Source organism: Phragmites australis, chromosome 23, assembly GCF_958298935.1.
Source record: "Phragmites australis chromosome 23, lpPhrAust1.1, whole genome shotgun sequence".
NCBI classification, from domain to species: Eukaryota; Viridiplantae; Streptophyta; class Magnoliopsida; order Poales; family Poaceae; genus Phragmites; species Phragmites australis.
In genome coordinates this window covers 18,921,259-18,982,206 of record NC_084943.1, presented here as the reverse complement: position 1 = coordinate 18,982,206, position 60,948 = coordinate 18,921,259, and the positions used below count along the sequence as shown (strand labels likewise).

The 60,948-nt window shown below is 41.0% G+C and overlaps 1 protein-coding gene, 2 long non-coding RNA genes and 1 pseudogene across 4 annotated transcripts; 2 read left to right on the top strand and 2 right to left on the bottom strand.

Moving 5' to 3' along the window:
* Positions 1 to 6,861: 6,861 nt before the first annotated feature.
* On the bottom strand, positions 6,862 to 7,475 carry LOC133905837 (uncharacterized). Its single transcript, XR_009907706.1, has 3 exons — positions 7,374 to 7,475; positions 7,204 to 7,274; positions 6,862 to 7,113 (listed from the first exon to the last, which is right to left on the bottom strand). It is a non-coding gene; the product is annotated as an uncharacterized LOC133905837 (long non-coding RNA).
* An 8,913-nt stretch (positions 7,476 to 16,388) lies between these two features.
* On the top strand, positions 16,389 to 21,185 carry LOC133906038 (calmodulin-binding protein 60 C-like; annotated as a pseudogene).
* Positions 21,186 to 23,732: 2,547 nt separating this feature from the next.
* On the top strand, positions 23,733 to 25,040 carry LOC133906516 (uncharacterized). Its single transcript, XR_009907790.1, has 3 exons — positions 23,733 to 24,022; positions 24,181 to 24,259; positions 24,335 to 25,040. It is a non-coding gene; the product is annotated as an uncharacterized LOC133906516 (long non-coding RNA).
* Positions 24,972 to 32,032, bottom strand: LOC133906515 (kinesin-like protein KIN-14Q). 2 transcript variants are annotated; one of them, XM_062348441.1, is made up of 19 exons: positions 31,803 to 32,032; positions 30,805 to 30,971; positions 30,565 to 30,708; positions 30,118 to 30,375; positions 29,979 to 30,050; positions 29,821 to 29,886; positions 29,536 to 29,631; positions 28,952 to 29,086; positions 28,784 to 28,865; positions 28,598 to 28,693; positions 28,336 to 28,512; positions 28,143 to 28,249; positions 27,887 to 28,062; positions 27,555 to 27,716; positions 27,214 to 27,467; positions 26,967 to 27,130; positions 26,709 to 26,867; positions 25,602 to 26,017; positions 24,972 to 25,516 (listed from the first exon to the last, which is right to left on the bottom strand). In XM_062348441.1, the coding sequence occupies exons 1-19, from the start codon at positions 31,894 to 31,896 to the stop codon at positions 25,381 to 25,383; spliced, it is 2,961 nt and encodes a 986-aa protein (XP_062204425.1). In that variant the 5' UTR covers positions 31,897 to 32,032; the 3' UTR covers positions 24,972 to 25,380. The 2 variants fall into 2 exon arrangements, with proteins under 2 accessions (XP_062204425.1, XP_062204426.1); XM_062348442.1 differs by having other exon boundaries at positions 25,602 to 26,023; positions 26,967 to 27,121.
* Between the last annotated feature and the right edge of the window lie 28,916 nt (positions 32,033 to 60,948).

Here is a 60,948-nt window from a genome sequence, read left to right as displayed (position 1 = left end):
CGCATTTGGGTGGAAAGTGGAGAGAGTCTTCTCAACTTTCTCCTCTTCTGTGATCTCTTTCCCACAGAGACACATTAGTGTGCAAATGCGGTGCAGCGTGGAGTTGTACTCTCTGTCATGCTTATAGTCACAGAAACGGAGCTGGACCCATTCTTGCTCTGCGAGAGGCTTGATGGTATACTTAAGATGCTCAAAACGCTCCTGCAGTGCGTCCCATAATGCCTTAGCGCTGGTCATTACCATGTACTCATCCTTCAAAGTGGGAGAGAGATGATGGCGGAGAAAATAAAGTGCCTGATCATTCTCATCCTCCGTGGGAACAATTGTACTACTTGTTCCCAGCCAATTGCAGCGCGGAGCCTTTTTGCTCCTAGTACAATCCGAATATCTGATGCCCAAGTGAGATAGTTGCGGCCATCAGCACTCAGCTCAGCGAATTCCTTGTTCGTGATGCCAGCCATCTACATATTTAAATGATGCAAGTATTACTACTAATAAAGTTGCTTCATGTTGCTAAATTGGATTGCTACAATTTTTTCAATATTTTCTATGCTATTATGTGAATATTACTGAATTTAAATGCATAACAGACAATTTAGACAGTAAAATAACATAGAAATAAATACCGCATAATGGCTAAAACATATGTAAAATTCAAATTCTAGAGATACTTTCATGTAGGAAAAGTATTTTCAGGATTCTCCATAAAGTCCGAGGGTTTATACGCAAAATTCCAAAATTTACGTAATTTTTCAGAAACCATAGGGTCTAATATGCAAAGTCAGAGCCTCTGGATAATTTTTAGAATAATCAGGGGCCTAAATGCAAAATCAGGGATTGCGCTCAAATGTTGGAAAATCCAGGGGGTAAGTGCAAGTTTTTTCTTTTTCCCTTTATTTCCCCGGTTTATTTCGTTTGGGCCGGCCCATTAGTGCTGGACCGGCCCGGCCTACTCCGGCCCACCCTTCCTCTCCAAAATCGGGGCGGCTAGGGTTTTCCAAACCCTAGCCACCACTTGGACCCCGACGGCGGCCGTCTCCAGGGCGGCGGGTGGGACCCGGCGGTGTGGCGCGCGGGCCGACGCAGCTGCTGGCCAGTGCTCGGGCCAGCGGCGGGTGGTGCGTGTCGGGCGGTGCTCATGCGGGAGTGGCGGAACCGGTGGCGACGACGTGGTCCGGGCGGCGCTCGTGTGGGGTGGGAGTGGCGGAGCTCGCGGTGGCGGCACAGTCCGGGCCACGCTCGTGCAGGGGCGGGAGCGGTGGAGCTGGCGGCATAGGGCACGGAGCGCGGCAGAGGCAGCCCGGCCGCATGCGGGCGGCGCAGGGCATGGTGTGCGGCGATGGCTCTCACATTGAGCAGCGTGGTGGCCCGGTGGTGTCGCTTCGGATGACGCGGGCGGCGTGGTCGGTCGCACGGCGGGGCGAACAACAACGAGCACCGGCAGGAAAAGCCACCGGCTTCTATGCCGGCGTGCATCCTCCCCTCCCCTTTTTTTTTCTTTCAATTTGTAGCGGTGGCCTTCGAGCCAACGCGTACCATGCTTGGCCGCCGGATTCAGTCGGCGATGTGTTCCATTGTTTTCGATCTGTGCAGAGACGGCGGCAAGGAGGAGGTGGTCGGTGCGACGAGACTGTCGGCTTCATTGTAGGATTAAGGATACCGGCTAGAGGGGGGGGGGGTGAATAGGCGGTTTTAAAAATAAATGCAAAACGATCAAGAAAACTTACGAAATTAAATTTATGATCACTAAAGCAATATAAAAGACATCTAGAGCTATATTAAGGTTTTGCAATCCTAGGGTGACATACAACAATTCAAGGTCTAAGAGGATAAAATGCTTTAAGTAAATTGTATGAAGGGTAAATAGCTCAACAATAAAGTAAATAGCTCAATGGTACACAAAGGAGTTTTTCCCGTGGTCTCGGTGATTTGCCGATCACCCCTAATCCACGTTGAGGTGAGTTCAAGCTACAATCTGCTTCTCTATCAAGTTTGCAATTCTCCAAGAAAAAGATCTCACACCGAGCAACTTGATCTTAAGCCAAAATTGACAAGAACTACTCAAACCTCGATTTCACTAGGGATGCACTTTGCCACTCCGGCAATGTGTGCTCAAACCTCTCACAATCACCACCGCGACTTCTTCACAATCTTCTTGAAAAGCTCGACGATGTTACAATCTCCAAGCAGTCTAGGAGGCGGCAACCTCTAAGAGTAAAAAGCCGATGTCACTTGCTTGAAGAATCACTAGTGCCCAAATGCTCAAACTCTTGAAATTATGCACTAAAAGCTCTCAAACCTCTCAAGGATGTAACACTAAATCAAGAGAGGGAGAGGAGGAAGTCAAGAGCTCCAAGTGTGTGTATTGAATGACTATATTGCAAGAGGGAGCTCACAAGGACCAGCCACCCTCATATATATAGCCTTCACATTAAATTCGACCGTTACAGCCGTTTTGACACACACACAACCTTAGCGGTCAGACCGCAGGCAAACTCCCGGTCAGACCGCCAACTTCCCAACGGTTATATTGACTTCGGACACAGGATGGCGGTCGAACCGCAGACCTTCGCGGTTGGACTGCGGACCACTATGGTCAGATCGCGGACCCAATCGGTCAGACCGTCACAGCCTAAAACCTTCTGCGTCAGGACGGTCAGACCGAGCAACATGACCGGTCAGACCGACAAACAAGAGAGGCTGACAACTCTATACAGCGGTCATACTGGCCAAAGGCATGGTCAGACCGCCATACAGAGATACAGCGGTCTGACTGCCTTCAGGCCGGTCAGACCGCCAAGAACAGAGAACTCAGAAGCAGCAATAACTTGGGGTTCTTTAGAAGCTAAGAAATTCAATCTCTATATGAATGCAAGTTTCAGCAAATGGCACTATAGAGACCTCAAGTAAACATACATCAACCCCTCTTTATAGTACGACATTTATCCTATCAATCCAGTCATTTTCTTCTCTAGACACCTTTGACCCGCAAAAATAAAATGCTCTATAAAAATACCTTTGCCTTGAGCTACCCTTTTTATGCCTTCCACACATGCATTTTCCTAGCTTCGTAACATCTTCATGGCTAACCTTTTCACCACTCAATTAACCAAGTTAGTCCATCAAGATATATTGTCATTAATTACCAAAATATAATTTAGAGGCCTAGATGCTTTCATTCATACCGGCGAGGTGCCATGCACCCCCCTTCCCTTTTATTTGTTTTCTGATCTTTACAAGGGGGGGGGGGGGGGGTTGGCCACCGGTTTGCCGACCGGCGGAGCATGGCGGTGGCTGCAGGCCCCATCATTACGATGCGATAGATCTGTTTTTGCTACTGTTCATTGCTATGGGCTACTGCTCATGCGTATTGTTCATGTGATACGTGCTATACGATTCACAGATCTATTTAGTTGCGAAAATAGTAGCATTGAGAAAATATACCGGACGATCTCGTGCCTTTCAATTCTTGCGAATGATTCATACCGCGTAGGGCATATAGGCTAGGTCAAAGACCTGTCCGCTTGATGTCGATACTGATGCAGTGCAGATCGGTCGTAGGCAGATTCGTTCTGCTAGCTTGATCTCTGGCAGAGCTTCATGCTGATAATGTGTTGAGAAATCACTGCTATCGAGTGTAGTCCAGCGATCTCTCTGGAATAATTGCAAAAGGAGACACAAGCGTAGGGAAAAAACTGTCTATTTTTTATTCATCTGTGTTTACAATTAGGGGTGTTGTCCCGTATATATAGTGCCAAAAACCCCTAAGAGATAGAATTGAATCTTTCAAGAGATCGAGACGGGCCCACATTCGATTGTGAAACTCCAGATTTCCTTAGAGCATCTCCAACCGAGCCCTCTTCTCACCCCCTATCCTATATTTGAGGAAAAAATGATGAAAAACGGTCTCCAACCGACCCCCTTTATTTGAGAAACCCTCAAATCTCATCCCTCACCCCCTACATCTAGGGACTCCTCATCCAACCCCTCATTTGGGAGAGAGGAGAGAGAGAGAGGGAGAGAGGGGAGAGAGAGGAGAGAGAGAGAGGGAGAGAGGGGAGAGAGAGGAGAGAGAGTTACCAAATATTAATAAAATAGAGGTGATTCGAATATAGGGGGTCAAATATGAGGGGTCGGTTGGAACGCGTTGAGAAATAGGGGATGAAATCTGGATGAGGAGTCTCTAAATAAGAGAAATAGGGGGTCAAATATGAGTAGTCGGTTGGAGATGCTCTTACAGCTAACGCCACCACTATAGATCCGCGTGCAGTCGCAATAGCGACTGCATTGCGACTGTAGCGGATCCGCGTCAGGGTAGAAAGGGGGCACCGTTTATGCATGCATATATCACCTGCTCCCTCCGTTCATAAATAAGTTAATATTTTAAAACTTTTTCGTATTAAGTTTACTATTTAAAAATGATATAGATAGATTTGTCTCGAAAAGTAGCTTCATAATAATATATTTTTACTATATTCTATAAACATCTTAAATTAAAAGGTAGTAATCAAATATGTATTTTAAAGATAATGTCTATGTCTAAAATAATATTTATTTATAACCCGAGGGAGTGTATAATCACCTTATATTACCGGTTATTCTCCCAACCTTTCGCACACAAAACACATATGCAAGTTATTAGAGCAACTCTAGCAGACTAATCAAATTTGACTAGTCATATTTTCATTTGGCTATCCACTCCAAAAGATTCTTCATCCATATTTCTGCACATTCTAACAGACTAACCAAATCTCACTCTCCATATCTCATATACTATATTTTATTCATAACGACTGTTTCTTGCAACGATAAACGGCTATTTTGTTCAACGGCTAGTTTTTAGTTGGATGGCGAGTCACATAATGGGGAATTTTCATTTAAAATTTGTAAGAGATTTTTAGTTAGAACCAGTTAAAATGGGTTCTCTGTTATTTAGTGAGTAAATCTTTTGCCACTCCAAGGTACTTGTTTCTTAGTACCTGATGAACAGTACCGAAATTTCTCAAAAATTAAAATAGTGGTCCTTTGTTGCTCCAAAATTTTTAATTTTTACGTGTTTCATAATCCATGTGTCTAATTTTTAAAATTATTTTCAGAAATAATTTTAGAAAGGAACTCAATTTGTCACTATATAATTTTAGAAATTAAGCTTATGGATTATAGAATAGGTAAAAAAAAGGATTTTTAAGCAATAGAAGACAACTATTTTGATTTTTGGGAATTTTCGGTACTGTTCAATAGCGATGGTAAGTAGGGAGGAGACACTATTTTTCCCGAACAAGCGAGACGAGATGTTTGCTGTCTTCTCTCCTCACGTAGGAGGAACAATAGCGATGGTAAGTAGGGAGGAGACACTATTTTTCCCGAACAAGCGAGACGAGATGACCAGTCGGTTGGCAACTCTGCTAACGTAAGGCCCGTTTTCTAGATAGTCAAAGATAGCGATGACGAACGTATAGCGATTCTGATGGAGAAGCTTACTAATTTTGACACCTGCAAGCCTCACTACGCACTCCCCAAGTTGCCAAGCGCGACTTGATGTTGCCACCGTCGAACTTGTCCGGATCCGGATTCACAGTAATTCCTGCACAACCTCTAAATCTTCTGGTGTAAGCAATCTTCCAAATTCTGCAGTCTTACTATTTTCCTTCTAAATCCCTAATTCTTCTCCCCTCAATTTCTCGTGTGAATTTTAGAACTGTTGTCTTACTATTACGAAGTTTAGGTTAGAATTTCAGATCTTGTTTTTCTTAACAATAGATATTTTTCCAGGTCTTGAGTTTGGCAAATGGAGAGATTTATCGAACAGTGACAGTCTAAATCAAAAGCTGCAAGTTCTTCATAGATATCACCTGCAAATGAGGAGGAACACACTCTACCAAAGAAAAAGAATAAGTGGATATATCTAATCTTCCAGCAGATCTGCACAAAGAAAGCCAATTTCCCACTACAAGACCACCAAAGTTCATGTAATTTATCTACATGAGCGTGAACTGACGTTTATAAAACTTGATAACACAGGGTTTAAATCCTGTACCGCCACTGCCCTCCCCAAAAATATTCTGAGTAGGGAACGAGTGCTGGCTCCTGAAGACCAAGACAGCGACGGGCCTCTCATGTACTGAAAATCCGTTTGACAAGAGTTCGGTGCACGTCAGGAGGCTCGTGCACGTGCAAGCACACTTGTGGGACCGCACATGCAAGGTCTGGCCTAGCAATACTTGTGGGACCGCACATGCAAGGTCTGGCCTAGCAATAGTTAGGTAGTGCTCCAATAGGCTGTGGTAGTGAGACACATCAGCGGCACTTTTTCCGGTTGACGATGAAGCCTTTGGCTTTGTGTCCACGGGAGCAGGCCTTTTGGAGCTGAAGCTACGACAGATAAGATACACTTAGTCCGTTCTAAATTAAAAATTTTTGGAGCTGAAGCTACGACAGATAAGGGTATTTAATTTAGATATCTTATTCTTATTTTAAATTAAAAATAAATATTTAAATCATCGTATTTTATCTTATAAATTTCAAATCTAAAGCTTTGCTACATAAAATCTAAGTGTTACATCTCCTCATGGTGGGCTTGCAGACTCGTGCTGCCACCCTTTGCACTCAGATCATGAATGCAACATATGTCGCATTCTTCTACATAGAGTTTTAAGAATTTTTTAAGGTAAAACTCTGCCAAACATACCTTTAAGTTGTCGTGTACGTTTACGGGAGAACTGAGCAGAACTAAGACCGAAAGCCTCTCTCTGTACTCTCCATGCTTTCCCCTTCCCCAAGTTCCTCTGTATCTCGTCTGAAACTGAAGTAGAGAAGGTGTGCAAGTGAATTCAGCAATTATCTAAGCATTTTCTCCAACTCTACCTCAAACATGCTTCATTACCCATTATGTCTTGACAACTTGTGTTCCAAATTTCATTTTATTTCCTAAAAGGTGTGCAAGTGTACCTGATCCTTGCAGCTCTCTGCCTGAGTCCGAGACTCAAATATCAGAACACCAGGTGGAAGTTTGCTTCTAAGTGGTTCATGCGATTCTGTACATTCAGTGAATGACTTCTCTACATCCTTGAGTAACACAATCAAATTGCTGCTTTTGCTTTCTTCTGAAATGACCTGAAAGGCAATGAAAACGGGGAGCCATATTGTTTCAGGTAGCAAGAAAATAAATTGTAGCGACGTTGATCACCTATAAATAGCCATTACCTCAATTAACTGGCCTAAAGCAAGGCTACTAACTTCTTCACTACCAGAAGAGTCTGGCCGAAGTTCACTAGCTGTAGAAGCATCAAACAAAAACCCGTACATAAGACCAGAAGAGCATCGATAATCAACAGGTCACCAAAATACACATTGCTTAAGAAGTTCAGACTGACCACGACAAAAGAAGCCATGATTTTCCTCGCAGAAACCTCCAACATCATTACCATCGGGGACCTGATTGTTAAATCTAACTCCAACTTTAGAGAACATGTTTTTCTCTAAGCTGGGCCCCTATAAATCAACCAAGCAACAATAGTCACATGACCACCACAACTAGAAGATTTATCAATGTCTAAAACATATCAAGTCCACTATGACGTAGATTTAAGTGCATGCAATACCAATGCGGAAAGCGCACACTCACAAAGATATTTAATCAGCAGAAACTCTATTTATGATGAGTTCTCAAATGCTATTGCTCTATTATGTGCTCCTTTCACTGATATTAAAAAAGCTTTAAAAGTGTCCTTATTGCTGGAGCTCAAGAACACAAGGGGCCTTTGGCATTTCCTATCTAGCTGATATAAATTAACCCACTTTAGAACATATGAAACAAAAAAAAATCATATCACAAAATCAAATAATCAACAGAGATCTAAGATGCATCAGTGCTATGTCAAGTGAAACAAGGATGCATAGCTCTCAACAAAAATACCTCGGTGTCAACTTTAACGAACCAGGACCAGTATACTCTACCCTGTCCCCTGCACAAGGAAAAAGATGTAAATTTCAAATAAAGTATGAGTAAAATTTTAATAGAACAGAAATTAAAGAAAGTTGGGGCACGAAAACCTTCTCTGAAAGTGATTTTGTTGGATTTTGCTTTTGATGAATCCTGTTTTGGAAGTGATGTATCAACTATGAGAAGGTATGACAAAAGTTTTGACTGTATATATCAGTAGGGGAACTCATGTAGAACTTACATGACACAGAATAAGAGAATCAACTATGAGAAGTCTTGCATCAAAATGCTTTGCAAGTGCCTTTATCAATGTTTCCTGATAAATTTCGGACCCTAGAAGTATGTTTGTGCAAATAGTTAGACAAGTACAGAAAAGCAAACATCAGATAATTGCCAAGCAGGCATACCAGTTTAACACAACTCCAGGACCTTAGTCAATCACAATAGAATATATAAAACAAACAAATGATGAAATGATGAAATGAATGAGTTATCTTTTCTAATGCAGAATAAATAAGGGGCAACAAGGTCATTTGATCTACTTTCTTAATCCTTGTGTATAAGTCTAAAATGACCTACATTTGCAATCGGAGGGAGTATATTTCTAGGCAAAAGTTTTGGTTCTATGTGTGGAGCTTGGATTTGATTCTCATGGTTTAGCAAAATCTGTGCAACCATTGTTGTAACATATTCAAATATTGACTATTGTGTTCTAGTGGCGGAAGAGTCAGGAATTGCAAGTGTTCCTGAAGACCAAGTTTATATATAGCGAAAGAGAATTATCTAGATCCGATATTGTGGTGTACTATCATGAGTTTCTTATGTTAATGCTAAAAGTATTTATATTACATCTTGTGTAGCGGCGGATCCAAAGGGCTAGGGGCTCTAGTCCCCCTACTGGCTATAGCTTCACTGAAATGAAGGGGTGGAGGAGAGAGGAAGAGGAGGTGGAAAAGAAGAGGGAGATGTGGAGAGGAGAAAGAAAAAGACAGCCTCTTATAATTTAGTTCGAGCTCTGAAAGCCACACCAAAAGAATTATACCTTGTTATCAATTGCTTTAGTGATAATTAAGAACATCTCCAGCAACTCATCTACCTATCCTCTATAGCTAAATATAGGGAATTTAGCTTAAAAACCCTCTTCGTTAGCTCTCCTAGCCTATTCCCTATTTTTTTTAGTATCCACTAAATCAGTCTCCCCATCCCCAAATATAAAGGACCCCTTTCATCCCCTATCTAGCCACACTCTATTGACGTGTGAGCCATGCTTTTACAGGATATCAATAAAATAAATGAGAGAGAGTTATAGGAGGTGAGATTTAGAGGATATACTGGGGAGTAAAGAGATATAGGGAGAAATGTTTTAGAAAAAATCCCTACATGAGATATATGAGGGATGGGTTTAAGGGGAGCTACTGGAGATGTTGTGAGGTTAATTAGTAGTGAGTGCATAACTAATTTAACCACGTAATGAGTGGTGTTTTTCCTAACAACAAAATCTACTCTTGAGTTCAGCCTCTTGCTCTGACGTCGCCAAACTATGTGTGAGTTGTTATCAAACCAAATCCAATTATAAAGGTTAGAGTAAAGTGAACACGTATGAAACCGGAACCACATCTTGGTGTGGTGGTAGAAACATGAGGGTACAACTCCACTCATCAAGGTTCAAATTCTAGTGTTCAAGATTTATGCATACACAAGTATTTTCAATAGTATTATTTGTATGCGCATGATAGAAGCGCACTCATATGTATGTGAGTGTGGTGCGCATATCACAGAATCACTTTATCTATAGAGTTTATCATAGAAAATCAATTTTAATTATAAAATCACCTTTAGATCAGAGAGAACTCTACTAAACAAATCCATACCCTAAAGTGAAGCATCTTATCTATGATAGAGCTAACTAGAAAGCTAATGTAAAACCCATGAGTATTACACATGTGTGGATTACACAGAAGAACACAATTTAATTTGTCGTCACTATTGTCATTGCGCAATTAACCTTGAAATGGAAAGGGTTATGGCATTAATATCCTTATCTTACAAACAAGGACATCTTTGATTAGTGCACTGATCTAAAAAAAAGATTACTCATGCACTTTGCTCAAGTGTAGACTAATCCTACTTGGCGTCAGCTCAAAATCTCCCCACGAAGCTAGAGTGAATCATCCAGGGGGAGTTCAGATTCGAGCACAATGGACACCGGGCCCCACGCAGCAGAGATCTCAACTGCTCGGCGGCTCACCTTCCAGGCAGTTAGCTGATCCCACTGCGCTGAGCTCGCCGACGGCTAACTTGGGGGCGGTTTACAGTTAGTCAAACAATGATTCTTCCGAGAAAATTCCCAATCATTCGTGTTCATTCTATTAGGATCTTTCTTACCATCTTGGAGAGATAAGAAGAGGTACTACTAATTATATATCATGAGGTGCCAATTTTTAGTGCCTCAGATACCGAATTTTGTTTTGGTACCTTTCTACTTATATTTTTTTATCTTCTGAGGACTGAAAAATGAGCTCTTTCGGTAGGTAGGCATGCTGAGTCAAAAAGGGAGCTACCACTGTTTTGCTCCCATCCCCTAAGTTGCAATGCGTCAGATTGCAGAAAAATATGGATAAAAAGTGAAATACAAATTATATCAAACGCATATGGCATAATAGACATAATACATAATTTTAGACATGTAGATGTATATATGGATCTACATGTACATACATAGGTCATAGCGGGAAATTGATGTGAGAGGGAAAAACACTCTTGTTCCTGTCCTCATCATCAGCGTATAGATTGGCTGTAGTAGAATGTGATTTTAACACTATCCTTAGTTTTTTTAAGATAATGGAAAATAGTTTTTGGCCTCTACGCTACGTGACAGTGCACATAGTCTGATTTATTATTACACCATAGCAGCTTAAACCTAAAAAGTTAAAACGGAAATAGTATAAATTAGCAAAAAAATGACATGATACTTGATCATATTGATAATATTTCTAGGTGTATTTATATCAAGGGTAATTTTGACAACGCGTCAAACAGATCTAGCAAACTGGCAATCAAAGAATAGGTGTTGTATGCTTTCATTTTGATGACAAAACAACACTTTATATTTCCATCCCAATTTCGTTTTGCTAGATTACCTTTGATTAGGATGACCCCTCTCCCCAAATACCAAAGGAAGATTTTTTTATCTTCAACATAAGTTTTAATTTCCATAGGAAATTGCTTGGGAAGGATGCATTTTGATGATTAATTATTTGGTGGTACAAGGATCTGACTGTAAATTGTCCATGTACATGTAAATTCCATTTGAAAACATCCCTTTCTTGATATAAGCTAATGTTGACTAATTTTGTCACCAAGTTATGCCAAGATTTTAGTTTGTCACCTATGATCAGTCGACGAAAGGAAATATGGAGCGGGATAGTGCCCATTACTTTCGCCATTGTGGTATGTTTATTTCTCACAATATTGAAAAAAGATAGGTATTGTTCGCTAAGTGGAGTGGTGTCCAACCAAATATCTTCCCAAATCCTTATTTGGGTCTCATCCTGGATTTAAAATGTGCCGCATTTTAGGAAGTCCCATGGCTTTGCTTCCACTTGTGTGAGTGTCTTACTTCCAAGATATTTGTTTTTGAGCAAGTTGTGTCATATCCCATCCTCATCCTACAGCTTAAACAACTATTTGCTAAGTAGTCTTTTATTTTGGAGCACGAGATCAATAATCCCTAGCCCTCCTTTATCTTTGGGTTGACAAACAATGTTTCTTTTTGCAAGCCTATATTTCTTTTTATGGTTGTCATGTTGCCAAAAGAATTTGGATCTTAGATAATCCAACCATTTGAGCACTCCTCGGGGTATTTTGAAGAATGACATCATGAACATCGGTAGGCTGCTGAGGACAGAGTTTATTAATACCAATTTGCCTCCTACTAGCATATAGTTTCCTTTCCAACTGTTCAGTTTCTTCTCAAATCGTTCTTCTGCTTTTTTCCAATCCCTATTACGTAGTTTACGATGATGCATGGGGATTCCAAGGTATAGGAAAGGATAGGAACCAATGGCACACCAAAAAAATTGTGTATCTTGGTCCTCAAATTTCATTGCCTCCCCGTATTATTGGATCTCATTTTTGTGAAAGTTAATTTTAAGGTTAGAGGGTTGTTCAAAGACACATAAAATGAGCTTCATGTTTTTTGCTTGCTCCAAGTTATGTTCCACGAAAATGATGGTATCATCTGCATATTGCAATATTGATAAGCCATCACCTACCAGATGTGGTACAATTCCAAAAATCTGGCCGTCATTTTTAGCTCTAGCTAACAATTTGGCTAACATATCAGCCACAATGTTAAAGAGTATGAGGGATAATGGATTGCTTTGTCACAGTCCTTTGTGTGTTTGAAAGTAGGGACTGACGTCATCATCGACTTTCATTCCTACACTCCCCCTGAGATAAAGGTTTGCACTCAATGACACCATTGGTCCACAAACCCCTTCATCCTTAATGTTTGTTGTAAGAAAGACCACTTTATTTTATTGTATATCTTCTCAAAGTCTATTTTCAGAATCACCCTATTTAGGTTTTTCTTATCCATTTCATGTATGGCCTCATGAAGGATAATAACTCCTTCCATAATATTTTGACTAGGTATGAACCCTATTTGTGTAGGGCGCACCATGCTATCAGCCATCACCCCAATCATGTTTGTGCCAACTTTAGTGAATATCTTAAAGCTAACATTGAGTAGACATATAGGTCGATATTCTTGTATTTTTTTAGGCACCATCTACTTTTGAAAGTAGTGTAATTACCCCCAAATTCAAGCTGAATAAAGGTAAAGGTCCTTGATGAAATTCGTGGAAAAGGGCCATTAGATCTCCCTTGATCACTTCACAAAATACTTGATAAAATTCAGTCGGGAAGCTGCCATGGCTTGGACCTTTATTACGATCCATCTGGAAAATTGCACCTCGAACCTCCTTCTCATTAAAAGGCATGGTTAGAATCTCATTTTCTCTGTCACTCACTGAGGAATATCATCCCGGATCTATTCGATCATTGAGAAATGGTTTTCTTCAGGTGGCCCGAATAACCCTTCGTAATATTTCATTATTTACTTCTTGAGCTTGTTTTCTCCCACTATGGTACTTTCTTCTTGTTCAATCTTATATATTAGTTTTTTCCTATATTTGCCATTAGCCAGTAGTTGGAAATATTTAGTATTATTATCTTCTTCTAGTAAGTCTTTAACCTTGCCCCATTGGTGTCATTTGAGCTTCTCTTCTCTTAATAAGTGTGCTAATCTCTCATTAAGATATTGTTTGAACCCAATTTCATAGGCTGTTAGCACAATATATTATGCTTTCTTGTCTAATTCATCAATTTTTATGTGAGCAACTTCTTCTCTTTCTTGTTCATGCCACTAGTATATTTGACCCAACCCCTTAAATATTGTCTTAGGGCTCTTATCTTATCCTGTCATCGTTGAATGGCATTATTGCCCCACTGTTCTGCTTACCAAATATCGACCATCATGTCATAAAAGCCATCGCGGATAAGCCAACCTAACTCAAATTTGAACAAAGGTTGCTTTCCATAATGTGAAGCTGCTCTGGTGCTGAGTAGGAGGGGAGTATGGTCAGATATGGACCTATCCAAAGCCTCAATTGTGGCTTTTGGATACTTCAATTCCCATCCTGTGCTCATCAAGACTGTTTTCAAATATTGAGGGATCTAGCTCATTTGCTCATGTATATTGATGTCCCAACATTCCAATTTCTCTGAAGTCTAATGCTTCAATCACCGCATTGAACAATCGAGGCCATTGATATTTGAAATTACCATTATTTTTATCCTCAAGTCTTCTCATGATATTGAAGTCGCCCTTATCAATATGGGCTGGGTTCTTTGCTGCAGATGCTTTGACATTTTTATCAAGAAGGCAACTTTATGTTCATCTTGCATTGGTCCATAGACCACATATAGCGCCCATTTGAATCCATCGACTTTGTTTTTTAAAAGGAACTTTGTATAGAGGCCCCATTCAACAATAGATCCAATGTGAAAGATTGTCCTATTCACTCCAAGAATAATACTCCAGATCTCTCATGGGGCAACATAATGTGCCACATGAATTCTAATCCACCACATAGGTGTCTTAGAAGATAATCCGGACATGTGCTTCGATCTATTTTCATGAGAGCTACAAAGTCCAAATGTTGTTCTTTTATTAAATCTAAAATATAATTATATTTAGCCAAGTCGTCAAGACCTCTACTATTAAAAAAATCCTTTTCATTAGAGATTTAATTTGGACGGTGTGCTTGGCTTCTTAGGTGGGCGACCAACCCTACTTTTTTTCTTTGCCCGTGCACCAAAATTTCAATCATGCGGAATCTGATTTTACGCTAAAATAATTTGTAGTTTGGGTTGTCATTGTTCTGTTTAGAGCTCTCCCGTACCAATCTTTGGGTTAACCTTGAAATTTGGCCGTCTCTTATTTTGATAACCAAATTTGGTCATGCCTAGAAGTTTGTCATTGCCTATAATTAATACTCTCCTAAGTCCTAAGCCAAAGTGAGGCCAGGCCAAATCTGAGCAAAATACGAAAATGTTTGCCCCAACTAAGGCTCGGTCACAAAAGAAATACTTTCTATCGAGAAATGGCCTTTGCCCAGCTTTCAGCATCCCCGAAACTTTTGGCTACTTAGAAATACAAATAAATCTTGTTTCTTACGCAAACGGTTACTATTGCTCCTTTGAAATCTAATTCCAGGATTTCTACAGGAACTGTAATGCTTCCTTTGAAATTCCCGCGTTCCATCGCCTAGAGTTTCTTCCATCACAATATGTTTGTTCTCATCGGATCCTAGAGTTTCTTCGAGCACAAAATGTCTACATCACAAAGGACAAAAGTGGCACGCAATTGTATATTTCGTGTCTTATGCACTACTCACACTCCGTGCCCAACCTCAAAGTATCCAAAATATGTATAGGAATTAGCTTTAGGGTCTTAGTAAAAAATTAAAAGGCTATATACTAGAGACAATGACCATATTTTGTTGGTCTCTATGGCTATGCATGAATAACATTGTCTTTAACAATAGAAAATTTGTTTCTCCTTTACATGTTATTTTTGAATGTACATATTAGTTTCATTTGTGGTATGTGTTATATTAGCAGGAGCATCAGGAGCAAGTTACTATGACATGTATGCAATTGGAGCGGACGGTCAGACAGCTTTTTACCTAGTTTGGATGACAGTCTAAACTCCGTATCCAAGCCCAAGCAGAATAGTCTCATTGGAATGGATGCATTTTTATCTTGTTATATTTGCCTTTTGTGTGATTGTATCGTGTTGCTATTTGTGGAATTGTGGCTGCGCATATCTTTGTTATGTAGAGACTGGGATAAATTCTTGTGCAGTTATATCAGTTTAAATGTAACCATGAAAGTTAATAAATCTTTTTAAAAAAAACACTGTGTGCCAAACAAAGTTCAGATACAAAAGTATTGCAGTGTCCTGACGCGGATCGAGCAGAACAAGCGCCCGTTCGTGCGTGGTCGGTAAGAACCTCACTTGTCGATGTCAAAGGCTTGGCAAATCAAGCTTTACGGCACGGGCCCCTAACGTTGTCGAGACTGTAAATAGATGCAATCATCCATTCGTCAAGGTCATGGTCATTGTGGAATTTCCACCACTAGTTGCAAGCAGAAACTTCCCATCTTCCATGCTCCAGATCTGGGAAACGATAAGATATACATCCAATTTCACTTTTAATGTTTAAATTAGACTTAGATTTGCTGAAACTCATGCAAAGAACTGTTTTTTCCCGGATAAGCCAAGTGACCGATGGGATTTAGTGACGAAGTTATCAGAGAACAAAATGCACAATTTGATGGATTAGAGGCAGGGTCTCTGAGGCGAGACTTGTTAATCAAACTTGACGAATAATAGGATAAATGTTTTCTAAAAAAATATCATTACCCCAAAAATCTCTTTCAGAATTGTACTTGAAAGTTGAAACCACATTTGAGTATTTGACAGCTTAACTGAAAAGGACACCATTAGCGCACTGCCACAAAACAAGAACAGGAGAACAGAAGACCAAGCCATTCCATCGACATTTACAAGCCTTTCGATGGACTGCCAATTCAAACACTCCACACTTGCAGCCCTGTGATATATATTGAAAGGAAGGCACTTTCCCAGCTTGTTCCTGCTTCTTTCCCGCCATCTTCTTGCCTCCTTCGCTCCTCTCCCCTACATCAACCCCCCTTTCCCCCGTGGATGGACTCTTCCACTTCCATTGCTTTCTTCCTCACCTTCTCCAATGGCTCCTTCTTCCAATAGGCGTCTCCCATGGTTCGGCAGCAACTACGCCGGCACCAGCGCTGGCGAGCTTTCCCGGCCTCAGAAGCGGTGGTAGTCACTTGTCTTGTGAGTTTAATTGGCTTTGGTTCTTGATCATGTGTGCTTTTCTAGGTCTTGAGCTGATTATGAGGTCATGATTCTTGGGTTTCGGTTCCAGGAAGGTCAGATGGAGGAAGAGGCCCATGGAGAGGTTGTTTGGGTTCAGAGGGATCATTGGGGAGGAATTCATGCGCATGTTCCCTGTATTGATTGGGTCAATGGTTCAAAGAGTGGTAAGGACTTGGTCAACACAAACCTTTTACTCCCTTGATCTGGTTCTTGATTGTGATTCTGCATTTTAAGCGTTTTTATTTGCGCTTGCTTGGTTGATTTTGAGAACTTTCAGTACTTGTTTTTGGTAAATACTGCAAATGTCAGACCCCTCCTTCGGGTCACCTTGTGCAACTCATACCAGTCCTTGGATCAGTAGCTGGTACACACATATTTCTAACAAAAGTAGATATCATAAATATACATCGATTAAGTATGATATTAGGGGACAACACAGAGTTCATTATAATAAATGCCTGTAGACATAATTAAATAAAGCCTCACAACACAACGAAAATAACACAAAAGCGACACATACTGTAAAGGCAATTTGAGTGCAGACAAAACCAACTTTTCTATTCTTCATCTTCACCTTCGACGAAGTCGGCCTCTGGATCATCTGAATCCACAAATAGCAAGAGTTAGTACATAAGGTACTCAGCAAATCCTACCTCAAGGGAAGACATTAGATGCATATAAGTAGATCAAGGATAAAGTTGTAGAGTCTTTAGGTTTTGCATAAAACTAGTTTTCGATGCAAGGTTCAATTTGCAACGACTATCTTAAAAGCATTTTTGAGGATAACACATAAGTCGAGCTTATTGGGGTCGTCATCCCTGTGGGAGATACTTCCATCCCACCGGTTCCCACACTTCTTTTTGTCGATGAACACACAATCCAGGATACTCAAGGCACATAGCCAACCATTTTTGAAAACACGGGCACACTGCCCACTCACACGCCAAGGAGGTGCTCACGCTGAAAAGCTAATCATTATGACCAAACCATAGCATGTCCTTGACCGAGGACACAGTTATCCGGATAGATTTAACACTCTGCAGAGGTTGTACACTTTACCAATAAGATATGCATAGATTCTAACCTTAGCAACTGGTGAAACTGTCATAACGAGACACAACATCCTCACAACGTAGCCACAACATCCACCCATAGGGCACTAAGATACCATGGGCCTTAGAATATCTACGGGAAGGATCACTTAGCAATCCCAAGGCTCTGACATAGCCTTAATAATATCCCAAGTCTTCTCTTGGTCCCCGTTGCCATTACCGGCCTCCGAGTGGGTACCGAATTAAGTTGAAGGGGTTGGGTCAAGTCCTGTCCATTCAAGTCATGTGGTTGTATGATTGAATACTAGGTAGGATATCACAACGAACCGGTCATTATACGACTGAGGCAAGTGTCTCCCAGCAAGAGCATCATAAAGGCGAACCTTACTCCAAGATAGTTCCCACCTTTATGGGATACCTTACTCACCCCCGTCAACAATACACTAGAGTTTTCTAGAAACAAAAATCTCACATGCACACAGACCAAGCACACAACACTTCACATTTATTTTTAAAAGGTATGATTAACATATGTAATTATCCTGGTTCTTTCTTTTGGGCAAATCAATTCTAAGCATGCTAGTAAACAAGCATTCATCCAAACAATCATCATAGTTGATGTTGGGGACCTTCTAGAGTTTCAACGGAATAAATGTGATAATATCAAGGTATGGCATAAACAAGCTATGTCATAACTATATTAGCATATTCTTTAAAATTACAGCTATTAACTTAAGCATGCATATCCCTATAATTTGAAACAATGGCTCTACGGGTTGTATTTGAAAACATAGGATCAACATGATCAACAGTGTAGGACTTGTCTTCGTTGAAGTCCTCGTCTGCTCCTTCTTCAAACTCCAAATTCTCTGGGTCTTCCTCGAACGCGCCTTCCTCTAACAAACACAACATACGACAAAAGCACACACACAAACAATCAATCAAATGATTATATTAAAACTAATTAAATTATAAAAATTATGGAATTGACATGATTGAGTAGATCTCGAATTTAGATGAATATCGGTGGAAGAATCGTAGAAAACGAAGTTAGGATGGAGGAGAAACGAGCTTAGGAAGTTTTATCGGGAGAGAAAATCAGGAAAAAGGAAAATGATAGAATATTGCTGGAATATTCTGGTTTTGAAATCGGCTCGGCTCGGGGTCAGCTCGGCTCAGCGGCCCAACCAAGCCCACCTGTCAGTGAGGGAGAGAGAGAAAATAAGGGGGAGAGAGGGGATCGGCTCGGCAGATCGGTGGGGAGAGCGAGAGGGCAAGAGGGAGAGAGGCGACGGGGCGACAGTGAATGGCGGTGGCATGCCAACGATGGAGGACGGTTGTGGGCTCTGGTGACCAGCGAAACAAGGCGACGGTGGCTGGATCCTGCCCGGGTGGGGGTGGATCTGGCAGGTGAGGGCGGGGCGAGGGTGTTAGCCGATGACGGCGAAGAAGCGGCGACCGACAATGGCAAACAAGGCGGGCTAAGGTACGGTTCCCTGGTGGGAAGGGAGAGAGAGGGGAAGGTGGTGGAGCTCACCGGCAGCGGCTTCGGAGCGGTGGCGGTGCTCGGAGAGGAAGAGAGGGAGGCAGTGGAGGTGAGGGAGAGAGGTGGTACTGTGCGGATGGGGGGAGAAGTGGTACTGTGCTGATGGGTGGAGAGGAAGAGGCAGTGTTCATATTTATAGGGGGGCGACGGCATGGGCACGACGGTTGGGCGGGGTGCGAGGAGAGGCGAGCGCGTGGGGCGCGAGGATTGCCTACGACCCGTGACGACGGGACGGGCTGCGCGGCGCGACGCAGAGCAGAGTAGAGAGCAGCGCCGGGTCACGGGGAGAGAGATATATATTTTTTGAATTTTTTTTCTTTCTGGGAGAACACGCGTGTGACACAAAACCTCTGAATCTTGTTGAAGGAATGCATTCCTTTGAACGAACAATTGTTTCAAAAAAGAGATCAATAAAATTTCGGTATTTATTTGTGATATTCTACGGTATTCATAGGAGAATATATTATTGTTTACATGTGGAATTTATCTGAGTAGTTTTCTTGATTTGATTTTGTAAATTAGAACTATCCCCTTTTCTGAAATATGAAATTTGCATTTTTCAGGTTTCAGAGGAGGTAGAGAAAGCAATATTCACACAACTCAATGCACCAACAGCACCTCCTAGGTGAGACATAAAGTTTTTCCTTTTCTATGACTAAATTAAATTCCATTCGACAAAAGTATGAACGTTATCTGATGATCAAAGATGTCTTACCGCTACATATTGAAGTGCATCAAAATATTTCCATGTGTTCAGACTTCAGAGACACATATTAAAGTGTGTATTCCACGACTGCACTCAATTAAACTATTTTTTGATCCATTTCTAGATTACTAGTGGGCTGGAATGAGCGCCCAAGGTATCAACTCATGTTCTTGAAGAATCTGAAACCCATTTAAACAATGATGAAATTAGAATCAGATGATGGAACAGCTATTAAGGTGGCTGTAGTTGAAAGAATGGATAACAACCGGACAAACATCGTCAGGTTTGGTCCTCTTTCTTCTGTTAAGGTTGAAGTTGTAGTCCTCCATGGCAATTTCAATGCTAAAAATGAGGAATTATGGACGCCTGAAGAGTTTAACAAGCACATAGTATCCGGTCGAGAGAAGAGTGCACAACTTCTCACCGGCAATCTGACACTGAAGCTCAATGGAGGGGAGGCTTTCCTTGAAAACGCAACCTTTACTGATAATTCCAGCTTCACCAGCACCAAGAAGTTCAGGCTGGGGTTGAGGCTTGTCAACGCTCCTAGAGAGAGAGAGTTCTTGAAGGAGTCACTGAACCTTTTCGCATGAAGGAGCGGAGGGTAGAAGGTATGCCTACTTGCCAGACATTTATATTGCTTATTCAATCTTCTTCAGAGAAGCACCGTCTTCATTTGGGGTTGAGAGTTGACACCATGTATGTTCATCTCACCTTTCTTGCAGGATTTGAAAAGCACTACCCTCCGATGCTGGATGATGAAGTGTGGTGTTTGGAAAAGATCGGTAAAAATGGTCCTTACCACCAGGCCTTGTCAAACAGTGGAATTGATACGGTGCAAAAGTTCTTACAGGCTTATATGAAGGATGAACAGAAGCTTATACGGGTAAAGGCTCTATTAACTTTCTTTTCTTAATAAGTATCGGATGATATTCCTAGACATGTAAGTTTTGTTGAGATCATTGGCTTTTCTACATCTAGATTTTCAGCAAGATGCCACGGTCAACATGGAAATCCATCATAGGGCATGCCATGACGTGCAAACTTGGCGACCGTCTTTATCTGCACAAAGTTAAGAACAAAGATGGTTGTCTCTTCTTCAATGCAATATATAAGCTTGTTGGGGTGAAGTTTGGTGATTGTTACAAGCCCATAGATCAGCTTGACCAAGTGGAGAAGGTGCTGTCTCCTCACTTTTTTCAAAATTGGTGATTTTCTCACTAGTGCAGTAATAATTTTGTGTTCTTCATAAACAGAATTTAGTGGATATACTAAAGCAAGAGGCCTATCAGAATATGAATGGTCTTCAGTACAACTATAAGATGGTCGACAACCGTCCTGTACCACTCAACAGGTTCCCTGATGAGGTTACTCCCCTATTGAGTGCTTGTTTGCCAAATCAGCAGATACTGAACTACGGTAACATCTTGTTCTGTGAATTTCGTTCATAGCTGTATTAACTTGGCATGTTTAGTCATTGATGTCAATTGTTGGCAGGTCAACACAATTCATATCTGGGGAGTACCTCAGCTGGTCAAGGATTTGAATCAAGGCATTCAAAGGAGAAATTTAGCACTTCCCTTGGAACCAGTAATGTAAGTAGAAGTGCTTTATATGTGCACAATTGTACATGATAATGAATATATTGATGTTAGTCCAAGTCTCTAAGATACTACCTGCTAAGGGTATAATAGTCAAGGATATTATTATAATCTCCAGTCTAGGATTTTCCTCTTGTACTCTATATATATTGTCCTCATGAGGCTACTATTGAATACACGTTGCTATTCCTAACATGGTATAATAGCTAGATTTAGGTTTTTCTTTTCGGGACGCAGCAACTCGTCCCGTTTAGATCTAAGTTTCGGCTGCTTCCCGTCAGCTTCTCTTCCTCGCTAGCTCCAATCTACTGCCTTGGTCCGCTCCTCAATCCGTCCATACGCAAGTTCAAACTGTTCCAAGGTCGAGGACTACCTTCTAGTCTGTCGAGCGGCACTGTTCACGATCGTGCTCGACTCCACCTGCTCGGGCCTGACTGGATCTGTGTGAGGCATCCATGTTATCGTTCCACTGCCTCCATCATCGCTTCCCCGTGTTTGGATGGCTCTACTGTCCACTACCCTCCTGTGCCTGACTGCCATCCTCCCGCGCCAACCTGTCGCTGGCGCCGTCGGCCTGCTGGCGTCCCACGCGCCGTCGGCCGCCCTTCCCATCCGGCGGCCCGGGTCTCCTCTCTGTGCTTCGCGCTGGATCTGCCCCCGCACAGTCCTCCACCCGTGCCGACCAGCCTCATGCCGGCTGGCTTCATCCAGCTGCACAAACTTGTGTGCCGCCGCTTCATCGCTCGCTTCAACATAGCTACAGGGATTTGGTCTGTCACCACAACACGCTACTAGGTCGAGTAGCACTGCTATCCTACTATGGACTGTCATGCTGCTCTATTTTGCCCTCTTGTGGTCTTCCTTTTGGGCCATGTTTTCAATGGTTGGGCTGCCTAGTGTGTGGTGCTACTGCTAGCTTTTGCTTCGTCGTGTGATGGTGCTATCGCTAGGTTGTGCGTCTTTGCCCCGTATTAGAGTCATTCTATTGTTGCGTCTATTTTTGTTTTTGTTTTCCTCTAAGTCCACGTCCAAGTCTCTCTTTGAGTTCGTCTATGCCGTGCGAGTCCACATATTCTTTCGTCCATTCGTCGATTTCTTTTGTGGTTAGCTAAATTGTCTTTGTTTTGCTAATCCTTTCCTCGTCGTTATTGATACAACCTAGCCATCTAGATCTTTCTGTACTTCTAGTTACAACTTATGTATGTTGTCTTGCTACGTCTCGTCGCTTGTTGCGATTCTTGATAGGGATGAAAACGGTTTGAAAACGATCAAAAAAGGACTAAACCACTTTCAGTTTCACATTTTTGCTCAGAAATGAAGTCGATAACGATAATGTCGGAAACGAATACGACGTCGATAATACGAGAAAACCGAAAACGGTTTTATTGGGATGGAAACATATCGGTATCGATCAGGAATCGATAATTAAAATCCAAAAGAACACATACATATACAGAACACAACGCAACCTCAAAACACGCATGCTGCTCAGTCCTAATCTGCATGTGATGTGATTCAGTGAACCAATCTAATTTGAACTCAAGTCTTCGATGTATGAACAATTTCTTCTATGGTCTACAACTGTTCATATGCATCCAAAACTTGACTCAGAATCTGAGATGTCATGCAGTAGGAGGCAGGACATCAAGCGGCGATGAAGATTAGCGATCAACAATTCAACATCAAGTGGTCCTCACAGGAGTTGGAGTGTCAAACGATGGGTCGGACACTAGGACCATCGAAGTCGGACAATGGGTCATAGATTCACAGGAGCCACACGATGGCCTGGAGCCCCAGACTACTGGGCTGTGGGCCAGATTTCGAGAATTACCGCTGGAAATTTCCAGTCTAAAACGGAAAAACTCGAAAACGATCGGAAGTGGCCTAAATCGTTTTCTCTATTGTTTTCACATAGTTTTATCGTTTCCATTTCTGTATTTTTTAAATATCATTTCTGGCTTCTCCGGTCGGAAACTTCGAAAACGATCTCCGGAATTCCGATTTTTACTGTTTTTGTTTGCATCCCTAATTCTTGATCAAAGGGCATTCTTTTGTTGTCATCATCACCATTATACTCTCGTGCTTTGCTTAGCACTTCTTTGGCTTGATTCGATAGGATTATGAAGGTTCTACTCTACGACGACTTTGAATAGATAAGATTTTGGATGTATTAGTCAAAGTTTATTACTTAGTGTCACCTCTTCCAAATGCAACGCTATTGCATATGCCTTGTAGTTGAGGGGGAGGGGGTGTTAAGGGTATAATAGTTAGGGGTATTATTGTAATCTCTTAGTCTCTAGTCTAGAGTTTCCCTCGTGTACTCTATATATTACTCTCATAGGGCTACAATTGAATATAAGTTGCTCTTCCTAACACTATCATCCATTTGCAAGCAGGTTGCGGGCGATATCTCAAGGTTTGTTCAGAGCCAGACTTCCAATGATGTGCAGTTGAGACATGAGCCAATAATACACAGGGCTTTACCATACAATTCAAGTCAAGGAGCCTTGTTACCTGGACCAAGAATCACAGAGCTGCAAATACCAAATACCGAAAAAACATATTTTGGTCCAGATGCTAGTTCTCCTGCTGTTATTCCTAGCAACATTCTGGTCAGTCAGGTTGCTACACAATTTGATCAGTACATACAGAGCGAACCATCTCATTTCTCTGAAGAACCATACAGTGTAAGACATCCTTTTAGGTATAAAAAATGTTGCCTTTTTTTCTTCAGAAGTACAAGCTACTAGTAAAGTGGACCTGAATCTTATTTGAAGCTGAAGAATTAATTATCAACACTACATACTCTTGTCTAAGCAAAATCTAATACTTTTTGTGCCTGCAGTGACTTCCTCTCGATAGTTTGTCATCTACAGATGCAGTCATATCTTTGATGCAATCTCAATTCCAGCTTCCAAGCAACAGTAAGTACTCTAAAATCTTCTGCTACAGCTAATCTTGATGCTCAGTTGCTCACATACTTTGAATGGCATCTGCAGGTGAGAGTTTCAGCAACCATTCCAACCAACGATGCAATGGACAAACAAAAATGCAGCCACAACAAGTTTTTACTGGATTTCAGCCATCAAGAACAAACATCTTTGACTCGAGCTCATGTGAAGACCTCATACAGAGCTTCATGTCTCAGATTTCTAACAGTGATGGGGCAGCGACGCCACTTTCTCCACGCAAGTGGTTCAAGATCAAGGTGGCATTGAAGCTAGCATCTGTGGGGAGGCTCTCCAGGACCTCAAGGAGGGATCTGCATTGCACCCCACCAAGGCCAAGGCTTGTACCGACAATATGAGCCCTCGGAGAAGTTTGAACAGAGGTTGCAAAAGAGCCAATTTCGGATCAAAGATCTACCTGGATGTTGCACTCTATGATATTGTTGAAGTAGATACTCCAGAGACATCTGTTAAATTGATAATAGAATTGATTTTGTCGAATAACTAGGTATTTGTATATAAAGGAGCTAGTACTTTACTTTTGTTATTGAGTGTATTTGCAAGCTGAAGATTTCAGGACTCTTTGTTGTTGTCTATGAATTCAGGACAATGTAAAAAGCAGGTGGTTTCTTCATCTCTTGGAAAACTCATTTTGCAAAAAAAGTGACTTTATTAGATGCAGTGGAAAAGTTGTAATTAGTCTGCAACTGACAAAACTGACAATTTTAATGCGATAAAGGGCAACATACATGTCACCGGAGAAAACTGTAATCTTAGCACACCTCTATTACAAGAAACTATTCACATGATGCTATCATGCTAATGGATGCATGATACAACAGTAATATCTAAGTGTGGAAGATGTACTGAAGTCTCAATTTTGAAACTTTCTTCATGTTTATCATTTTTCTGTCCTCCTCGGTGTCTTGTCTCCAACTTTAATCTAATAAAATGGTTTACCTATCGGAATGTGAATCAATTTACATCATTGATTCTTTCTGGAGGGTTTGAAACACACACTCCTTTTAGGCTTCCTGCTGATCTCAACTTGGCTCAGATGAGTATGGTCACAGTAAATCAGTCTTCACATCAATTATTTACTTTGCAGTGCTAAATTTGCCATTTGGAGTTCTTCTTCCACCCATGCTACTCAAAGTTAGCTGGTTCCTGTTCCTGATTGGTGTTTGCAATTTTTTCTGTGACAGTGGTGACTTGCATGTGGGATTTGTAGTCCTAAGTAATTCAAAAGCAGTGGAAAAAGTTAATCATTTGCATAGAATAGTATCATGTATAAGTACAAAGTAGCAACTGAATTCACCTCATTGATGTAACTTCAGGCTTCTTTATAGTTGAGGCACCTCTATTGGCAATACCAGCTGCTTTTAGGCCAATGGCTGACATCACCATTTCTTGGTCGGAACAGCTAGTAGAAGAATCAAAGTCGTGTAGGTCCTCAGATGGTACTGATTCAGCCCCACAACTTTGCTGCACAGGACTGTATCTTTGATAGAAAGAAGTTGGAAGCTGTGTTGTGTCAGGTTCCGGCCCTAGGAAGGTATTGGAATTCTCAAAATGGTTGTCACCAACAGCCATCTTATTGACACATCCCCCTAATCCCGTTTCCTTCTGAAGACCATTGCAATTCTCAACCGAGTTAGATGAATTGTTCTCAGTGAGGATGCCAGACAAATGCAATTTTGACCTCTTTTGCGTTGGAGTGAAAATGTTCCGGACCTTTTTCTAGGTAGAAAGAGAATGTGAATTATTAATCAAATATATCATACAGTTCTGCATGTCAAAGAGATTAAAAGCAAGTAAGCAACCGATGGTAACATGTTTCTTTTCCCAAATTTGAGATCTCTTTTTGTTCAGATCATCTAGCAGAAAAAGTTTTTCAACTTAGTATCGACTTCTTTATTCATCAATATTTCTACGCTAGAACTGGTTTTCGTCTGTCCTTGAATTATGGGCCTCTAGATATTTGAATGCATGAACCACCAATATTTCTTTCTTCATAATATTTGATTGGTTTTTCCCCTAATTACATTTGGAACCACAACTAGCACATGTAAAAGCTTAAAAATGAAAAAGACCTCATGATTTTCAAGAAAAAGAGCAGAAATGGAGTGGAAAATGTTGGAATATGAGCTGAGCCGGCGCAAATGCTTGTTACTGTTCACGGTCTGGCAATAATGCCCGGCCGGTTGTTGTTCAGGATTCTATCAATAGAGTTGTTTGTACAGATAGAGATAGACAGATTTAAAGTATAGATAGACTTGACTTAAAGATAGACCTAACTTAGGTAGACTTGAAGTTAGAGATAAACTCACTCTGTACATTGTACTGTATATAACCCCTAGGGCTCCCTGAATAATCTAAGCCCGAGATTATTCCCCTACTTACAGTTCTTTGAGAAAAGAATTACCTCTAGGTTTCCAACTTCTTCTATTGGCTGCCTGTCTTTAGGGAATGCAGGTGTTGCATTGCCTTTTCTAATTCTGTATATGCTTGGGCTTGATTGTGTGCTTAGAATGTTTTCTGGTTCTCCTTCCTTCTTAGCCAATGCAGCCTTGAGGTAAGCAATCTGAAATGACCAAAAATAACATAAATTTCTTATAAATCTCACTATCACCGTCATCTATAACCTTTTTACAGAAATAAACACCAAGGAGTAAGTAGACACCTGTTCTTTGAGCTCTCTAATCTCGCTTCCTTCTTTATTTGCTTTTGCTGCACCAAGCTCAACAGTGGCAACTCGTTCAGCAAATTTCAAGGTGCTTATTGTCTCGCCAACAGTTTCTAGTTCTGGGCTTATGTGAACAAACATCAGCGTTTTTGCTTGTCCTCCTGAACATTGCAACAAAATATTCATTCCACAGATTCCAGTACTAATAAAGTGGTAAGTTAAGATACTGACTTTTGTAGACTACCTAGTGAATCTTGCAAAAGCTGGGTAAGCTTGCTGTTTCGGTAAGGGACATGCGAGTTCTTTTGTGAAAGGGACGCAATCACATCTCCCAATGCTGATAGTGACTTGTTTATGTACTGAGCCTCCTTCAGTCTATCTCCGACAACCTCAGACTTATCAACCCTTTCACTGCCAGCTAGATCCACAAGGTGCATGCAGCCTCTTAAGATTGTCCCAGATGTCAAATCTCTTCCTTGAACATGAACAGTCAAGCAACTGCATGTGTATACCTCAATCATAAGTATAAATCTAAAATATGAAGTGAAGAATTTCTCAGTGTGAAGGAGTTATGCCAAGCCAAACCTATGGGAGCGGCTACTTCGGTCATTTATGGCTGTTGAACTCACTGCACGATTCTTTTGCCCTTGATTCATCAATTCAACAACATCAGACGTACATGTCACAGGAACTATGCTCGCATCTGGAACCGCAAGCCCTTTCTGTGAAGTGTTTCTAATTTCTAATGTAGCCTGGTGTTAAGGATATTCAAAATGTACCTCAAACAAACTAAGATCAAAGAAGAAAAACAGAGAAGTTTCTATGGACTTCTCCAAGAGAACAAAAGAAATGCACATACTATTGTTTATATTTTTCTACTGGTCAGGAAAAACACACAATCCAATAGAAAAGGATATCTTCTATTTCCACTATCCTGAAGGAGATCTCTCACTTGCTCGTTGTATATCTCAATCATCTGTACAGAAATATCATAATTGATTGTCCCCTTCCTTTGTGCTTGAAGATTAAATAAGTCATTCAGTGCTCTATAGTTAACACCTAGACTTTCCTCTGTTAGTACTTTAGGTCCAGTCTGCACAACATTCATAATATAATCAAACTTTTGAAAAAGATTACTTCAAGCATATCTTATTTCTTAGCATATCTTATTACCATTGTATAGGTTTTCCCTGATCCAGTTTGCCCATATGCAAATATGCAGACATTGAAACCATCAAGAACTGAACGGATCAATGGTTGCATATCTGAAAAGACCTCATCTGCATTAACAAAAAGAATCATGAAGTTTGATGATCAAGTCATGGCAAGCCTTTTTAGACGATATGCACTATAGAGCAACTTAGACCTTGGGTAGCTGCCGGGCCAAAGATCTTGTTGAAAGTAAAATATTTGCTTCCATCTTTTCCATATTTTGTAGGAGTCATTATTGTGATGGTTCTTTCTTCCATTTCTGCAACACTGCTTGAGGAGCTTATTTGTCCAGGTAGAAAAGGCCTCACTCGACAGTATACTCTAATATTTCCTGGAGACAAAAGAAACCAACATTTATAATATAATGTAGACTTCGATCTAGTGCATTATGCTCCTTCAATGCACAAAATGGGTACCTTTAAGATCCTGTATTTGGTTGTATAACTTGCGGTTTTCCTCAAGAACTTTATGGTAGCCAGAAGCCGCATTGGATAGAGCATACAAATGCTTCCCTATTGCAACATGGTAAAGTTTATGGTACATATTAATTACTCTTGGAGCGAAGAATTTAGATAAATGCAAAAGGATCAATTATAAGTTACCAAGTTTATTAAACTCCTCAGAGTACTGTAATCTCAGTTGTTCCATGCCAAACTTGACAGAAGAAATGGTACCTCTCAGTTCCTATAGGGAGCATAAACTGTCAAAAAAGGTTGATGGGCATGCAGGTTAGTCAAAATCAAATTAAGAAAGGGGAACAAGAGAAATACCTGGATGTGTTTCTGCTGTAGATCAAAAGTTATTTCTGCTACAGGTTGGAACTGTTGAGCCACATTGCCACCATTTGGAACAACAAAGCTGACCCCTTCGTTTGTATTCAAGATATTTTGCTTCGCTTCACCCACCTTCATTTTATTCATCAAGCAGGGGCAAATATTAGTATATGACCTCTTCTGCCATGGAGGAACTAATTTTTTTCCAATGTACAGTTGACCATGTCCAATTAAAAAAGATTAAGGGCTCTTTTGGATGTCGTAATTTTTAAAAACATGGTACTGAGAAACTACAGTTTTAGAAACTAGAGCCACACAATACCATGGTTTAGAAAAAAGAGGTCCTGGGTGGAGTTTCTAAAACTTCAAAAAGACTACACTTTTGGCTATACTATGGTTTTCAAAACTACAAGATCTGTTACATCCAAACACCTCCAAGTTTTCTAAAACTAAAGTATTTTGTAAAACCATAGTATTTTTCCAAAACTCCAAAAGAACTTAGCATCCAAACAGGGCCTAATGCTCATGCTCATTGTGTACATATCCGGCTACCATAGATTAACGGGAGAAAAACAACATACCTTCACTTGATCGCTGGTGGATGTATGGTCTGGTTCCAACAGCATGTCTGGTCCAGAAAATGGCTCGGCTCCTTTAAGGTTGCCTATGCATTTCAACTGTGATTTGTTTTCCCCAAATTAGTAGAGTACTAGTCTGTATGGTTAGTATATCCTGACTGTAAGACCAATTTGATACACCTATTAAACATCTAGTCCTATTTTTGGAACCCCAGTAATTTGGACAAGATTGATTGTGTGAATAACAACAAAAGAGCATTTTCATGTAAATAGTGGAATAGAACATACCAGGTTCTGGTTCGCAATGCGATGCTCATATTCCTGAATAACTTTTCTTAGAAGTGACTCAACGATCTGCAAATTAGCAAAGTCTTAGCTTTCATTCTTAATGCCCATCAACCAAACTGCATAACAATTAACTATCTATTCAAGCAAATTAAGCTCACCAACGGAATTTCTTCTGGTTTCTTATCTGAGAGAATTGTGCGGACAAGCATGCTAATGGAGTCTGAACTTGTCTACAAAAGAAGAAAAAAGTCATGACTGAGTGAGAAATACAAACTCATACAACATTACAATACTTACCACCTCACTGGATTCTAGAGAACAATCTATAGATATATTTTGCTCCCCTGTAAAAACATTCTGGATTGCCTCGGCTGAGTGGTTCCTCATATTCTTATTCATAAAAGCATCAGAATTCTTGAGTATGAAGTACTTTCCGGAAGTCAAAGGCTTCAAAATGCCAGCATATTTACATGAAGCATGTTTCCCTGTTTTCTTACTTTCACTGAATGACTTCAGAGCAAGAATACAGTCAACAACTCGAACACTTTTACCACCCTATATTCCAATGGGCAGATAAAACAAATTAAGTTTTCTCACGGAGAAAGTAATACAGATAGTAAATTTTGCACAGGCAACATTTGTTTCGAGTGCATTGTAAACCTTGAGTTAAACCTGTCCAATGAATATCTTCTACACAAAAAGTATTATGACGTGAACTCTCTTAAATCAGCACGACAAAAATACCTTCTCCAAATCGGACACCTCAAATGTAGGGAGGCCTAAATCTTCTACAGCAACAAGGAAGTTCCGCAGATTTTCGAAGTATTGATATGCACACAAAGCTGAGCCGTCTGCAGGGATAACAGAATCTGACAGGACTCCCACAACCTAGAAGCATAGTAACATTGCGAAGAGAATTAGCATTAGATATTATTAAGTGCAATAACTAAATAAACTAGAAACTATCAAGATGAGAAGTGCAACCTTAGGTATGGCGCCTGGCTGGACTTTGTTCAGTGCATTGCAAAGAATGATACCATTTCTCAGTCCAAGCTGGAGTTCCTCCTCAGAGGGCTCTTCTGGCAACTCCCTTGCGCAGACTACCCCAACTGTTTTTCGCAACCAACTGGCTGCATCATGCCTTCTTATTGCTGCATTAAACAACAAATCATGAGGTTACCTTGCTCTGACATATTGTGACAATCGAATATAGCAATGCCCTTTAAACTTGAACAATTTCAATACAATACAAAAACCAAATTTAGTGACCTTCATGGAGCAATAATCCAACTAAAAGGAACAGTACTCATATTCCATCCTACTGTGGGCAGATTAGCCATTTGACACACTGATTCGATATGCTCCTATTAGTTTACTGCAAAGTGATGCTAGCATGTTGTTTCTAAGAAAGAGAATCATGATAAACATGTCCCATCAATAATCACAGCAGTATTTCGCCAGAAAAGAAAAAAAAAAACTCACAGCAGTATAATTCGCACAGCTACACAACTGGTACTGCACTACCATTAGCCATAAATCAACGAGGAATAGGACAGCTCGTACCTCTTAATTCAGACCAAAAAAAGCACACAAAAAAGCACAGAACATTTCTCCACAAAGATACACTAGTCTGGATCACACGAACTCGACACGGCTATGAGCTCAATTCAACCTCAAATTAAACAGAAAACCTGGTAGATGAACGTTTGAACCACTACGTCCCACTAGAATCACGACCAAAATCGTACCAAGAAATTTGAAAAATTCAGTACCAAGCCGAATCTGATTTCTGAATCAAACTTCAGTATCAAACCACCGTAACACCAAGACATGAATCTCCATGTCCGGTCACCAAATTCTTCACCCCAAAGCACCCAAGTATCCAGCTAAAATTCCCAACCAAGAGCTGTAGAAACAAGCACCAAACAACTCCCCACGCATTCAGCCTGATCCCGCGGCAGGCGCCCAAGAACTGAACTCACCGGCCTCCTCTGCCCTGCGCGCGACCACGTCGTCGTCCCCTACCCTCCCGTTATTCCGCCGCACCACCTCCTCTGCCACAGTCGCCGCCGCCATTCCCCCCGGTCCAAACAATCCAAGAATACTCGATCCCGGCACCAATTCCAACGACCCGCCCGTCGCGGGAGCCCTGGGAGAGTGGAGAAGGCGCGGGGGAGATCCGGTCAGGGGAGAGGAGAGGAGAGAGAGTGGAGTGGACTCGTCTGCTGGGGTGGGGTGGTGGGTTTTCTTGGGATCGGGCTCCGTTTGGTTTCGAATGGCGATGGCGCTCGCGTGGGGCAGAGAGCGGTTGCGGAGGGTTCGGGGTGACGTGGACGTTGGGGTTCGGGGCAGGGGCAGGAGTTGGAATAGGGAGCCTACCAGGGGGTGATCTGCATAACTTTGTACCTTTGCATTTTTATTTGTTGCTAGCTAAATGTCCGCGTTCTAACGAAAATATAAATATTAAACATGATAATATCAAGTAAAAATACAAGATATAAAGATATGAATGCGTCATGAAAGCTTTGTCGAATGAATACGTCGAAAGCAATATCATAGTTTAATTTCAAATTAGATTTGAAAAAGAAGAATATTATATGCCAATTTTTCTCATAATTTCTTTATTTATTTTTATTAGTAAAACATGTCCCATATCTGTAGCCGGTAACGAGGCAGAGAGACTGGAAGACGAGTGTGATGGCAAAAGTGGTTAAATTATTCGAATGTTAGGGGTTTCTATCAGATGAGATGAGAGTAGTGAGAAGAGGTGATGGCAGAAAACAACTTGTGTTTTATATAGTAAAGATTTTTTTTTTCCAGGAGTGTTACATACTTTGGATCTTGTTTCAAATAGAGATTTTTTGTTAGGTAATTATTGGCTGTGTCGATGGTGATTCTTCTTTTTAGGTAATTGTTGGACCTTTAAATAGTTAACATCACGAAATTGATTGTGGCGTGCAATTAGGTTAAGTTGTTACTCCGGATTATGGTCGAGACAGCGCGAGGATGAAGTGCAACAAAATTCTTATAATATTATTGGAGAGTGAAACTTCTGTGAGATCTCTTTTATAGGTGAAGAAATGTGGTTTCTGTTAATTACTACATGTGTGCAATATGCAATTTTATGTCACTTTGAAATTACAGTGAGGATGGTATGTTCACATTTTACAATTTCTTGTTTTTTGCCTAGCTACTTCGTCTAAATGTAATGGGCCATGTTGTAATCAAGGTTTTAAAGATAATGTATTTTCCATATATGGAGAAGCGATATATTTGTGAAATCAACAAAAATGTTGTCAGATAATCGTGCACACAGTAAAATCTTGTCATTACTAAATCATGCATTATCAAAGTACACTCCTCGGTATCGAGACAATATTTTTCTATTTATATGTCCTTGTTTTCTTTTCCCCTATAAGTTCATAAAAAGTACACATGCACATAGCATGCAACAAAGTAGGTGACTTGTTGATTAGGTTAGCAAAAGGTGAGGAAGGCACAACATCAATATCAAAATAGTGGTTAGCAACACCATACAAACTATTAACACCAATACTTACCCTCCTTTTATGGTGCACCTTCATCATCATGGCCACATCAATCTGAATGACTTGATTATTTGATATGCTTTATTTAGGGAACAATGATATCTCTTGGCTTGAAAGTTGAAGAAAAAAATTCATTGCATTATATTATCTGGAGCTAAACCCTTGATAAGCTCCACGAAACTTGAATTTTGGAGTGATCTTTTATGAAACCTAGTCAAATGTAAGGTGCACAGAGAAGTTCAAATTCTCCTTTCATTGCTGAAGCAAAAGCCAGAAATCGGGAAGTAGTGTTGTACTTTATCGACAATTCACAACCGCATGAAGGCAAGTCTCAGTATCTTTATCCACAACACATGAATCACAATCTACTCTTCAAGAATTTTCATATCTGACTAGGTACAAGAAACTCACAACCCTCTCATAGTCGAGGCTTTAGTTGTCAGCATGGCCTCCATGGTGGTAAAAGCACTCAATCTCAACCAGGTGACCTATGTTTCTGACAAACTCTGGTGACAGACAGAGACATCATCTCAGCTCCTAAACACCGAAAGCTCCAATCGGTTCTCACATATTTTAGAAACAACAATGAAGATCAATACTATGATGCCCACAAAATAAATAGGAGCATAAACAAAACTGCTCATGCTTTAGCTAGAAGGGCATGAAATACTCCTGCTAGGGCTCCTTCCATTTATAAGTGTAATCATATCTTTCATCACTAACAATACCTAGTTTTAGAGGCACTGCAATATATAATTTGGAATGAGTTCCACCCTTATACTGTGACTTATCTGTGAAATAAAATCCAGTTTTTATAAAAAAAAAACCACATGAATTAATCCTATATTTGTTTTTTAAAGATAAGAGTGGTTAGTCAGGTGGTTTTTATTTTCATGTATGCATCTCACGGATAAGCGATAATTAAGTTTTTTGCCATCTTTTAAGAACGGATGCTCTTCAAATGCTATCGATTTCGCCGTCCTAACATTTTCCCATAGAAAACGGAGATGTTCTCACTTGCATACCATTTTGACATCTTTTCACCACCACCTGGCCGTTCCAACGTCTTCCCTGCCCCTCGTCCTATCGGGTACGGTCAGGTCAGAACCCGGACCCGTTTACAGAGAGTGGAGTGGAGGCACATCACGAGTTCTGTCCAGTTGAGGACTATTCCAACGGTCGGGAAGGTGAAAAGTTGACTTTGGATGGAACTTTTCACATAAGCCCCTGAGAATTAACATAACTACGAATATCTGCCACTACTGCAGATTAGTTATCTTTCCGACAGCAAAAGAAGGGAAAAAGGAAAGAGGAGGGCTTTTTTCCTTCCTGTGAAACTGACAAGTCAATGGAAGCAGCAGAATCAAGAACTCCTCCCGTTCTTGATTTTGCAACACAATTCAAGTAGAAGCAGCTGAATAGTTGTAGCCGGATCGAAATATACTACACAATTTAAGTACATATAGAAATGCCGCTTGAGAAGTTTCTGATCATAATAATATGCGGGAAAAGATCACTGAAATTTGTGCTTTCCGTGAATATGAATGATGCAAGTGCCTAAGTTTTTTTTCCTTAGTTCCACATAAATGAAAATGTGGCGGTGCGCGTTAAGAGCCTAAAAAAGAAGGAAAATTGATTACGATTTTGCTAAAGAAGATAAGCAAGTTTGGTACGTGTTTGTGTAAGAACTTACTAGGACTATTAAGCTGCAGACACAAACCAATTAGCAAGAAAATTTAAACCATAAAGAAAATATATGCAACATACTTTAACGTGAAACATAAGTACTCCCTCCGGATTTTTTTATATGACGCCGTAGTGTTGACGAGAAGGAGTTTTTTTTATATGACGCCGTAGTGTTGACGAAATGTCTTCTTCCATCTTTGCCCCTTTTCAGCTCTCCAGCGCTCTTCACGACCCAGCACTCTCTAGCCCTCCCTGGCGGCGGCGCTCTCCCCGGGCGACAACTCTCCCCCGACAGTGGCGCTCTCTCTAGGCGGCGGCGCTCTCCCCGGGCAGCGATAGCTCTCCCCCGACGGCGGCAACTCTCCCCCGACGGCGGCGCTCTCCCTAGGCAGCGGCGCTCTCCCCGAGCGGCGGCTCTCCCCAGGCGGTGATGCTCTCCCCCGACGGCGACAACTCTCCCCGACGGCGGTGCTCTCCCTGGGCGGCGGCGCTCTCCCCTGACGGCTACAGCTTTCCCCGAGCGGCGACGCTCTCCCCAGGCGGCGACGCTCTCCCCCGACGGCGACGTCGCTGAGCAAGAATGCCTTGCAATCTCTGCTCTGTGTGAGGCCACTGGTGCCAATTTGGCTGAGGTGCCGGGCAGCAAATACGTTGCAATCTAATGCTTATATTCTTGTGTGAATGTTACTCCTGAATTCTGTATGTATAAGATCTATATGTACTCTGAATTCTTGAATGCTTATGCCTGCAATGCTTATACTCGTGAATGCCTGCAATGAGTATGTACTCCTGAATTCTTGAATGCTTATGCCTGCAATGCTTATAATCCTAAATGCCTGCAATGAGTATGTACTCCCGAATGCCTGCAAGGAGTATAAATCACAAATTCTTGAATGCTTATGCCTGCAATGCTTATACTCTGAATGCCTACAATGAGTATTCAGATTAGACCCAGATTCTTGAATGCCTGCAATGCTTATATTCAAATTGGACCCAAATTCTTGAATGCCTGCAATGCTTATATTTAGATTGCTGAATTTTTGTGTGTATGAGGCTGGGCAGCAATCAACTGCTCTGTGTGTTGGTTTCGAAGGCTCCTGTTTCCAATTTTGTGAAATTGCAAGGCAGTTGAAAACTTTTGTAAAATTGCAAGGCAGTTGAAAACTTTTGTACATTGAACAATTTGTCTTCTCAATTACTGGGCTGAAACAGGTCATGGAGGAATTAGTCATTGATTTATGCCATAGCTTCATGTACCAACAAGTCATCGCAGCTGAGCTGTAAAGGAAGACACCCTTGTCTTTCTAGCATTTTTTTCTTTATGTGAGGAATATCATATCCATTGTCGCCTCCAATTTTCATAGCTTCCTTCATACATCCATGGAGAGTCAAGAAAATTCGGTTTGACTTACACACCGAATAATCTCGGAAAGCCTGATCCATAATATCAAGATGTCAGCTCATTTTTCACCACATCCAACAAAAGCATATTGCTTATGGCAAAATCCAATGAACATCCAAAATTTTAGTGTTTTCTGGAGCACAATGCTTAGAAGAGTAATGTAGCCATTCCCAGCAGGGTTGTTAAATTTTCCTTGCAAAGGCTAGCTATGGGTATCAAAGACATGCTTACATATATTCTATGGAGTATTATTCAGTAACTAAATTGGCTGGGCACAAGATATTTAACTGAAGATACAACAGATACAGATATTACAATTCAATTCATTTCCATGGCAGCAAAACGAACAGCTCATGTTGTACTGTACATTATTAACAGCCAGAGAAATGGGTCAGCTCAGATATAGCTAGTTGTATAGTAAGATGGGGCCTTAAATGAAGTGGCTGTAGGCAATGCTCTACTAAAAGAAAGTCGAACATTACCTTATCAACGGCAGTTACAAGTTCAGCTGTTGTTTTTGCTGTTGTTTTGTACTGGATTGACTGAATGGAATTACAGAACCCTAGATCCAAGATGTTAAAATCAGGCGAATTTGCAGGTTGACATATGAGTCGAATGTCGAACCCATGTTGCTTGGCAGCATCACAAAACAGTTTATCATTAGGCGCAATATGAGGTCGGGCATTGTCTTGTTGTATGTATATGGGCTTATTGGCGTCTTCACGTGGCCATTTAGTACGAATCGCTGGTAAGACTTTTTCAATCAGAAAAATTCGAATGACCTCCTTTGTAATTGACTCAATAGGCTTCATTTCTATTGTCCCTGCAGGCCGGTTAGCACTCGATCTCTTAGCTGGTTCGTATGTCACGAAAGGGAAGCAGCCAATTTTGCCATCAAAGGTGCAGTTGCCATCAGAATCAAATCTTGGTTGAGCAAGAGCAGTCATAAGCATGATTTTTGGAATGTAGTTCTTATTTTTGCATGTCCGTGTGGGCTCATCTTCACCTTGAACCGTATAATATCTCTCTGTCTTCCTTGTGATGTTGAACCATTTCTCATCAATGAAAACAAAATCAAACAATCCTTTAAACACCGGATCATTAGGTATGCTCATTGAGTCAAGCATAGATAGACACCACTTCAGACGATTCTTCTTGTTCTTATCTGTCAAGTACGACTTTATGCTGTTTGAGACACGCTTTATGATACCTTCCCGTTTCATTGATTGCAACTTGCTTTTACTGACATGTAAGTGGGTGGACAAGTCATCTAGTGTTGTATGGCTTGACAAAGGAAGACCACGAAGCACGGAAACATCCACTTCTACCTTCTTGCGGCCACACTTGGACTTTCCACTAGAAACATCAACCGAAATACCTTGATCCAGACAACTTTTACCTTGTTTCCAAATACGTTGTACTGTCCGAATGGGTACCGAGAATGCTACAGAAACTTCCCTTGTCTCATGGCCCTTCAAGTAACCATTGTTGGCTCTTCCTAGCAAAGCTTCAAATATCGCTCTCCGTTTATCATTAGACACCACATTCCTACGTGCATTCTCTTGAGCATCTGGAGCATGATCGAAACCTGTATAGTCACATATGTTTCAGTCTCTCAGTAGCACATGATGCATACTTACTGCAGTTGGCAAAATACTTGAATATCACAAAGGATTGACATTCTTAGAACTTTGTGATCGAGAGAATTTACCTATCATCAACTCTTCTGTTGGTTCCACATTCAAATCAATATCACCAATTGCTCTTCGACCTCCGGAACTTGATGGCACATTCAAATCAATATCACCAATTGCTCTTCGACCTCCAGAACTTGATGGCACATTCAAATCAATATCACCAATTGCTCTTCGACCTCCAGAACTTGATGGCACATTCAAATCAATATCACCAATTGCTCTTCGACCTCCACAATCTGTATTAGCAAGAAATGCAAAACTTGTCACATACGGAGTAATCAGTTAACCTAAGAGTATAAAGGTACAACCTGCAAACTTGACAATTCAAATCTTACCTTGGCCAAGATCATGAGAGGTCACTGTTCTTGCCACCACCGGAGACCTCACCACTGGAGATAGATGCATCCTCGGTGACAGCAACATCCTGCTTAGCGGGGATCTAAAAATTGGCATGTTCGCACAAGGGGACTTCCTTTTCGCTGCTGGGGTTTTAACACATTTGCACCTAAGGACTTCCGTTTCAGCAATGCCGACTTCATCACAGACGAGCTAGTTGAAAGATCTAGTTCTTGAACATCTAGCCCTCCTTGCGCAGCCTCAAATTGTGGGGTTACCATGAACTCTAGTGCGGACTACAATAAGATAGAGAGCTCCCTTGCCCTCTTGGTTCCATATACAGACTACAATAAGAATTTTACTAGTACAGAGAGTATTTTGCTGCTACAATAAAATAGAGAGCTCTAGTGCGGACTATGTGTGAAAGAAGAAGAAGAAATGATGCCCCAGCAAATGACCAATCGCTATGCCCAACAAAACATTGCTTGTCCCTCAATACTCCAATCTAAAGATAAAAAAGAATCACACCTTGACTCATTCACCTTGGTGGTCTGGAGAGGGAAGTGGAAGATGCGTGCGATGATCCGGTGGCGCTGCTTGGCAATGAACAGCTGCACCGAGACGCCACGGGCTCGCGCGGGAGCGAGGCGTCACGTCGCCGGTGCGGGAGGGAGGCGTCATGCGGATGGAGCCGGCGCGCGTCACGTCGCCGGCGTGGGAGGGAGGCGTCACGCGGATGGAGCCGGCACGCGTCACGTCACCGGAGCGAGAGGGAGGCGTCACGCGGATGGAGCCGGGGCACGTCATGTCGCCGGCGCGGGAGGGAGGCGTCACGCGGATGGAGCCAACGCACGTCACGTCGCTGGCACGGGAGGGAGGCGTCACGCGGATGGAGCCGGCGCACGTCACGTCGCCGGCGCGGAGGGAGCTGTGCGACGGTGGCGGATGGAGGCTGCGCCGCGCCGCGCGACGGTGGCGGATGGAGCCGGCGCGCAGAGGAACGTGATGGGGAGGAGCGACGAACGAGAGAGGGACAGCAGTGTCATGGGCCGGCTCACGTGAAGAGAGGAAGGAGGGGCCGGCTGGGCCTAGCTCGAGTGAAGAGGGGAAGAGAGCAGCTCGCCACCGGAAATCCCCACGGAAACGGAGGGCAAATGAGTCAATTCGCGCAATCCTTAAATTTGTCAAACTTGTCGGAAACGTCATATAAAAAATCCGGAGGGAGTATATCACTAAAATTTGTAGCAAACTATACTACCATATCGGGCCATGTAATTGGTTGTGGGCTTTGAGACAGACCAACTCTTACACCAGTGTGTATGCACAAATTTTATTGGCTAGGCCATAAGAAAAAAGAAACATTTGCAAACCTTGGGTATATGGTTACTCCAGATAGCTGTGCTGAACTGTTGATCATCTTCTTTTGTGAAAGCTGGATACAGTGGATTCGACCAAGAAATTCAGACATTTTTTTTTTCAAGCTCAACACATCGGCACTCAACATGGAGGAGCATGGAGGATCATTGGTTGCTAGGTCAAGCTTTTGTGAGATCATGTGTGCTAAAAAAATTAGGTTTATTATGAAATTCGCAAAAAGTGCAAAGTGACTCAATATTATAATATGATTGATATGCATGTGTTACTAATATGTTGATTGATATGCTCATGGTAGCATAATGATATTTGAGTTTTGATATATGTAATATACTAGTGTGAGTTGTGTTGTGCAGATTGACGAGAGTTAAGTTTGTGAGAACTTGTGTTCGGAATTAGTTGTTGATTTTGTTCACGTGCATGTGTGTCCTGAGGGTGAATGTGGTTGGTGACAAGGACTAAGACTAGGTTCATGGAGGAACCTAGGTCAAAACAGTCACATGACGTTCGTGCTAAAGAGACATATTACAAGTTTAGGTTCTAATCTATTATCATCACCATCTATCATAGTCTTCTGGAGAAATTCATAACTATTGATTAAAAGATTCGATTGACTTGATTTTTGTTGGAATAGTTTGGTTTCATTGTGTAGTTTATACAATTAAAATTTGGGGGCAATTAAACTATCAGATCTTTATGTGCATCATTTTTAAGGACATGATAGCAGTCTGTCCCAAAATGATTACGAGATTAAATTGAATATTTAATTAGGATGAATTAAAAATTGAATTTAACTTCCACAATAATTCACCCCCTGATTGCATATTTTACGCGTAATCGATCCGACAACTTTTTATTAGATTTGGAGATAACCATATGGAATTGTACTCCTTTTGATTTCCTGATAGGTATGAAAACAAAATATTGATATTGTTACGAATATCAAACGGTAACACTACAGTATAACATGATGTTTCCCGAAAAAAAAAGAGATTGATTTACAAGGTGTTTCTATGCCACATTGGGCTCCGCATGCCATGGAGACGGCCTTCCATCCTTTTTGCTGCATCGGTTCACTCTTGTTCATTGCTTGTTCCACCATGGTCTTTGATCATGTTGTGGCCGTATATCCATTTCTCTCTTCTGTAAAACCATGCTAACTACACCATTACACAGAAGAGAATATATGCAAAAGTAAACTTCATCCATGGTGCTTGAATTTCACATCAGACACAACAATGTCTAGTTCTAGCGACGCACAATTATAAAGGACAGGCATTGCAAAATGCATATCGGGGCACTAAGGTGCTCTCTCCAATTTTTCCAACAGTGATACCGAGGGTCTTCACGGAACAAAACAAGGCAGTATTAGGAGCTACTTTTGCTCTGCTAGCTTTCATGCAGGGCACATCGAACCTTTCTTGATGAGCTTACCAGGGAAGAAGAAGCAATGTTATTATTGAGACGCTGGTGCTCCTTTGACTCCTGAATCCTCCCAATCCTATGAAAGAAACTATATTATGTGCAATCTAAGCACTCAGTATCTCTCTCACACACGCAACCCTCCCCCGCGCGCTCCTGTTTTCTCTGTGGAAGTAGCAGATTCCCGCGTGCTCTGTTGTTTGCCCAACCATACCGCTAGGGGCGAAGCTAGAACAAACAAGACCCTGGTGTACCATTTCATTGTGTATATAGCAACCGTTCAATTTTCAAGTAATACACCACAAAATAGCATTGCAATTTTCAAAGGACCCTGGTGCATGTGCACCATGGTCCATGAACCTGACGTCACCCCTACATACCGCGTTTAGCGAAAATGGTCCTATTAGATTATGATTCTGATTTTAGTGATTAATAATAACATAGTCATTGAGACTAATATGTTTATCAAAAATATATGTTAGTAGGTCTCATAGATGCGACACATCAAGAAGCCACTATAGCCAGGTCAAAGTTTGATTAAATTGAAAAAATCTCAGAAAGATTTATCTCACTGAAAGGTCTGGTATAGAGGAGTTTGCACTCACCGAAGCATTGTGTCTAGAGGTTGATAGTTTCACCAGATAGTCTGGTGAATAGGATATGAACTCACCGAAGTATTTCTAATAAAGAGAGAAGGCTGAGGACCCCACAGATAGTCCGGTGATTTACACTGGGTAACACCAGAGTATTTTCTGTAGAGAAAAATATAAATGCAAAAGACTGAGGATCAACCCACCGGATGGTTCGGTGCTTGGTTTGTGCACACCGAATTATAGCACCGGAGCATTTATTGCAGAGACGACTGCAAGTGTTGAAGAATGCTCTGAAAATGAATACACCGAAGTATTTTATATAGAGAGGTTGTAAAGGCTCGGATGGCTCAAGATAACTCACCGAAAGGTCCAGTGATGGATTTAAAAGCACACCGGAGTGTTCGGTGTTCACAGTAGCTTTGAGTGGAAGTCCAACAGCTAGTTTCTAGGTTTGTACTCATCGGATGATTAGGTGTTAGTACTACTGTTCTCATTAGATCATCTGGTATTAACAGCCTTTCTGAGCCGTTGGAAAAATGACTAGTTGGTAAATTTGAGGTTATAAATACCCATCCACTCAGTCATTTGAAGGTGTGGCATGCTGCTGTAGTCTAGAGAAAGCTCATATAAACTTGAGATGACATTCAAGCCACCAAAGTGCTTAAAGTGATTATTCAAGATAATTAAGAATAAGATTAGAGAGTGTTGAATACTTGTAGGCCTAGAGTGAGTTGTAGCTAAGTGTTGCAGCTTGAAGAAGGGATCAAGGAGTGATCCTAGCTTATACCAAGTGGTACATCGGCGCCTTAAACTCTTGCTGACTTGTTGACATCTTGGGTCTTGGTGGCTCAAACTTATTGACTATCCGACTTGGTGTGGAGTGCCTGCAAGATACGTGTACGGGAAGACGGAGACCCTTGCTTTGGTAGTTCTAGCTCCGAAATGATCACAACGGCAAGTGACCGGAAGAGAGGCTAGCAGTGATACCTTCCCTTAGTAGCTTGGTGGCTCATCGTGCTTGAGACTTTATCTTGGTGACTTGGTAGCTCAAGAGCTGTGACCAAAAGAGACTTAGCGATTAGGAGCATATCCTTTGTGGAGCTCCAACGTGGATTAGAGGTGACATTCATACCATCGATACTACGGGATAAAATCTTTTGAGCTGAGTTTGTCTCTCTACCTTATTTACATTTTCGCATTGAAATACTTGTAATTTACCTTGTTAGAGTAGGTTGCGATCCTCTTAAGCAGTAGAGTAGACATACTAGATAAATCTAGAGCACATTTAAATAGAACTTGAGATAAATCTATCTTGTGAAGTTTTTAGAGCCAATTTGTTTTAGGTTTCTAAGTGTCATAATTGACTCCTTTCTTGGGACGTCACCGTTCCCCACATCGTGCTACCCCGCGCCGCGGCCTCTCATCGGTACAAGTACGATATGATAAGCCGCTCATTCGCGAGGATTCGCCACATGTCGTGGCACCAGACGTGCTTTGGTTGGATAGTGTGAGCGGAGCGCTACATCTCGCTCGAAGCTTGCTGCTTGCACACCGGACTTTAATGCTAAGGCACATAGTACTGCTTTGTAATAACTGATATATCTTATGGATCACAACTATATTATTTTTTTATCGTAACTAGGGGTATGCGCAGAGGTGAACAAATTCAATCACATGACAAAAAGTATTTATTTACAACTAAAGAAGATACGGAGTTACAACTATATATATTTGTAGTAACTGACATATCTTGTAGATTGTAACTATAATATTTTTATAATCTTAACTGAGGGTGTGCGCAGAGGTGAACAAGTTATGATCACATGACAAAAAATACATAATTACAACTAGAGAAGGTACCAAGTTACAACTAGCCAAGTCTCCAAATCCCCATAGCTGTTTCGTGCTTCACGTCTTCTTTGGAATACAAACTGATTAGGGCCCCTTTATATTGGTGATGATTTCTTTAGGCACCTAAATAGGTTGGTTCCACCTTTAATTCTTTCTCCTAACTATCTGTACAATAACCTTGCAATTGTCTTTCTTCTTGAGCTTGTAATGATTGCTCTTGATCTCGATCTTGTAGTTGGGCTTGGTGTAGAGGTTGGAGGTCTTGTTGGAGAGGTTCGTCATCTTCTTCTCCTCCTTAGCCTTCTTCTTCACTTGTTTGTATTAGAAGGACTTGTGAACTTCTTGATGTCATTTGAAGTATATCATAGTGGACTCCTCCGCAAGCTTCTTCAAAATGAAAGCACGGTTATCTTGAGGAGGTTGAACATGTCATTTGCCCTTTAAACTCGCGAAGTCCTTATGCTTCTCCACTTCTTACTTAAGCGTATCATTCTCTTGTGCAATGAGATTGTTAAATAATTCTACAACAATATTCTCAACACAAATCTCATTACAAAAGGTGAGCTAGATAAAAGTAATCAAATCATCACAAAAAATAGAAGCATCTACCTTAGGATTGAAATTAAATAGAAAGGTAGATTGCTTCAAAGGGACATTAGTTTGAGATTCAATATACTCAAATTTAGCCTTAACCTCATCATGCTTCTTTTAGAAAATTAAATTTGCTCAATAATTATTCATAATTAGAAACAAAGGTAACATAAATATCATCAAATGCATTAAATTTCTTAAGCTCTTTAGATTGTTTTTTAAGGACCCTTTGTTGCTCATTGATCAAATGGAGGAATTCATCATAGGAAGGAGAATCCTTATTAGATTCATCATCACTTACATCACTATCCATACCTTTGGCCATGAGGCACTTATGTGATGACTTGCGCGATGACGACTTGTGTGATGACGATCTTGAGGAAGAGCTTTTTTTGGAGGGGAGGATGGTGAAGTTTTCATTACTTGAGCTTAACTCTTCATCGTCGCTCACCCATCTTCCTATGCTTGTAAATATCTTAGCTCTTCCCCTTATCTTACTCTTGTTCTTGTCTTCTTCTTCTCCTTCTTGATATGATCAATTATGTTGATCAAATCTTCAATAGAGATAGGATGATCAACCTTGGCATTAATCCTCTTCATGTTGTTCTCTAACTTTGAGAAGAGTTTGGCCATATTATGATCAATTTTTTCATCACTCGATGTGCTTTTATCATCCTCTTCATAGCTCTCTTCATCTTGATTACCTTCATCTTCGCTTGAGTTTGACTCTTGCTCTTGTCTCCTCATCCTTGCCTTCATGTGTTGGCATTGAGCTTGCTTGCTTGTAAGAGTAAGGTTCTTAGTGTCGGATGAGAAAGAAGCTTCCGCCCCCATGTTCATTGTTATCTTATGGGCGGTGATCTTGTCGAGCATTTGATTTGGAGTCATCTTCTTAATGTCATTATTATCGTAAATGATAGAGACTATTAACTTGTACTTCAGAAAAAAGAGCTTGAAGTATTCTTCTCACCATTTGATCATATTCAATTGGCGTTAAACCTAACCAATTGATCTCATTGACAAGAATATTTAAACGTGAGTACATATCATTAGCACTTTTATGGGGTAGTTGCTTGATGCCATTGAGCTTAGTAACAAGCACATGATATTTCTCATTGCACACAACCTTTGTACCTTCATGTATTTCAATGAGACTATTCCAAATATCATGTGCATTTGTGATAGAATAAACACGATTAAATGTATCAACACATATAAATGATAAAAGGATACCCTTGGCCAATGCATCTAATTGTCTCTCCTTATTGGTGATGCGTTGCCTCACCCCTTCCTCGGTGAATCACTAAACATCTAACCCTCAGGCTTGCAAATAATAAGTCATTAGAATTTTCCACTAGGGAAAGTTTGTGATATCGAAAAGTGGAGCATTATGGGAATCCATCCCAACCTCGAACATCACAACTCACTAGGCGGTGAAGCTTAACCGATCACAATGAGATTGAGGCTCAAATGCCATTTGAATTGGCAAAACCTTGTGAAAGGTGTGAAGCTCTAACACAAATTGAAGAGCTAGATGTGAGCCCTAGCTCTGATACTAATTGAAGGGATCAGTGATGTCCTAAAAAGGGGTGAATTAGGATACTTAGAATCTATTTGGTTCTAAAAACTATATAAGATAAACCTATATCAATTTCTGTTTAAATGTGCTCTAGGTTTATCTAGTGTGTCTACTCTACTGATAAAAGTACTTGCAACCTATCTAAGAAGGTAAATTGCAAGAATGTAAATGCGAAAATGTAAATAAGGTAGATAGAGCAAACTTGACACAAAAGATTTTTATTTCATGGTATCAATGGTATGAATATCACCCTTAATCCACGTTGGAGCTCCACAAAGGATATGCTCTCAGTCGCCACCCAGTCACAACTCTGGAGTCACCAAGTCACAAAGACAAGGCCTCCACCCGAATGAGCCACCAAGCCACCAAGGCAAGATCTCACCACTAGTTTCTCTTCTGGTTCCTTGCCGCTATGATCACTTCAGAGCTTGAGCCACTAAGGTAAGGGTCTCCGCGTCCCCGTACACGCTTCTCGTCGCTGCTTCACACCAAGTCGGTGGGTCAACAAGCTTCCTGGCGAGTCACCAAGACTCCAAGGTGCCGGTGTACCATTTGGTACAAGGTTGGATCACTTCTTGATCCACTCTCTAGGCAGCAATTATCTAGCAACACTCTCTCTAAAACTATAAGCACTAATCACTCACTAATCTTATACTTAATCACTTTGGATAATCATATTAAGCACTTTGGTGGCTTGAATGTCTTCTTAAGTACATATGAGCTTCCTCTAGACTCCAGCAGCATGCCACTATTTCAAATAACTGAGTGGAGGGGTATTTATAGCCTCAAACCCGTGCATTAGCCGTTAACTAAACTGCTCAGAAAAGTTGTTAGCACCGAATGATCCAGTGAGAACAATAGTACTAACACCGGATTATCTGGTGAGTACACTCTCACAAACTAGCCGTTAAAACCTCACTCAAGCCTCTGTAAACACCAGATACTCTGGTGTATATTTCATCTCAATCACTGGACTATCCGGTGAGTTATCCTGAGCCATCTGAGCTAACTGCATTCTCTTTGTGTAAATTGCTCCGGTGTTAGCATCTGATGCACATCACTTCATCACCGGACTATCCGATGCCTTGAACTTTGTTCTGCCTCTTTGCACTCTTCATTGTCCGATGTAAATTCTGGTGTAGCCTTGCTTCATCACCGGACCTTCCGACGTGTTGATCTTCGATTTTCCACAGCTGCAACTTTCTCTGGTGGAAATGCTCTGGTGTGTATCTTCCTATGATCACCTGACTTTCTAGTGCGTTGTTCCATCCTACATTCTGGACAGAAACACTCCGGTGTTGCCATGCTTTGATCACCGGACTATCCGGTGAGGCTTAGCTTTCATTCTTCAGCACGACACCCTTCTCTGAAAGGATTGCTCCGGTGAGGACACTTGTTTATCACTGGGCTTTCTGGTGAGGTCTTCAGGCCCCTCTCTTCCTTTGCCAAATATGTTCCAGTGAGTTCAACACTCAGAGCACCTGACTATCCGGTGAGATAAATCTTCCTGAGACTTCTCCAATTCAGTCCTACATTGTCCCGGCTACGGTGTTTTCTTCATGTATTGAATTCATGAGATATACTAACATATATTCTTGACAAACATGTTAGTCTCATTAACTATACTATCATTAATCACTAAAATCACAATCATAACCTAATAGGACCATTTTCGCTATAGCATTCATTCTTAATTTTCATGAGGACGGTCCGAAAATGTGAATCTCCTAGTTTTGCTTTCACATGAGTGAATGCTTTGCTACCTAAGTATTTTTTCTGAGTAACCTTTACCAAACTCCATCCTCGTTTAGTAGCTTATAAATCTATTTGCTGAGGAGGCAAATATTTTGGACCGATAGATCAATAATTCTCAATCCACTCTGATCCTTCAAGTAGCAAAATGATGGTGTTTCTTTGAGATGCCTTGTGGTTAACCAATTTTACATTTGACCTACAATATCTTCGTATGCATCTAGATTTAGCATATAAAAGGTGAAATGTATAGATTCGTCTTGAAAAAAACTTTAATGATATCACAATTTAATTTTGTTTTAAACAGATAGTTTAGTAGAACCAACAGTTTTGGGACTCTATTCATGTCCAAATATTCACCTATTCTACTGTTAAGAATAACAAATGTAGCCAACTAGCAATATTTCTGATCTAGACGTTAGAAGAGCTTTTTTTACCATCCTTGAAGAGGTACCAAGAGGCACCACTAATTATAACTCGACAGTGATACCTCTCCAAGAAGCGTAAAAAAGTTGACAATAGAATCATAGAGAAAATATAACCTATTTCCAATCATAAACATTAGTTATATAGAGAACACAACTATAGGTTCAAATCTAGCCATGCACTTGTGCGGGCTATTCGGCTAGTTAGGAGAAACATTAGTTGCAAAGTTGGCGCATTAGCACTCAAACCAGAGCCAGGTAAGGATTGGAGGACACCATTTTATTGGCTGCTTTATCTGGTTGTATCAAATTTAGATGACAATACATCAGGTAATAAGCAACTGTACCCCATTGTCTTCTGGCCGATTGGTATTTTTTACATAATGGAAGATCTTCCTGATTGGTATGAAAACCAAAAATTGACATCTCTATGCATCTTAACTTGAAACATTGCTATATAAAAGGATGTTTTCAAAAGAGATTAATTAAAAGGTGTTTATTGCAAGCTTGGGTTCTAAATACTGCGGAAACATTCTTTTTAATGCATCGATCTGCAAGTGTTTATCGCTTGTTCACACCATGATCTCTGATAATGATGTAGCCATCTATCTCTCTCTTCTGTAAAACTCTGTGTTGTATTCGAGTAAGGAATTCCCAAAGCGGTCCTGAAGGTCACATGAAATTCTCTCAGGACCCAGGGAAAACAGTCGCAATCTGGTGGCGGTGGCTGCTTGGTTAATGAGGTAGATCAGGGACGAGGAAGTAAATACACTCTATATTGCCCTTCATTCTTTCAGATTATAGGTTGGTCTCAAGATATTGGTGCTCCTTTAATTCCGGATTTCTCTCAATCCTACGAAAGTAGCTATGTTATGTTTATTCTAAGCACTAATCTCTCTCTATTTCTGTTTTATGCGTGGAAGTAGTAGACACTAGACACCATGTAATGTCAAAATGAACTCCCTCTGTGCAATATCTTCACTCATGCAATTTAATAAGGGCATACCAAGAGATTTTTTAAAATAATATTATTTTATTGAAAAATTGCAAAAACAATACTCAAAATATGATATTTGTAGAAATAGTTACCTGTCAACACGCGAAGTGAAGATGCTACAAAGTTCAATCCAATATTTGTAGAAATATGATTATAAATTTCAGACCTGAAAACTAGATCTGAAATTTCTATCCACTTTTTTGGTATATAAATAGATTCAAATGTAAAAGTGTTCAATTATAAAGTTGTAGATATCGTCGATAGTTAAAATTTTCATATAAATATTATCTTCATCCGAGATCATATGAAAAAGTTATGAATTTTTCTTTGAACATTGTCTGCGGGAAACATGACCTGTCAGCACGCAGTGTGCCGATAGGCCTTGGGGCCGAAAGGTATCTATTTATGTAAATATCGGATTTTAAATAATATTTTTACAATTTTTCAATAAAATAATATTATTTAAAAAATCCATACCAGGACATCCTTCTTGGGAACATTTATACCATTTGTTCTTCATATGTTTGTCACACCTAATTAAGCACGTCCGTAAAGGAAATAGTTGTTTACTAACATTTTATTGAAGTTGTCAATCAAAAACTAATATGCTCTGTTGCTCGTTCGCCTCTCAGAATGGTGTCAATCGATGCCGAATATTTTTTCACGCAAAAAATGAATACATCTGCAGCCTAAACGTTGCTATCAGTGACCTTGATGCACAGTATATTTACTTTGCATATGTAGCTGTCTGAGTACATATGGTCAACATGACCTGTTTGTCATGCATGCAGGATACAAAACCATCAAGTAGTGACTCTTTCTTTTTTTTCTTCTCTGCTTCTTTCTCTTCATATCCAAAATTTGAAAGGAGCTTGTAAGGCTCCGGGTGTGCCGGGGGTGAAGGGGCTTGAGCACCTCCACCCCCTGCATGCTTGGAATGCTCAAATGAGTAACAGGTAGATGCATTATTCAGTGTTCAGGGTCAAGTTGAACTCTAAGCTCTCTAGTAGATATCTATTTTATCGGCACTGCTATACGTACGGCTAGTTATTACTGGGTTACAACTGGAGCTAGCAAGTTAGCCAGCAAGACTCCTACAAGCCACCCTGCCTCACAGCCAAATCCATATCCAAGACCAAGCCCAGGACAACAACGATCCGAGCATGTCTCTTGGAGCTGCGTGTCACTTTGATCCCTTCTGCATGCAGGCTTTGGTCCAACATTTTAAGGAAACAAGATCGATGTAAGAGCTCATGTGGGATGGTGGTGCCATTTTGTTGTTAATGAACCTCGTCAAGAGCAACAATAATTCCCTGATCTAGATGTTTGCATGCATGCATGCACAGACAAGTTCACCAAGTTTTATTAGAATTAAAAAGAAGGTAACAATTTTGGGGAAAGAAGCTTACCAAAGCTGTTCGTGAGGCCTAGAAGTTGAAGATTTGTAAATGTTGGATGCAAATAAAGCATCTGTAACTAGTGCTTTGACATATACCTTCTCTTGTGTAATCAAGGTTATTACTCCATTGTGGTCAGGGTAGTACGTCTGATTGAGATTGAATTAAATTGAGTGTTTAGGGTTAAAAGACAAATAATAATTCAGGTTTGAATGCAAAGCTCTGTTCATTAGAAGTTGGAAAGTTACGTTGGAGAGCAGTGGAGGGGATCCCGACGATCTGGCCTAGGTATGGCGTTGAGCTTGGGCTTGGGCTTAATTTGGAAGGGGCGAAGGAGTGGGAGAAGCGCACGCCCACTCGTACTGGAGTAATCCAGTCGTAAGATTTAGTGGTATGTGAAACATTTTCCCTATTTTATTGGCTGCTAATGTGCTCCCTCCATCCAATAGTATAAGGCGTATTTTATTGTGATCTGGTCTTTAAAATTAGACTTTGACTATTGTTTTCTCACAAATATATTGTTCATACCTACAAAATTGACGAGAACTTATCGAGTAAGGAGTACTTGCTGTACTCTTACAAGTTGTTTTGCTTGCAAAAAGAAAAAAGGCTGATCAGGAGGCATTTCTTGCATGCTTGGGTTCTTAATGCTGTCCAGAATTCTCTTTCTCGATCCAAGCTTCTTTGCCACTTGTTCCTGATATTGTCTTTGTAGAACTTCGTGGTTCCCCTTGAGCAAGGAAATCAGCAATGAACGTCCCTGTTGTCTAAAAATAATACACCCCAGCTCCATTTTTATTGTGACGGTTCTTCAGCCACAAGGGCGCCCGGCCGTGCTATTTTTAGTTCTTCAAGTTCTGGGGTCTCTCTCAAGATTATCATGCTTCTTCAGTTACCGAGTCCTCCCATTCCAAGGATAGCGATCCATTCTAAGTGCCAAAAATCTCTCAGCAGCACACTTGCGCTCTTTGCTCTAGTTTTATCCATGGAAATAACACATAGTTGGATAAAGTGAGATGCTTATGTTTCGAACATACGTCCGTTTTATAGGGGCGTGTTGTTCTATTATGTTTTTTGTTCATTTAATGGTTCTTACAAATACACCACTTGTATCACCTGGTGTATTCCGGATGTGTTAGACACAACAAATTATATATTTTTTTTATTTTTTTTAACACGTAACCAGTAGGAGAAGACCCTACTGTTCCATAAAAAAAACCTGAAATCCTGGATCGTTTTCCTCTCAGATTTGATCTCATATCGTCGACACAAAATAAAGTTTCATGAAGAAAAGGAATATATTTGCAACGTACTCATGCATAACTTCCTACAGCTGGGATGCTATCAGTGATACTGATGCACTTTATATTTGCACATGCATGTACATAAGAGAAACTACAATGAATTTCACATATCCATGAACAAGCACAGGTGCACTTATGTTAGGATCATCGTGTGGACATTGTTTCTCTCCTCTGTAAATTCACATGATGCGGATGATTAAAACAAACTTCAAGATTATTTAAACGCTACTCAACTGCAATCTCCCAAAAATTTCGAACGTCATACTAACCCATCGATGCACTAAATTGTTTCAGGGTAACTACATGTGCATTATCCAGACTAGAGATCAAAGTAAAATTAAGTAAGCTTTATCCTTGGTGCTTGATTGAGAGCAGACACAAAAATGTATAGTTTCAGCGATGCATAATTCTAGAGAACATACACTACACAAAATGAACAGAGGACTGCGAAAGCGGTATCCATATTTTCTACATTGGTGCCGGCCTGGTGGTGTTCACAGCCATTGAGCATCATTTGCATCTGCCAATAAAGATGGTAAAAAACATGAGTAGATGTTTGAAAAATAGCAGTCGATCTAAACAAAATAGCAGCTCCTTAGCGTCGCTAGCTTTCATGCTGAGCACAACCTCAGCGGCGGCAGCTTTGTTGGTGAGCTACTGAGTTTACCAGGGAACAACAAGCGGCTGTATTGTCCATCTCGGACAACAGGGAAAGTAAACTAAAACTGCAAGTATTTAATAAATTATTTTCCTTGACTAAGTTTTGTTTTCTGTGAGTATGATCTAAAGCAATGCTCTGAAGCCTTTTTTGGAGTTTCACATAAATGAAAATGCTCAGGTTCGTATTTTCCCCACCGCTGCTATGTAAAACGAAAAAGAAATATTACAATTTCACCCAAGAAGATAAGAAAGTTTGGTACCTGTCGTTTTAAAAATTTAGTCGGACTAATAAGCTCAAGGCAACGACCAATTCGCCACAACACTTAAACCATTAAGAAAATATATGCAATATACTTCAACACGAAATATATGGTATACCATCATCTTAGTGTATAAGGGAGCACAGTTTATAGCCAACTATACTGCCATATTGGGCCATTGCATTGGTTACTTCTGACATGGTCCACATTCTTCTACCCTTTTATACGAGCCGTGGGCACGGCCAGCTGACCCTGTGTGCTTTGAGACAGGCCAGCTCTTACACCAGTGTAGTGTATGCACCACTTTATTGGCTAGATCATAGGGCGTATAAACATTTGCAAACCTTGTGTATATAGTAGTATAGTACTGCAGGTCGCTCTACCGATCATCTTCTTTTGTTACAGTGGATTTAACCAAGTATTTCAAACAATTTTTTTTTGCGAAGTCAATGCATCGGCACTCGGCATGGAGGAGGATCCATTGCTTGCTTTCTCAAGCTTTTTATCAAACATGGATGATCACTCATCAGATAAGGGGCTATGGAGTTTGACGATGAGTAGTATAAACTACTATATACAATATGTATATGAATTTCTAGAGTACCCTAGATATTTGGAACATGCGGTTGTATTTAGGAAGGGTCCCTGAACGTATGTAAACCCTCAACAGATATCAAGATATCCCTTAAATAAGAAAGTCTATCTCTAAATTTAAAGATGACAAAATTCTATTCGAAAAGAAGTCCGGATACTACTCGGCAAACCTGTCCAAATAGGCTGTGCCTACTAGACCAGCCCAAGACCCGTCACTGTAGGCACGGTCTAGGTACGGCCCAAGCGTAGACGAGCCGGCGGCACGGCCCAGCCAGAAACGGCCTGGCCTGGCACACCAGTGGCCCGTACGGCACGGCCGGACCAATTAAGCACGACGGGGCCCGGTACTGCAACGGCCTGATGGGGCACGACGGGGCCCGGTACTGCAACGGCCTGATGGGGCACGACCGGCCCAACAAGGCATGTGGAGGCACGCCTGGCCCGACCCACACGGCATGCCAATGGCTAGCGTGGCACGGCCGCCCTGGCCAGCATGGCACGGCACGCCTGGCGCTAGTTGTTGGGCGCGTGGGGCCGGCACAGCCAGAGCATAGGCGACACGGTCAGCACGTGAAAGCACACGGGGGTACGTGGGGGCATGACCGGTTAACGGGTTAAATAGGCTACACCTGGCCCATTTAACCAGTTAACTTGGTTTTTTGAATTTTGTAGCCATTTTGTGACCGTTTGAGCTTCAAAAAGTTCAAATTTTTTTTGCAAAATCATTATTTTTCACCTATAAATAGAGTGTCACCTTGCCATTTCATTTCACACCAGTAACATCATTTGCTCTCTTGTTTTCTCCTCTCATTCTTGTCTCAAAGTTCTTGCAAATTTGTGAAATTTGGCACAATTAGGTTGAATTGTTGCCAAAAATCCGAGAAATTTCAACACCGTCATACTACTATCTTGAAGAAATCATGGTGATTTTTTTTTTGCATTGTTGTTCTTTGTTGTTTCTTCCAAATTCCTATCTTTGTTTTATTATTTGATTATTTCTAACTCCGAATATTTGAATTATTTATAGTACTATTCGATAATGATCATGGACATTGGTGATCATGATAATACGTCCATCGATCATGATTTTTTTCTTCAAGGACTCTCAGGGGACTATGGCAACTTTGATACTAGTGCTGCAGATAAAGAAGGACCCGACAGTGAACTTCTAGCTGGTTCACATGCAGCAGCACCTCCATCGTCAGGCTCTACAAGTGCACACACGTCTGCAAGCACCGGCTCCAAAAGATCAAGAGCCACTACTTCCGAAGTTTGGCAATATTTTGAAAAGATCTACAGAGAGAAAGACAAGGTAAGTATCATGTATGATAAGTGTTATATTTGTAAACATGAATTATTTGCAAAGTCCTCAGGTGGAATAGGACACTTGAAGAGGCACGCCACAACTTGCAAGCGAAAATATGGAGCAGCCATGAAGCAGATAGTGCTGCAGTATAACCCCGGCGGCTTTGTTCGTCATTGGGAGTATGACTCCACCAATGCTCAAAAAGAGCTATGCCGCTTCATTGCAAGGGCGAATCTACCACTCAATATCGGTGAGTTTGCTGCATTTGAAGATTACATTAAGCAAGCTCATAATCCTAGGTTCACATATATTTCTAGACAGACAACTACTAGGAATATGGTAAAATACTACAATACATGTCGTAGCAAGCTTAAAAAAATATTGCAAACATGTACATTTTTAGTTGCTTTGACCTCGGGCATATGGGCAGGTAGGGCTAGAGAGGATTATCTTAGTGTGGTTCTTATTTTGTTAATAATGATTGAGAATTAGAAAAGAGAATAATAGATTTTTGGTTGATTGACAATGAGCATACCGGTGAAAATATTGCTAAAAAATATCTCAAGCAGTTGAAGGCTTTGGGCTCACAAATAAAATATTAACTATCACTTTAGATAATGCTAGTGCAAACTCTAGAGCAATATATATTCGTACACCGTTGTTTAGTACATATGCTGAATCTTTCTTATTACATCAACGTTGTTCTTGTCATATTATTAATCTTATAGTAAAATTTGGTTTGAAGAGGTTGGAGCAATATCTAAACGATTTTCGTACTGCAATATCTTTTGTGAACTTTTCTAACCAACGAATTGCAGCATATAAGCAGTATTGTGCTGCAATGGGTGTGCATCCATGTAAGTTTGTTGTGGACATACTGACAAGGTAGGACTCTACTTTGTTGATGCTAAAAAATATTCTACCATATAAGAGCATATTTGCTATGTTTATTTATACACACTATCATTAGCATGGGGTCATACTTTACTCACAAAAGCGTATTGGTATGTTGCCGAAAAGATACTTGAGTGAAAGGATCGAATAGCCCAAGAGGGGGGGGGTGAATTGGGATATTATTTTTTTTTTTAATTAACTACTGCTTGACCAAATAAAACTTATAAGAAACGCAAGTAAGGAATTTTAACTAGCACAAGATAGCTAACCACGCAAGAATTAACTAAGAAAGACAATTCCTAAGAAGAACTTGCAATAATAACAAAGCTCAAAATAAGATGCAAGAAAATAAAGAGTTGGAGAAGACAACACCGATTTTTTTCCGAGGTTTCGAGAAGTTGGCACTTCCCCCTAGTCCTCGTTGGAGCATCCACCAAGGATGTCGCTCCCCCTTGAGTCACCAAGGCTCAAGTGCTCCCTCTTGATTACCCCTTCTCTATCTCCGGATTGGCGGGTATCAAACCAAGTACATCGTCTTTTTCCGGGGCTCCCACAATTGCTCCAAGAGCTCACCGAGAAATCCTCCGATCACCAAGACCGTCTAGGTGTTGCCAACCACCAAGAGTAACAAGCCTTAAGCTTCACTTGACAAAGACCAAGCCTAGACAACAGCTAGATGCACACTTGTTACTCTCCAAGCACTCAAAGAAGTCCTTAATCCTCAACTAAGAACTTAAAATGGACACAAGTGCTCCCTCTCTTGCCTCTAAATGACACACCAAGTGTATGAGCTGCTACAGGGTCGCAAGAGCAACTGTTGAAACCAACTGAGTGGGTATTTATAGCCTAGAGATCAAAAATTAGCCGTTGGCTAACCACTCTCATTTTACTGTAATCACCGGATAATCCGCTGGCTATATCCTTAAGATCACCGGATAGTCCGGTGGGTTCAAACCCAGAGCCAGCTGTCACTAGCCGTTGCACGGCAACATTTGTCCGGTGATAAACTCCGGTGAACAACAGTCAACACCGGATAATCCGGTGAGTACAACTCACCCGACCCTTCGAATTTCAGAACCTTCTGCAAGAAATACTCCGGTGATATTTTTGCTACCACCGGATAATCCGGTGAGTTCAATTTGTCTGAGTTTCTTCACAACATTTCTCCGGTGGTCTGCCAGCTAAGTCACCGGATAATCCTGTGAACGTAATTTTTCACTGTGGCCCGAAGCAATGCTCTCTGCAAGAAATAGTCCGGTGTTCATATTATGCATTCACCGGATAATCCGGTGGGTACAAAATTGTTTTTCTCCGAAAATTTTCTCTGCTGGAAAAGCTCCGGTGGTCACCGGACTTTCATCACCGGATATTCCGGTGTAACACTTCTGAAATTTTTCATATAATTCGGATGCCTCAATTAGTGTTTATCCGGTGAGTATTAGACATCCATCAGAGGATAATCCGGTAAATAAATGTTTTGTGAGCTTGTCCAATTCAACTCTCTTTGAGCTCTAATTCCTTGACAGCTTCACCATGAACTTGTATGCTCTACCTAGTGCTAGAATTTAACAAGTGTGCATCATCTACGTCTAGACTCACTAAGTCAAGCTACTACTTTTAGCCCCCCTTTATAGTACGGTCAAAAGACAAAAAGAAAAGGAGACCTATACTACTCTAAGTATCCTCCATCTCCTTTGTGACACTTAGAACTAGAAGATCCTTAGTCTTAAAGCATATGTCCTTTGATTGTCCATATAAGCACTTTAGGGACCAAGATTAACCAAATGTCATTGTATACTGAATTTTTGATTCCCTTCAAAACAAATTGTTAGTCACAGTAATATGGTTGTCATTAATCACCGAAACACTTACCACTTACCTAGGGGCCTAGATGCTACATTGAGGTTCTTGAATTTTTTTATGATACAACTGTGAGTTTATTAGGAGTTTATTATTCAACATCTTATTTAGTAGTGCATAATATTGTTGAAATTTCTACTCATTTAAACAACTTTGAAAATAACAATCTTCTAAGAGATTGTGTAGCTCCTATAAAATCTAAATTTTGAAACTATTGGAAAGAAATTCCTTTATTGTATGCATTTGCCTTTATTTTAGATTCTAGAGCAAATATTGCAGGTTTCTGTAGAGTTCTCATAATTCTAGGTGATGCTCTTGGCCATGATTATTCTACTTATTATACTAATATTCGTTCTAAGTTATTCAATGTTTATTGTAAATATGAAACAAAGTATTCCGGAGTTCACCTGCAACGACCTCCACTGGCACCCACAACAAGTAAGAAGACGACAACGTGGGAAAAAAAATATTTGGAGAAGGTTTTTCATCAAGAAGTTTAGACTCTTCATCACGATCGTCTACGAGTACAGGAATTCCATCATTTGGAGGGGAGCTGACCACCTTAATCGACAACGACGTTATCAGCCATGAACAAGAAAATTTTAACATACTGCAATGATGGCATGAGCACAAAACGAATTATCCATTCCTTTTACTATTAGCACGAGATTTGTTAACGATCCCAGTATCTACAGTTTCTTTGGAGGCTGCCTTCAGTCTTACTGGAAGGATAATCGAAGAGAGAAGAATAAGTCTCATAAGTAAGATAATGGGAATACTCATCATAGTAAAAGACTGGTAACAAACTGAAGCGCGAATGCAATACACTGCAGAGAACACTGAAATTGAAGATTTATTCAAAATTTTGTATCTAGATATTGATGAGAACGTGTAATTTTTTATTTTTGAGCTAGATTATACTCTTTTTTCCTTTGCTAGAAAGATTTTTAATAAGAAAACCTATCAATAAAGCTTATTTTTAGGATTAATTATGTATCCCTATTATTTTTTATTCTTTTTTTTAAGTGACCCGCAACCACTCACGGACTCACCTCTCTGGTTCTCTCCCTATTATTTCCGATTTCTTTTATTTTTTTTCAGAAGCGACCCATCACCACTCACCTCTTGTATTAGCCTATAAATAGTCACAATCCTAATTCCTAAACTTCCAGAGTTCCAGTGGTCACATCGGCCATCCATCTCTCTTTTTCTACTTTTTTTTGCTAAAGGCACTTGCCCACTTCAACAAATCAATTCCATACTTTTAGTCATAGATCAAGACGCCGAGAATTTGCGTACATGGTTATTTGTGTGGCAACATTTTGAAAAGGTTTTTAAAGAAATTAACGAGGAGCATGTAAGATTTGCTAAGTGTAATATATACAGCAATGAAAATGTGCCAAGTCTACACATGGAACGGGGCACTTGAGGAGGCATGTTAAATATTGCAAGCAAAATTCTAGGATTTCTAATGAAATCATGTAATTTTCGGAGAATAGGTTGTACTCTTTTTTCCTTCTAATAGAAATATTTTTAACGAGACAACTAATCAATAAAGCTCATTTTTATCTATTTTCAATATTTTTTAAATTGTATAGCTATTATTTTTAATGTCGTGGAGACCTTTCTCCCATTTGCTGCATCGATCCACACTTGTTCATCGCTTGCTCCGCCATGCTCTTTGATCATTTTGTGGCCTTACCCATTTCTCCCGTAAAACTCAGTACTGTTCTAAGTTTGTTCCAAGCTAATTACACGTGCATTACACATAAGAGAACAACGTAAAAGACATAAGAGATCCACACTTTTGCTCTGCTAGCTTTCATGTTGACTGCTAAGCACAGCGACCCTTTCTTGGTGAGAGGGAACAAGAACCAATCTTATTGTCTTTGTCGCTCGAAGAATCAGGCCAGAGGTATGTCTTGAGACGCTGGTGCTCCTTTGACTCCCGAGTCCTCCCAATCCTATGAAAGAAACTATATTACGTGCAATCCAAGCACTGAGTATCTCTCACACACACGCACCCTCAATCCCTCTCCCCCGAGTGCTCCTGTTTTGTCTGTGAAACTAACAAATACCGTGCCAAGATATACTCCCACCATTTCATTTTTTTCCCGTCTTACAGTGAGTTATTGTTTCATATACAGTGAGTTAGCAATAATATCAATTTGACCCTGTACCTATGCTGTGAAGTAAGGTAGGTGGTTCTCACATGCAATTTATTATTATTATTATTATTATTATTATTATTATTTAAAAAAATCGGACCCCTCCCCTAGTACCTTCATTGGAGATATTAAATGGGGCTGCATCCCACGCTGCCCTCAGGCATCGAATATGGGTGGCTTGTCATCGCCAACCGAGCCCCAGCTCGGATGCATATGCAATTTTATTATAGTTACATGTGGCTATTCCTTCTGAAAATTTTACGACACATTCAGTGACAGATACTGTGACAGACAGACGCAAATCGTCTGTGAGCTCACTCTCTTCCTCCTCCTCCTCCATCTCCTCTCCCTCGTCTTCTTCATCCTCTTTAATCACCTTCCTCCCTTCTATCCAATGAAGTGCAATCAGTAGCTGAACTTTCACCCTTCACTTCTTATATCTGATCTCCTGTCATAGGTGAGGAATAATGTCACATGCAAAAAAATTATATTGGCTTACTCATTGCTATCAGTGACTCTGATGATGAACAGTATATTTATTTTGCACATGCTGGTGTACGAGTAAAATATTGATGAATTTTACCTGCATCCTGTTAGCCAAATCTTGTACATGCTAGTTAGATAGTTTGTTAGCGTGTCTAGCTAGTTGTTTCCTTTCCGTTTCGGTCACGAGCCCACGACCTGTGTGGTGCCGTGCATGCTGTTAGGCGTGGCGAGATTAGCTCACCCTGCCCGGGTCTTGCGCCACGGGAACGCTCTCGCGAACGGCGTCGTGGGGATGGACGCGACAATGCCGTAGCCGAGGAATGCGCTCGGACGCTCTTTGCTTTACTGTGTAATCGCCAAATAAAAGGAATAGAGAACACCAGAAAACGCTGCGAGTGAGCAGCACCAAAAATCCCTCTGCTCTCGTTCGGCCGTGTTCAACACCGAGCTACACAGTTCGCCATCGCGTTCTACAGCTCGCCAGCGTTTCAGAGCAGAGGCAAAGCCGACAATTGGCATCAGAGCCAGGTAACTGCCGGGGATGTCGTTGCCAGGCCATAGCACGGGATCTCGCACGCCCCCACATCGCCGCGCGCCCCGATCGCCATCGCCACCTCCTCGCCGCGGCAGGCGCCGCGGCGGTGACGAGCCGCAAGTCCAGCGCGTCGTCCGCGAGGTGGGATCGGCGAACTATCCCTTGCTGACCCGCACCAACTACGTCGAGTGGGCGGTGCTCATGCAGGTCATGCTCGAGGCGCGGGAACTTTGGGAGGCGGTGAACATCGGCGGAGTCGATCGGCACCAAGATTGCATGGCAATGGAGGCCATCCTCCGCGGGACACCGTCGGAGATGCGTGTCTCCCTCGTCGGAAAGGGCACGGCGAAGCGGGCGTGGGACGCCATCAAGACGGAGCGCGTGGGTGTCGACCGCATCCGCAAGGCCAAG

Excerpts from the sequence above, each read along its gene's own strand:
- LOC133906515 (XM_062348441.1), bottom strand. The coding sequence starts at position 31,896 with ATGGCGGCGGCGACTGTGGCAGAGGAGGTGGTGCGGCGGAATAACGGG. Across the intron at positions 28,866-28,951 it reads TACAGCAGAAACACATCCAG|GAACTGAGAGGTACCATTTC; the intron begins GTATTTCTCTTG and ends TGCTCCCTATAG. Across the intron at positions 27,468-27,554 it reads CGAAGTAGCCGCTCCCATAG|TTGCTTGACTGTTCATGTTC; the intron begins GTTTGGCTTGGC and ends ATACACATGCAG.